Raw genomic sequence first — 72089 nt, 5'->3', positions numbered from 1 at the left:
GAAATGGGACTAAAGGGGGGAGGTATTAGTATCGACACTTTAGTCCCAGTTCCTGAACCGGGACTAAAGGCCCTTACGAACCGGGACTATAGGCCCTTTTAATACCAGTGATTGGATGTCATTGATAACGGGATCACATCATTAGGAGAATGATGTGATGGACAAGACCCAATCCTAAGCATAGCACAACATCGTGTAGTTCGTTTGCTAAAGCTTTTCTAATGTCAAGTATCATTTCCTTAGACCATGAGATTGTGCAACTCCCGGATACTGTAGGAATGCTTTGGGTGTACCAAACGTCACAACGTAACTGGGTGGCTATAAAGGTGCACTACAGGTATTTCCGAAAGTGTCTGTTGGGTTGGCATGAATTGAGACTAGGATTTGTCACTCCGTATGATGGAGAGGTATCTTTGGGCCCACTCGGTAATGCATCATCATAATGAGCTCAATGTGAGTAAGTAGTCAGTCACGGGATCATGCATTATGGAACGAGTAAAGTGACTTGCCGGTAACGAGATTGAATGAGGTATTGGGATACCGACGATCGAATCTCGGGCAAGTAACATACCGATGGACAAAGGGAATTGTATACGGGATTGATTGAATCCTTGACATCGTGGTTCATCCGATGAGATCACCGTCGAACATGTGGGAGCCAACATGGGTATCCAGATCCTGCTGTTGGTTACTGGCAAGAGAACGTCTCGGTCATGTCGACATGGTTCCCAAACCCGTAGGGTCTACACACTTAAGGTTCGGTGACGCTAGAGTTGTTATGGGAAATAGTATGTGGTTACCGAAGGTAGTTCGGAATCCCGGATGTGATCCCGGATGTCATGAGGAGTTCCGGAATGGTCCGGCGGTGAAGATAGATATATTGTACGAAGGGTATTGGAGTCCGGAAGTGTTCCGGGGGTACCAGGCTATGGCCAGCATGACCGAAAGGTGTTTCGGGAGCCCCGGCAAGTGTTGGAGGGCCTCATGGGCCAAAGGGGAAGGGGCAAACCAGCCCACTAAGGGGTGGTGCGCCCCCCACACCCTTTCCCACGTTATTTGGGGAGGTGGGGCGCCTCCACTTGGCTTGGGAGGCAATCCTCCGCCTGCTTGGCTTGGGGGGCAAGTCTCCCTAGGATTTTCCCTAGGGAGATCCAATCTGCTTGGCCGCCGTCCCCTAGGGGAAACCCTAGGGCTCCTCCCCCTCTCTCCTTGCCCCTATATATAGTGGAGGGGTGGGAGGGCAGACGCACCTCTTCCCTCGCGCAGCCCTCTCCCTCCTCCAACACCTCCTCCTCCTCCTCCGTAGTGCTTGGCGAAGCCCTGCTGGAGAACCACGAGCTCCACCACCACCACGCCGTCGTGCTGTCGGAGTTCTCCCTCAACTTCTCCTCTCCCCTTGCTGGATCAAGAAGGAGGAGACGTCCCCGGGCTGTACGTGTGTTGAACGCGGAGGCACCGTCCGTTCGGGGCTAGATCCCATCTTCCGCGATTTGAATCGCCGCGAGTACGACTCCATGAACCGCGTTCTTGTAACGCTTCCGCTTAGCGATCTTAAAGGGTATGAAGATGCTCATCCTCTCCCTCTCTTGTTGCTAGAATCTCCATAGATTGATCTTGGTGATGCATAGAAAATTTTGAATTTCTGCTATGTTCTCCAACAGTGGAATCAAAGCCAGGTTTATGCGTAGTTTCTATGCACGAGTAGAACACAAGTTGTTGTGGGTGTCGATTTTGTCAATTTACTTGCCACTACTAGTCTTATCTTGATTCAGCGGCATCGTGGGATGAAGCGGCCCGGGCCGACCTTACACGTACGCTTACGTGAGACAGGTTCCACCGACTGACATGCACTAGTTGCATAAGGTGGCTAGCGGGTGTCTGTCTCTCCCACTTTAGTCGGATTGGATTCGATGAAAAGGGTCCTTATGAAGGGTAAATAGCAATTGGCATATCACGTTGTGGTTTTGGCGTAGGTAAGAAACGTTCTTGCTAGAAACCTATAGCAGCCACGTAAAAACTTGCAACAACAATTAGAGGACGTCTAACTTGTTCTTGCAGCATATGCCGTGTGATGTGATATGGCCAAAAGGATGTGATGAATGATATATATGTGATGTGTGAGATTGATCATGTTCTTGTAATAGGAATCGCGACTTGCATGTTGATGAGTATGACAACTGGCAGGTGCCATAGGAGTTGTCGTAATTCATTCTATGACCTGCGTGTCATTGAATAACTCCATGTAATTACTTTACTTTATTGCTAAACCGTTAGCCATAGTAGTAGAAGTAATAGTTGGCGAGACAACTTCATGAAGACACGATGATGGAGATCATGATGATGGAGATCATGGTGTCATGCCGATGACGAAGGTGATCATGCCGTGCCTCAAGATGGAGATCAAAGGCGCAAGATGATATTGGCCATATCATGTCACTTTATGATTTGCATGTGATGTTTGTCATGTCTACATCTTATTTGCTTAGAACGACGGTAGCATAAATAAGATGATCCCTCATTAAAATTTCAAGAAAGTGTTCCCCCTAACTATGCACCGTTGCGAAAGTTCGTTGTTTCGAAGCACCACGTGATGATCGGGTGTGATAGATTCTAACGTTCACATACAACGGGTGTAAGCCAGATTTACACACGCAAAACACTTAGGTTGACTTGATGAGCCTAGCATGTACAGACATGGCCTCGGAACACAAGAGACCGAAAGGTCGAACATGAGTCGTATAGCAGATGCGATCAACATGAAGATGTTCACCGATGATGACTAGTCCATCTCACGTGATGATCGGACGCGGCCTAGTTGACTCGGATCATGTATCACTTAGATGACTAGAGGGATGTCTATCTAAGTGGGAGTTCATTAAATAATCAGATGAACTTAATTATCATGAACATAGTCAAAAGGTCTTTGCAAATTATGTTGTAGCCTACGCTTTAGTTCTACTGTTTTAAGATATGTTCCTAGAGAAAATTTAGTTGAAAGTTGACAGTAGCAATTATGCGGACTGGGTCCGTATACTGAGGATTGCCGTCATTGCTGCACAGAAGGCTTATGTCCTTAATGCACCACTCGGTGTGCTGAACCTCGAGCGTCGTTTGTGGATGTTGCGAACATCTGACATACACGTTTTGATGACTGCATGATAGTTCATTGCGTAATATTAAACGGTTTAGAATTGAGGCACCGAAGGCATTTTTGAAATGTCGCAGAACATATGAGATGTTCCAAGAGCTGAAATTAGGATTTCAGGCTCGTGCCCACGTCAAGAGGTATGAGACCTCCGACAAGTTTCTTAACTTGCAAACTAAGGGAGAAAAGCTCAATCATTGAGCATGTGCTCAGATTGTCTGAGTACTACAATCACTTGAATCGAGTGGGAGTTAATCTTCTAGATGAGATAGTGATGGTTCTCCATAGTCACTGCCACCAAGCTATTAGAGCTTCGTGATGAACTATAACATATCAGGGATAGACATGATGATCCTTGAGCAATTCGTGATGTTTGACACCGCGAAAGTAGAAATCGAGTAGGAGCATCAATTGTTGATGGTTAGTAAAACCACTAGTTTCATGAAGGGCAAGGGAAAGAAGGGATACTTCATGATATGGCAAATCAGTTGATGCTCTAGTGAAGAAACCCAGGGTTGAACCCAAACCCGAGACTAAGTGCTTCTGTAATGAGGGAACGGTCACTGAAGCAGAACTACCCTAGATACTTGGTGGATGAGAAGGCTGGCAAGGTTGACAGAAGTATATTGGATATACATTGTATTAAATGTGTACTTTACTATTACTCCTAGTAGCACCAGGGTATTAAGATACCGGTTCGGTTGCTAAGTTTTAGTAAGTCGAAATAAAAGAGCTACGGAATAAACGGAGACTAGCTAAAGGTGAGATGACGATGTGTGTTGGAAGTGTTTCCAAGGTTGATGTGATCAAGCATCGCCTGCTCCCTCTACCATCAAGATTGGTGTTAAACCTAAATAATTGTTATTTGGTGTTTGCGTTGAGCATAGACATGATTGGATTATGTTTATCGCAATACGGTTATTCATTTAAGGAGAATAATGGTTACTCTGTTTATTTGAATAATACCTTCAACGGTCTTGCACCTAAAATGAATGGTTTATTGAATCTCGATCGTAGTGATACACATGTTCATACCAAAAGATATAAGATAATAATGATAGTACCACATACTTGTGGCACTGCCATTTGAGTCATACTGGTATAAAACGCATGAAGAAGCTCCATGTTGATGGATCTTTGGACTCACTCGTTTTTGAAAAGATTGAGACATGCGAACCATGTCTATAGGTATATATGCATGAAGAAACTCCATACAGATGGATCGTTTGGACTCACTTGATTTTGAATCACTTGAGACATGCAAATCATACCACATGGGCAAGATGACTGAAAGGCCTTGTTTTTCAGTAAGATGAAACAAGAGAGCAACTTGTTGGAAGTAATACATTTGATGTGTGCAATCCAATGAGTGCTGAGGCACGAAGTGAATATCGTTATGCTCTTACTTCACAGATGATTTGTGTAGATTCTATGTATATTTACCTGATGAAACACGAGTCTGAATTATTGAAAGGTTCAAGCAATTTCGGAGTGAAGTTGAAGATCATCGTGGCAAGAGGATAAAATGTCTATGATATGATCATATAGATGAATATCTGAGTTACGAGTTTGGTACAAAATTAAGACCTTGTGGAAATTGTTTCATAACTAAAACCGCCTGGAACACCATAGTGTGATGGTGTGTCCGAACATCATAAATGCACCCTATTGGATATGGTGCATACCATGATGTCTCTTATCGAATTACCACTATCGTTTATGGGTTAGGCATTAAAAACAACCACATTCACTTTAAATAGGACACCACGTAATTCTGTTGAGATGACACCGTATGAACTATGGTTTAGAGAAACCTAAGCTGTCATTTCGTAAAAATTTGGGGCTGTGACGCTTATGTGAAAAGTTTTGCCTGATAAGCTCGAACCCAAAGCGGATAAAATGCATCTTCATAGGACACCCAAAAACAGTTGGGTATACCTCCTAATTCACATCCGGAAGCAAAAGTGATTGTTTCCAGAAATGGGTCCTTTCTCGAGGAAAAGTTTGTCTTGAAAGAATTGAGTGGGAGGATGGTGGAGACTTGATGAGGTTATTGAACCATCACTTCAACTAGTGTGTAGCGGGGCACAGGAAGTTGTTCCTATGGAGCCTACACCAATTGAAGTGGAGGCTGATGATAGTGATCATGAAACTTCAGATCAAGTCACTACCAAACCTCGTAGGTCGACAAGGATGCGTACTACTTCAGAGTGGTACGTAATCCTGTCTTAGAGGTCATGTTGCTAGACAACAATGAACCTACGAGCTATGGAGAAGCGATGGTGGGCCCGGATTCCGACGAATGGCTCGAGGCCATAAAATCCGAGAGAGGATCCATGTATGAAAACAAAGTATAGACTTTGGAAGAACTACTCAATGGTCGTAAGGCTGTTGAGTACATATGGATTTTAAAAGGAAGACGGACAGTGATGGTAAGTGTCACCATTAAGAAAGCTCGACTTGTCGCTAAGATGTTTTCCGACAAGTTCAAGGAGTTGACTACGATGAGACTTTCTCACTCATAGCGATGTTAAGAGTCTGTTGGAATTACATTAGCAGTTACTGCATTATTTATGAAATCTTGCAGATAGGATGTCAAAACATTGTTTCCTTGACGATTTTCTTGAGGAAAGGTTGTATATGATACAACCGGAAGGTTTTGTCAATCCTATAAGATGCTAACAAGTATGCAAAGCTCCAGCAATCCTTCTAAGGACTGGAGTAAGCATCTCGGAGTTGGAACATACACTTTGATGAGATGATCAAAGATTTTAGGTTTATACAAAGTTTATGAGAAACTTGTATTTCCAAAGAAGTGAGTGGGAGCACTATAGAATTTCTGATGGGTATATGTTGTTGACATTTGTTGATCGGAAATGATGTAGAATTTCTGGAAAGCATATAGGGTTGTTTGAAAGGTGTTTTTCAATGAAAACCTGGATTAAGCTACTTGAACATTGAGCATCAAGATCTATAAGGATAGATCAAAACGCTTGATAGTACTTTCAAACGAATACACATCGTGACAAGATTTTGAAGGAGTTCAAAATAGATCGGCAAAGAAGGAGTTCTTGGCTATGTTATGAGGTGTGAGTATTGAGTAAGACTCAAGACCTTACCACGGCAGAAGAGAGAGAAAGGACGAAGGTCGTCCCCTATGCTTTGGACGTAGGCTCTATAGTATGCTATGCTGTGTACCGCACCTGAAGTATGCCTTTCCATGAGTCAATCAAGGGATACAAGAGTGATCCAGGAATGGATCACATGACAGCGGTCAAACTTATCCTTAGTAACTAGTTGACTAAGGAATTTTCTCGATTATGGAGGTGGTAAAAGAGTTCGTCGTAAAGGGTTACGCTGATACAAACTTTGACACTAATCTGGATGACTCTGCATAGTAAACCGGATTCGTATAGTAGAGCAGCGTGTGGTAACTGAATCTAGAAGATGACATAGAGATTTGTAAAGCACACACGGATCTGAAAGGTTCAGACCCATTGACTAATAACCTCTCTCACAAGCGAGATATGATCAAACCCCATGGGTGTTGGATTCATTATAATCACATAGTGATGTGAAATAGATTATTGACTCTAGTGCAAGTGGGAGACTGTTGGAAATATGCCCTAGAGACAATAATAAAATGGTTATTATTATATTTCCTTGTTCATGATAATTGTCTATTGTTCATGCTATAATTGTATTAATTGGAAACCGTAATACATGTGTGAATACATAGACCACAACATGTCCCTAGTGAGCCCTAGTTGACTAGCTCGTTGATCAATAGATGGTTATGGTTTCCTGACCATGGACATTGGATGTCATTGATAACGGGATCACATCATTAGGAGAATGATGTGATGGACAAGACCCAATCCTAAGCATAGCCCAAGATCGTGTAGTTCGTTTGCTAAAACTTTTCTAATGTCAAGTATCATTTCCTTAGACCATGAGATTGTGCAACTCCCGGACACCGTAGGAATGCTTTGGGTGTACCAAACGTCATAACGTAACTGGGTGGCTATAAAGGTGCACTACAGGTATCTCCGAAAGTGTCTGTTGGGTTGGAACGAATCGAGACTGGGATTTGTCACTCCGTATGATGGAGAGATATCTCTGGGCCCACTCGGTAATGCATCATCATAATGAGCTCAATGTGACTAAGTAGGTATCCCGATCCCGCTGTTGGTTATTGGCCGGAGAACGTATCGGTCATCTCTGCATGGTTCCCGAACCCGTAGGGTCTACACACTTAAGGTTCGGTGACGCTAGAGTTGTTATGGGAAATAGTATGTGGTTACCGAATGTAGTTCGGAGTCCCGGATGTGATCCTGGACGTCACGAGGAGTTCAGGAATGGTCCGGCGGTGAAGATCGTTATATTGGACGAAGGTTATTGGAGTCCGGAAGTGTTCCGGGGGTACCAGGCTATGGCCAGCATGACCGAAAGGTGTTTTGGGAGCCCCGGCAAGTGTTGGAGGGCCTCATGGGCCAAAGGGGAAGGGGAAAACCAGCCCACTAAGGGGTGGTGCGCCCCCACACCCTTTCCCACGTTATTTGGGGAGGTGGGGCGCCTCCACCTGGCTTGGGAGGCAATCCTCCGCCTGCTTGGCTTGAGGGGCAAGTCTCCCTAGGATTTTCCCTAGGGAGATCCAATCTGCTTGGCCGCCGCCCCCTAGGGGAAACCCTAGGGCTCCTCCCCCTCTCTCCTTGCCCCTATATATAGTGGAGGGGTGGGAGGGCAGCCGCACCTCTTCCCTCGCGCAGCCCTCTCCCTCCTCCAACACCTCCTCCTCCTCCGTAGTGCTTGGCGAAGCCCTGCTGGAGAACCACGAGCTCCACCACCACCACGCCGTCGTGCTGTCGGAGTTCTCCCTCAACTTCTCCTCTCCCCTTGCTGGATCAAGAAGGAGGAGACGTCCCCGGGCTGTACGTGTGTTGAACGCGGTAGTAGGTCGCGTTCTACATATTGTACAGGGACTCGATGTTGGCGCAGTGGCTAACAGTGCTACCAAGCAACGAGGAGATCCCAAAACCGGTCCCTCGCGCGCACCTATTTTTAACTAATTTTCAGAAAATATGCGCTAGTGGGCCAGCCCGATTATCTAGCACTCGATGAGAGAGGTCCTTCTGCCTCGCTGAATGTGAGGTATAGCACTCGTGCAATTTCAGAGTAAAATAAGAAATTCTGATACGACGCTAAAAAACCTCCAGGAAGCTTGAAGTGTGCCTTAGAAAAAAAATAAGCAACCTAATGTGGGCCCTCTAGGGAGCAAGGATCGATGACTAGCGTCCTTCTCTAGCCGGACTGTGCTAAGCCCCCCCCCCCCCCCCTCTCCTCTATGTCTTTGTAAAATGAGGGCACTAGACAATGGGGCTCAGTGGACTTTTGTCCACAAACACGTTCGGACGTGTGGGTGGACAGTTACCAACGGCTCCCCATTTTTCTGCCTGGGCAACGACGTCCTCATTTCCATGCATTCCCATACACATATAGGTAAAAAAATCAACAATAAGTAATTCAAATTAAAAATGCATAGTTAATTCAGACGTAAATACCATTCAGGGGATAAGTTCAAATATAAAACTAATGGTTTCCTACATGAATCCAGATATGCTTCACAAGATCATCGAGTAGTTACACATGCGGTTATTAATGTTGAAGTTTTTGATGCATCTATAGAAAGATGACGATATGCTCTGGATTTTCTTTTAGGAGGCGAACATGTATAAAATATCAGAGGTATGGCGAGCATCGTCAGCCTCATCCTTTACATTTATGTTATGCATGATCATACAACAAGCCATCACTGTCCACAGCATCTCAAGATCCCATATATTTGCAGCTCCACGAACAATACCCCAACGAAGTTGGAGCACTCGAAATGCCAATCGCAAAGTCTCTTTAACAACGGAGATCGGTGAAGCATGTTGATATCATTGTGAGACCTTGGCATGCCAAATCCGTAAGTCATGTGGCGTGGCTTCTAGTCCGCATGCCACTAGTACATTTTTTCTCAAAGAGTACCCATTTTTATTGGCGGGATCAATAAACAAACTTTAGATATGTGACGCTCACTCTAGAAGGTGGAGGTCGGAATGATCGACAGACGACAACACTATAAGAGAAAGGGTAATTGGATTCCGATTCTTTGCCCTCAAATCACGTATCACACGAGCTATGCATGGATGTCAATTAGCGAGCAATATGCATGTGTAATAACCAGTCAATTAACCAATGGTTTGAGCGTTGGTCACTCGCCAACATCTCCCGCATGCTCATGGAAGCACAGTAAGACTAGCAGGAGCTGTTGCGTGCAGCTAGTGCGTGTGTAGAAGAGAATGGATCCGGACACTCGTGCATCATGTGCTACATACCTGCAGCTAGTGCGTGTGTGGATGAGAATAGATCCGGACAGTGAACGTACGGGTCGACGGACACTCACAGAAACACGGACAGCCTCAGTGCAAAATTCCAAAGCAAGACCGAACTGGCGTTGGTACCAATTTTTGGCATGGCCAAGGCGGCAGCCAGGAGCCGTCACCTCGCTTGGCTCCCATGAAAATGATGTGAGAATTCTTTTTCTTGGAAGCAGTTTTCTATTTATATATATGTTTGATGAATTGTATTTTGCAAAAGAGTCTATCTTTAGTCTACTGTGAACTTTTTTGTTATTGTTTGGTAATGCTACGAGTAAGTTCTTGTTGTTTGTTTCTACTGTGAACTTTTTTGTAAGTTATTTCTGGCAGGTTTTTCGTTTCATTAATATCACTTCATTTCATCAGTTCAACAACAACAAAGATAGAAAGATAAATATATTGCTGAATTGCACAGGCCAAGGTTCTATAGTAATTACACTTTTTGGCATAAACTACAAATTAGTCTAGCGCCATATGGAGGACAGATCGCAGAACGCGATGATAATCAAGGAAGTTAAAGAGCTTCTTGGCGAAAGGGAGTGTTCTATTACTCATGTAAGCAGGCATCAAAATGCTGTCGGCCATAGATTAGCTTCATTTGGACGTGTAGAAGCTAGGACAACAGTTTGGCTTCGTTCGGCCCCTGCTAATGTACATCAACTTTGTTTGGAGGATCTCTCTCCACCTTGAGTAATGAAATCCCTTTTCACCCCGCAAAAAAAAAATGTCCAGCGGCAATCTCGATCGTCACTCATCTGAAGGACACTGATAACTGATATGCACAGCTAGCTAGTGGACGAGGCAAGGTTGGCCGTCAGTACCGATCACTATTAGAACATGAGGCAGGAGTTGCAAGGGGCCTCCAACCATATTGTATCGTTCGATCGTGTACTTTCTTATGTTGCTTTATAGAACAGAGCAAAAGCCTTTCAAGAGGAGATGAAGGATTTCTCTTTGATCATAAGGATTTGGTGTGCTTCATACGAGTACAATTGGGTAATTGCGAATTCAAATTGCTAGCTACTCTCTCACGGTACACTAGCAGTTCTCCCATACCACTCCGCATGCATGGTGCTAGACCCACTTAGGTTACTCGGTTCGGCACGCCAACTCCTTCCTCCGCCACCATGCGCTAACTGAGGCGATGATGATGTTTTTTTTCTAGCATTGGTTTGCTAAGTATGGCCCTTTGTCCTTGCTGCCTCCTTGTGATTTGTGAGCGATGGGCATTGTGGTGTGGCCGATCATGTGTTGCTATCCGGTCATTGAGCCAAGGGCCTATGTAGCCTTGCTTGTGATGTACCATCAGTTCAAATTACTACTCTGCTATGTGGGATGCCATATTGCTTATGTTGTATATCTGTTCTGACGCTAAATGCAATTTTTGTGAATTTATTAATTTTCTATTTGTTGATCCAATTTTCTATGTGCTGCTATCACTAGCTTATTGGTGTATTAATTTTCCAGTGTTGATCCTATGTTAATTTGCTATGTCACTAGAGTCTTTCTTTGCTTAGGAGATATTTGAGTATTGGATCATCATAATCCTAGTGGTCCTTACAATTTCCTTGATTCATCATCATTACTATCTAGGAAGTTTGTGACATAGTAACTTCAACTGATATGTATCATGTGTTTGTGTTGTGCAAGAGTCATAGACAAGGGGCCTACAATATATCTAGCTAAGCTAGCACATGATACACAATCAACTCTCGGCCACTATTCAACTTAGTGTGATTGCACGCCATGCTCGTACCATCGCATTGCCTTGAATCATCCTTTGACTGTCTGACGGCAATCTCGATCGTGACTCGTCTAAAGGACATGACTATGATCATTTATATGCATAGTTAGCTAACGGAAAAGCTAAGCTTGGCCGTCAGTACCGATCATTGTTACTCCCTCCGTCCGATAATATAAGTGTGTTTTTGACACTACGAGTGTAAAAAATGCTTACTTTGTTATGTTGCTTTAATATAAAGTGAAGCGAAAGCCTGTTAATTACGAAAAGTTGTCAATTTCCTCTAGTGCCCCGATGAATAGTCTTGACGTACCAATATCATTTTCTGTCTCGATCTTCACTGTTGACTGATTATGAAAGGACACTCTTCTGAGTCTTCTCTTCCACATGCGCCAACACGAACGTCACCCACAGACTTGAAGCAAATGTAAGCCACACACGTACTAGATGTTAATTCATGTGCTTGCAGAAAAACACGTCATTTGTACTCCCTCCGTTCCTAAATCTAACTCTTTTTAGAGACTCCAATAAGGAACTACATACGGAGCAAAATGAGTGAATCTACACTCTAAAATATGTCTATATACATCCGTATGTGGTCCATAGTGAAATCTCTAAAAAGACATATTTAGGAACGGAGGGAGTAGTAACTAGTATACATTTCCTTTAATTAATTGTTGCATGCAGAATCCATATCATGCATCACCGTGATCGCCGTCGTCCAGCAGCCTCGGGCTCACCTCCCATTGAGCGTGCTCGTGGTGCAAATAGTCTCTGTACGCAGCATGGACCTGATGACAACGGGGAGGGAAGGAGAGCCGCGTGGAGGACCCTGGCACATAAAATTGGCCGTAGACCCGCTTTACGGAGCTTCCGATCGGGGTGATGTTGATGATGTCAAAATATGGCAAATCCATTACTCCCGCCTTCTAAGAGCAAGTATAATAGGATGACGTAGGCAGACTGTGAGGCTTTAAATATTGTGTTTTTGGTGAGTTGGCGGAGGGAGAAGAGGAGAGAGAAGAGAGAAGAGAAGCGGGCTACTAATAAACATCTGACTATAGCACGCGCTCCTTGACACTTTGTGAGAGAGAGGTGGGCCATGTATCAACAAAGTAGTACATATTTATATGCAACTATTATACTTGCCGGCTATAAGGTTGGCTATAGATGACATGGCAAGATCATATAACCAGCAGCTGGTTGTACTACTAACCATGCTCTAAATGTAACTCGATTGTGGTGGCTTGACGAAATGGAGTGGAACGGGGAACACTACTCCAAGTGCAGGTGCATGCATGATCCATATTTTTTATTTAATGATAGTCGGTCAAACTCGTGATGTCGGATTCTGTGTGCTTGGAGGCTGTGCTAAAAGCAGAGAGCACTAATAATGAATCTGAACTTCTAAAGATCAAGGTCCGTTGTTTTAGCTATAAAGCACAAAGGTCATACATTAGATTGTTCTTGCTTGATTAACCATATCAGCCTAGCAACATAGAGACGACATTTAGCCACCTTATTTAATCTGGGAGGCTACAATTGATATAAATTCATTGATTGCTCCTTGCCAGGTTGTTCTCGAGGTGTATTTGTTGTAAATGTCGTTAGTCTATATGACAGGAAAGTCATGGTATTCTCTCTCGAAGACGACCAACAGTATGACCAATCTTTAATGCTATGTTGTTATCAACAACACCAAACATTTATAGTACAGAAATATATATTATGACTAATTGATTGAACTGATGTGGTGTTTATTTTTGTGAGAAAAACTGATGTGGTGTTGTAGATGTTTATTTATTTTTCTATAGACCAACTAAAAGTAAAAAAAAGTTTGACTTCTTATAATCAAGTTCAAATAATATGGAATGGAGTAAGTATTCGCCTTTCATTTATGTCTAGAAACAAAACTTATTGCGCTGCACGAATCTCAATTCCACATGTTAATTGCTTGCTTGGGATTGACACTAGTGGGGAAAATATTCGTAGATGAATGATAATGATTATGAAATTGTCTTAAAAGGTTTTACTTTAAAAATTAAAAGTTAACACATTTTAATAGAGTGGAAATAGTAACAACTACAGAAAACCTAAACTTTGAGAACAATCAATAGTTAATATAGGGAAATCAACAGGTAATCATGATAAATAGGGAATATTAATGAAGTACACATATTTGTTAGTTTTCTTGAATTCTTGGAGGTTTCTAGTTCTCATTAAGTGTTTCTACATTCTGGAAATTTCCAGTTTTAAAATCCATGATATGTGTAACTTTTCCATCATTATAGAGCTCCCTTTGTTTCGAAACAAAAAAACAGTATGGTTTTTTAATCTAAGATTAAGGTGTTGCATGCAGCCGTACGTGGAGACAACGTCGTGCTCAATGCATCCAATGTAGCTGTCCTCGTGTACTGTGAAGAAAAGTCTTCAACTCGCTTCAGTGACTAGTCCTAACGTACGATAGTCATACCTGCACTGAGAGAGCCAGACTTGTCTCGACAGTCATAACTCGCTTCAGTGACTTGTCTCGATTGTTACTGCTGCTTGCATCGATTAACGTACACCAACGCAAGCATAAACATGAGCCACAGACTTGATGCAAATTAACGTACTCCAATTTCGACTGGACCAATTTCCATTGATGCTTTCAGGGTGTGATAGTCATACCTGCACTGAGAGAGCCATGTGGTTGCGTTGGGACAACGGGAAGAGAACATATATACGTACCACTGGTCCCTCAATGACGATGGAGCGCCCATATGCTACATGTCGCGGACGCGCGTGTCAACTTCGTACTGCCCCTCTCCACCCAGGTGTCTTGTGTATGTCTTTTCTTACTCCCTCCGTTCCCTAATGTAGTGCATATAGATTTTTTCGAAAGTCAAACTTAAAAAACTTTGATCAAGTTTATAGAGAAAACTATTTATATTTATATAATACAAAATATAGACAATATGGAAGTGCATATTGTGACGCATCCAATGATATGTATTTCGTATTCTAGAAGTATATTTTTTTTTTCTCTACAAACCTGGTCAAAGTTTGTAAAGTTTAACTTTTTAAAAATCTATATGCACTACATTGTGGAACTGAGGGAGTATTGTTTCTGCGCATCTCTGTGTTGTTGCTCCAACAGAATATCCTCTCCTCGAACTTGGATAAATCTGGACAAGGGATGGTGCTTTATTTACAGAACATGAAGAAAGTCTATTTGGAGAAGTCACACACAACGATCACTTGAACCATTCAAAGCACTAGCTAATTATCCAATGGTGACACACAAGGTGCATCATGCGTATGATTGGTAGATTTATAATTTGGACCTCTTTTATTTCTGAAACTTTATGATAATTTTTATTTGTGCGAGTTCATATATATATACAAGTGACGTATACAGTAATGTGCTGGGAGAGGCACATTTTCCTGGGTGAACAAGATCTCAAGAGGACATCGATCTGACATATGATTCTGTCCTCAACAAGAAAACAAGCATGATTCTCAGTAAGGTTCATGCTCTCGCCTATGAGCAAACTTGTTATCCTTGCGTTGAATCTTGAAGGCCATTACTTCGTCTTTCTCTACCATAATATATTTATTTAGGTACGTAGGGTAACGTCCAATGTCCAGGCCATTGCTTGGGTCTTCTTTGCTGCTTCCGCAAGAGTTTGCTTGTCCATCAGAAGGTTTGTGCTCTTCATTTTGAGGAAATGAGCTAGCCATGCTGCTAGCTCAAGTGCCTTAGCCTCCGCCAGTCATGCTGGTGGTGTTAGCAATAATAATCATTGGTGACAACGGCATGGTGTTCTGTGGTATGCCGATGTGTACTCCAGATTTGCCAACTCATCTCGAAATAGGCTCACGCCCCGCTTTATAGATAAAGCAACACACAGTCATACATAGATTTACACTATGCCAACATTTAGCACAAGATTGTCGCAAAAAAGTACATTTACCATACAAGGTCCAAACAATAAGAATGGTACGATTGCAGGAAACAGTTATGTAACTATAGTAGCTACAAGCATGAGAACATCGCCTATGTGCTCGGAGGAGGCATATGGGAGTAAGCGGGGGTGACAAGTTGATCACGTCGGTGTACAAAAGGGTGATAGTTACCCTATCTTGTGCCGTACTCAGCGTATGTCACTGCTGCAAAAGGATGGCAAAGTGTGAACAGTATCAGTACGTATACGAAGCATGGACTTCTCAATAACCATCTTACTGTGGATCGTCCACAAGATTAGGCCATCACACTCAATGGTGCACACTGTAGCCTATGGCTCTGGCGACCTAACCTAAAAGTAGCTCATGTGGAATGGTGAAGGGCCGATACATCAGAAACACTTATAAGCGGCTTGCACAAAAATGTTACTTGCAGCAAGCATAGCGCACTATTGTGTGGAGCACATGCCACTGATAACTACATCTAAGTGGCGTGCACTCATGCACACACACCACTAATAACCAGTTACTAGTGGTGTGCACTTCATCTGACTAACCACTAGTAATTATTTGGATTCAAACAATAGGCCATATGTTTTTTATACAGTTATCGTTACATTCAAGTATTCACACAGTTCATCCATACATTCATATAATGCATAAATATAGTTCATCCACTAGTACATTTCCGAATGTAAAGAAAAAGCAGCCGCGCTGCTCACCGCCTGGAATGCCTTTAGTTGTTGACATTGCTTCTCTTCCGGGCTCAAAGGTTGTGGTCACGACGTCATTGTTTGAGTGGTCACCATAGGAGGGTCTTGACAATTGTCATAGTCGAAGAAGCACCACTGCCAATATGAGATGGAAGTGGACCTACATAAACATCAGTCGGCAGTAAAGAGACTTACATGTATTTGATCAACCTAAGCATTTTATTGTTGGGATTGACAGTGATATAAAGATCAATTATACTATTAGTTTCAGTGTTACAAGCATCTTGGCATAAAGAGGTCATATCTAAAACCGAAGAATGCCATCGGGAATTGGTAATTAGATATTAGGGATCGTAAAAGATATTATATTGTATATATGCATGAACGTGTACTATATGTAGTAGCATCGAATATATATATGAAAACTTGTTGTTCGACCAAGCACGGAGAAAGAGGTTACTTCTCTATATTCATGATGATGTTGTGTAACGGTTCCTTAATTGCTATATGTAGTAGCGTCGATTTGAATGGAAAACATAAAATTAAAATGAAAACCCTAAATGAAAATAACTAAATGGTAAACACAGAAAGAAAAGGGAAACACAAAATGAAATATGCCCTCTCCAAAATCCTAAACCCCAATGCTTGGCAGCGCCTGATGCGTGGCGGCCTTTAGTCCTCCTGCCTGGATGCTCCACAGCGGCCACGTGGAGTCCCTTTAGTCCCGGTTCATAACATAACCAGGACTAAAAAGGGGGGCCATTAGTCCTGATTCCTTAGTCCAGGTTGGGCAACCGGGACTAAAGGCCCTTATGAACCGGCACTAATGTCCCATTTTCTACTAGTGGGTGATGTTGCTTTACCAAGAAAGCTGGAAGAAACCCTAGTTTCTGAAAAACACTGATCCTTTTTAACACCAAATAAAATATACTAGTACATGTCTCTAGGTGACAGGGCAATTGTGAGACTGGGACTCACAACCAACCTTAGCTTGTCTTCTTCTAGCTATGACCTGTGATTATCACAATCACTGACACTAGCCCGTCCTCCCTGACACGGTGTGTACGAGAAAAGAAGAGAAGAGTCAAGGCAGCCAAAACCCGCACGGACCTAACACGCGGAGGGGATAAAAGAAGAGAAGAGTTAAGGCTTTAGACCTTAACATGCGACAGACGACGGTGATGATAGTACGAGCCTGTGCACATTCGAACGGTCGACAAATGGAATTTCGCTTGGCTGTTCGGGATGCATATGCACTTGCCAGTTTCAGATTGTTGCTTTTTCTTATGTTTTGTAATTAGACTCCCCTCCCCGGGTGCTCCGGCGGCGGAAGTGTGTGTGCGTGGGGGGTGGGGGGGGGCTCGGATTTGGCTGTCCGGTGTGGAAATACAGTGTGGTGTTGCGTGTAAGCCGGTGGCGTGGTCAGGGCAACAGTCTCAACACGTATGGAAACAGGGAAAAACTTGTTTTTGCCATTCTAACTTTTGCCTACTTTGATTATGCCACTCTAGAATTTGACATATCACTTTTGCCACTCTTAGTTTTTGACAATACATCACAAATGACATTCCATGGCAAAAGCCATAACTTTTCATTTCACTTTTGCCACTCTTAGATTTGTACAATGTATCACAATTGCCACCCTAAAATTATTGCTTTTGCCACAGCATGGCAATTGTGATGTATATATGCTACGATTGAAATTAGTTCTCAAAGCTTACCTCGGGATACCGTCTTAGTATTAAGAATGAGAACTTCTCTTATGGGGCTGAAAGAAGTAGTGTGAAAATTAAGGGTGTCAGAATCTCACAACTATCCATTATCCATGGCTGTGCGATTGAATCAGGAACCACTAATCCAACTTCGATTAGATTTGCCAGGAAAATATCAACACTTCTTAACGTATCAAATACATATTTGAACATGTCTCCAGGGCAACTCGACTGGCACTCACGACAAACCTTGGCTCGTCTTCTAGCTATGAGTCTGTGAGTGACTATCAGTCATGGTCATTGGCCTGTCTTTCAATAGCTTGGCTACATATGACCGTGTACTGCAGAAAGATTCTCTGTGAAGAAGAATCAAAGCAACCACGCTCACTCGATCGCGGATTAAGTTGTGGTTGTCAGGAGGACGTACGAGAATGTCATATTTTCACTCTGTATATGGAGACTTGGAAAGTGTGTGAGTGAGAGAGAGGGGGGTGGGGGGTGGGGGCAGTACAGCGCATGTTTGTGGACGAGAGAAGAAAAGATAAGATTCTAAGCATCGTGTGTATGGACGAAAGAAGAGAAGATTCAAAGAAACCATAGCCGCACGATCGAGAGTTGATTTGTGGTCGTTGGGAGAGCGTACAAGGTTGTCACATCTGCTTTATATATATCACACGAGATACCTCTCTCCTGTGGCCATAGATATGGAAACTTGGAAAGTGAGAGAGGGAGACATGTACGATGCCATGAAAAGGAGCAAGAGAGAGATATAGTCCAAGAAAACCTCTCAGCGATGATGGTACAATAAACGTTTGGTGCATAGTTCATTTTATTACTATTAAGAATCGCTAAAGTTAGCCGACAAATTTCATTTTTAGGCTTAGAGCCGAACTGTTTGCTCGTCTATGTTAGTTTCTCCCTCCCGACTTTTACGTCGCTATAAATGCTTGACGGTGGAATTAATACTTGGTTGTTATAGCCAATAACCAACTAGACCAATAACCTTTTTTCTATGTTTGTAACCGATAGCTTATTTGTATGTACGCAAAACAACCAAGAATCACTGACCCAATATAAAGGAAAATAATCATGAAATGGTAGGATAGAAAGAGACAACATGTAGGACAATTTGTTCATCCCCATAGGAACGATGTTGATGTCGTTGTTTGTCGTCAGATCCAACAGTCATAATCTACCAGGCCACGATGGTAATTATCTGAGTTACCATACTATTACCGGCATTCTTATGGTCATTTGTTACAACTATCAATTAGGCAATAATGTCCTAGTTACCATCACTACTGCAAAAAGGCTTATACGTGAACTCTAATGAGTCGCGGGCGAGGCGGGGCTCCCACCACATCTATTTTTAAAAACAAACAGTGGCGGGTAGCAAAGGATTGATGACTAGCGTCCTTCTCTAGCCGGACTGTGCTAAGCCCCCCCCCCCCCCCCCCCCCTCCTCTATGTCTCTGTAAAATGAGGGCACTAGACAATGGGGCTCAGTGGACTTTTGTCCACAAACACGTTCGGACGTGTGGGTGGACAGTTACCAACGGCTCCCCATTTTTCTGCCTGGGCAACGACGTCCTCATTTCCATGCATTCCCATACACATATAGGTAAAAAAATCAACAATAAGTAATTCAAATTAAAAATGCATAGTTAATTCAGACGTAAATACCATTCAGGGGATAAGTTCAAATATAAAACTAATGGTTTCCTACATGAATCCAGATATGCTTCACAAGATCATCGAGTAGTTACACATGCGGTTATTAATGTTGAAGTTTTTGATGCATCTATAGAAAGATGACGATATGCTCTGGATTTTCTTTTAGGAGGCGAACATGTATAAAATATCAGAGGTATGGCGAGCATCGTCAGCCTCATCCTTTACATTTATGTTATGCATGATCATACAACAAGCCATCACTGTCCACAGCATCTCAAGATCCCATATATTTGCAGCTCCACGAACAATACCCCAACGAAGTTGGAGCACTCGAAATGCCAATCGCAAAGTCTCTTTAACAACGGAGATCGGTGAAGCATGTTGATATCATTGTGAGACCTTGGCATGCCAAATCCGTAAGTCATGTGGCGTGGCTTCTAGTCCGCATGCCACTAGTACATTTTTTCTCAAAGAGTACACACATTTTTATTGGCGGGATCAATAAACAAACTTTAGATATGTGACGCTCACTCTAGAAGGTGGAGGTCGGAATGATCGACAGACGACAACACTATATGAGAAAGGGTAATTGGATTCTGATTCTTTGCCCTCAAATCACGTATCACACGAGCTATGCATGGATGTCAATTAGCGAGCAATATGCATGTGTAATAACCAATCAATTAACCAATGGTTTGAGCGTTGGTCACTCGCCAACATCTCACGCATGCTCATGGAAGCACAGTAAGACTAGCAGGAGCCGTTGCCTGCAGCTAGTGCGTGTGTAGAAGAGAATGGATCCGGACACTCGTGCATCATGTGCTACATACCTGCAGCTAGTGCGTGTGTGGATGAGAATAGATCCGGACAGTGAACGTACGGGTCGACGGACACTCACAGAAACCCGGACAGCCTCAGTGCAAAATTCCAAAGCAAGACCGAACTGGCGTTGGTACCAATTTTTGGCATGGCCAAGGCGGCAGCCAGGAGCCGTCACCTCGCTTGGCTCCCATGAAAATGATGTGAGAATTCTTTTTCTTGGAAGCAGTTTTCTATTTATATATATGTTTGATGAATTGTATTTTGCAAAAGAGTCTATCTTTAGTCTACTGTGAACTTTTTTGTTATTGTTTGGTAATGCTACGAGTAAGTTCTTGTTGTTTGTTTCTACTGTGAACTTTTTTGTAAGTTATTGCTGGCAGGTTTTTCGTTTCATTAATATCACTTCATTTCATCAGTTCAACAACAACAAAGATAGAAAGATAAATATATTGCTGAATTGCACAGGCCAAGGTTCTATAGTAATTACACTTTTTGGCATAAACTACAAATTAGTCTAGCGCCATATGGAGGACAGATCGCAGAACGCGATGATAATCAAGGAAGTTAAAGAGCTTCTTGGCGAAAGGGAGTGTTCTATTACTCATGTAAGCAGGCATCAAAATGCTGTTGGCCATAGATTAGCTTCATTTGGACGTGTAGAAGCTAGGACAACAGTTTGGCTTCGTTCAGGCCCTGCTAATGTACATCAACTTTGTTTGGAGGATCTCTCTCCACCTTGAGTAATGAAATCCCTTTTCACCCTGCAAAAAAAAATGTCCAGCGGCAATCTCGATCGTCACTCATCTGAAGGACACTGATAACTGATATGCACAGCTAGCTAGTGGACGAGGCAAGGTTGGCCGTCAGTACCGATCACTATTAGAACATGAGGCAGGAGTTGCAAGGGGCCTCCAACCATATTGTATCGTTCGATCGTGTACTTTCTTATGTTGCTTTATAGAACAGAGAAAAAGCCTTTCAAGAGGAGATGAAGGATTACTCTTTGATCATAAGGATTTGTTGTGCAAAGGCTGCCCGCCACAACTAAAACCGTAATTTGGGCGATAGAACTCATTGCCCGCCACAATATAATCTCCCAGACGGGACTTGTCTGCGCAACTCAGCAGTGATGGGCTCTACCTAGCACCCGCCACAGGTAGATGACCAAGCAGTGACTAGTAGTGACTAGCAACCGGCACTAATTTTCCTTGCCGGATGTCCGGTCTTGGCAGAACATAGCTGTGGCGGGTCCTGCTTACTACCCGCCAGTGGTAGGTTAAAGAACCTAGGGCGGGCCACTGGCCGCACCCGCCACTGCTACTATCTTTTTCAAAATTCCAACGGGGGACTGGACGAAAATTACGTCCGCGCGGTCCGCCGTGAAAGCTAATCGCATATACAAACCATTTTTTTTGCGGGATCAAAGAAAGCAAAATTTAGCTACGTGATGTTCACTCTAGAAGGTGGAGGTCAGAATGATCGACAGTACTATAGGAGAAAGGGTAATTGGATTCAGAATCTTTGCCCTTAAATCACGTATCACACGAGCTAAAATGTTTTAAATAGCGGGCTATGAAAAATAGCGACGGTCCTCCAAAAACAGCTATAGCGGAGCTATAGCGGACTATAGCGGGATATAGCTGGCTATTTGTGAAGGCGTCCATCTAGCGGCACTCTGCTGAAAAGGCTAGCCGGCTATTTAAAACATTCAGCTACGCATGGATGTCAATTACCGAGCAACATGCATGTGCAATAACTGTTAGGATTAATCTTGATTATGTATCTTCATTGTATTTTTGTTTAGCATGTAGTCTAGTGTAGGTTGATGTTTGTCCGGTGAAGCTTCAGCTCAGCTTGCGAAGGAGCGCGAGATGCCAGGCTGCCGTGCGATGCGGCGAGCACGGCGAGATGCCAATGGTGCCATGGTATACGGCTACGTCGTAAGAAATGGCAAAAGATCATGGAGGCCGAAGCATGACGGACTGCATCATGTTGAGTCGGGTGAACCGGTGAGTCATTCAGATGGGTTTGAAGCAGCCATGCATGCGTGAGGTACTTGGCATGTTGCCGAGTGATTCGGTCATGTTGATTACATGCACGTCATTAGCTGGTGGAGGTTGCATATAGATAGGATTAGTTAGTGCATGATGGATGGTCAAGTTAGTGGCCGAGCCATCTGGACCTGGAGTGATTCTAGGAGATGATGGACGAGTGCTAACGGTAGTGGGTGCGTGTGCATGGGTTGTGGACCAGGCCGTTGGCTCCTGGCCGTGTATAAATACCTTTGATTTAGTAAGAATGAAAGAAGAGGCCGTGGGGGCCGAGAAAAATGTAGCGAATACGTTCACCAAGGAGAAGAGCCCGTGGGCAAAGCTTTGTGCTCCTTCTTGGTGCGTGTGTGTGTGGGTGTTCTTTTGCGTTTGAGATAAACAACCAGAGAAAGAGAGAGGGAGCTGTGAGAGGCAGCACCAAGGTAGAAGAAGAAGCGGCGCTGCGAGAGGCGGCGCCAACAATTGGTATCAGAGCCTCGTCGATCCGGTGGCGGCGTCGGTGGCGCGGTGGACTCCATGTCAGATGGAGGCTGGCGGCGCAAGCAGGAGGCTTGTGGCGGCGTCGGCGGCGCGGTGGACTCCATGTGAGATGGAGGCCGGCGGCGCAAGCAGGAGGCTTGTGGCGGCGTGAGGCCGCTGGTGGCTTTGACGACGCGAGGCCGGCGGCGCAAGCAGGAGGCTTGTGGCGGCGTGAGGCCGCTGGTGGCTTTGACGACGTGAGGCCGTTATGAGGAGAAGATGGTGTGGCGATCGGCGCCGCGAAGGCGTCATCCACGTCAAGGGATGGCCGCTGCATGCGGCAGGAGGCCGTGGTACTCGGCGTTGCGACGGTGTCGTCCACGGCAAGACGGCGTGGTGATTGGCGTTGCGAGGACGTCATCCGCGACAAGATAGTTCATGGTGACCGCTGCTGCGACGGCGTCGGTGGCGGCACGTAGCCGGTTACGGCGCTGTGATGGCGTCGTCAAGTGGCAATGGGTGGTCCGCATCGGAGATTGGAGAATCAAGATTAAGGAGGAGAATGTTAGGATTAATCTTGATTATGTATCTTCATTGTATTTTTGTTTAGCATGTAGTCTAGTGTAGGTTGATGTTTGTCCGGTGAAGCTTCAGCTCAGCTTGCGAAGGAGGCGAGATGCCAGGCTGCCGTGCGATGCGGCGAGCACGGCGAGATGCTAATGGTGCCATGGGATAGGGCTACGTCGTGAGAAACGGCAAAAGATCATGGAGGCCGAAGCATGACGGACTGCATCATGTTGAGTCGGGTGAACCGGTGAGTCATTCAGATGGGTTTGAAGCAGCCATGCATGCGTGAGGTACTTGGCATGTTGCCGAGTGATTCGGTCATGTTGATTACATGCACGTCATTAGCTAGTGGAGGTTGCATATAGATAGGATTAGTTAGTGCATGATGGATGGTCAAGTTAGTGGCCGAGCCATCTGGACCTGGAGTGATTCTAGGAGATGATGGACGAGTGCTACCGGTAGTGGGTGCGTGTGCATGGGTTGTGGACCAGGCCGTTGGCTCCTGGCCGTGTATAAATACCTTTGATTTAGTAAGAATGAAAGAAGAGGCCGTGAGGGCCGAGAAAAATGTAGCGAATACGTTCACCAAGGAGAAGAGCCCGTGGGCAAAGCTTTGTGCTCCTTCTTGGTGCGTGTGTGTGTGGGTGTTCTTTTGTGTTTGAGAGAAACAACCAGAGAAAGAGAGAGGGAGCTGTGGGAGGAAGCACCAAGGTAGAAGAAGAAGCGGCGCTGCTGGAGGCGGCGCCAACAATTGGTATCAGAGCCTCGTCGATCCGGTGGGGGCGTCGGTGGCGCGGTGGACTCCATGTGAGATGGAGGCCGGCGGCGCAAGCAGGAGGCTTGTGGCGGCGTCGGCGGCGCGGTGGACTCCATGTGAGATGGAGGCCGGCGGCGCAAGCAGGAGGCTTGTGGCGGCGTGAGGCCGCTGGTGGCTTTGACGACGTGGGGCCGTTATGAGGAGAAGATGGTGTGGCGATCGGTGCCGCGAAGGCGTCATCCACGTCAAGGGATGGCCGCTGCATGCGGCAGGAGGCCGTGGTACTCGGCGTTACGACGGCGTCGTCCACGGCAAGACGGCGTGGTGATTGGCGTTGCGAGGACGTCATCCACGACAAGATAGTTCATGGTGACCGCTGCCGCGACGGCGTCGGTAGCGGCACGTAGCCGGTTACGGCGCTGTGATGGCGTCGTCAAGTGGCAGCGGGTGGTCCGCATCGGAGATTGGAGAATCAAGATTAAGGAGGAGAATGTTAGGATTAATCTTGATTATGTATCTTCATTGTATTTTTGTTTAGCATGTAGTCTAGAGTAGGTTGATGTTTGTCCGGTGAAGCTTCAGCTCAGCTTGCGAAGGAGGCGAGATGCCAGGCTGCCGTGCGATGCGGCGAGCACGGCGAGATGCCAATGGTGCCATGGGATACGGCTACGTCGTGAGAAACGGCAAAAGATCATGGAGGCCGAAGCATGACGGACTGCATCATGTTGAGTCGGGTGAACCGGTGAGTCATTCAGATGGGTTTGAAGCAGCCATGCATGCGTGAGGTACTTGGCATGTTGCCGAGTGATTCGGTCATGTTGATTACATGCACGTCATTAGCTAGTGGAGGTTGCATATAGATAGGATTAGTTAGTGCATGATGGATGGTCAAGTTAGTGGCCGAGCCATCTGGACGATGATGGACGAGTGCTAACGGTAGTGGGTGCGTGTGCATGGGTTGTGGACCAGGCCGTTGGCTCCTGGCCGTGTATAAATACCTTTGATTTAGTAAGAATGAAAGAAGAGGCCGCGAGGGCCGAGAAAAATGCAGCGAATACGTTCACCAAGGAGAAGAGCCCGTGGGCAAAGCTTTGTGCTCCTTTTTGGTGCGTGTGTGTGTGGGTGTTCTTTTGTGTTGGAGAGAAACAACCTAAGAAAGAGAGAGGGAGCTGTGAGAGGCAGCACCAAGGTAGAAGAAGAAGCGGCGCTGCGAGAGGCGGCGCCAACAACTGGTATCAGAGCCTCGTCGATCCGGTGGCGGCGTCGGTGGCGCGGTGGACTCCATGTGAGATGGAGGCCGGCGGCGCAAGAAGGAGGCTTGTGGCGGCGTCGGCGGCGCGGTGGACTCCATGTGAGATGGAGGCCGGCGGCGCAAGCAGGAGGCTTGTGGCGGCGTTAGGCCGCTGGTGGCTTTGACGACGCGGGGCCATTATGAGGAGAAGATGCTGTGGCGATCGGCGCCGCGAAGGCGTCATCCACGTCAAGGGATGGCCGCTGCATGCGGCAGGAGGCCGTGGTACTCGGCGTTGCGACGGTGTCGTCCACGGCAAGACGGCGTGGTGATTGGCGTTGCGAGGACGTCATCCACGACAAGATAGTTCATGGTGACCGCTGCCGCGACGGCGTCGGTGGCGGCACGTAGCCGGTTACGGCGCTATGATGGCGTCGTCAAGTGGCAGCGGGTGGTCCGCATCGGAGATTGGAGAATCAAGATTAAGGAGGAGAATGTTAGGATTAATCTTCATTATGTATCTTCATTGTATTTTTGTTTTGCATGTAGTCTAGTGTAGGTTGATGTTTGTCCGGTGAAGCTTCAGCTCAGCTTGCGAAGGAGGCGAGATGCCAGGCTGCCGTGCGATGCGGCGAGCACGGCGAGATGCCAATGGTGCCATGGGATACGGCTACGTCGTGAGAAACGGCAAAAGATCATGGAGGCCGAAGCATGACGGACTGCATCATGTTGAGTCGGGTGAACCGGTGAGTCATTCAGATGGGTTTGAAGCAGCCATGCATGCGTGAGGTACTTGGCATGTTGCCGAGTGATTCGGTCATGTTGATTACATGCACGTCATTAGCTAGTGGAGGTTGCATATAGATAGGATTAGTTAGTGCATGATGGATGGTCAAGTTAGTGGCCGAGCCATCTGGACCTGGAGTGATTCTAGGAGATGATGGACGAGTGCTAACGGTAGTGGGTGCGTGTGCATGGGTTGTGGACCAGGCCGTTGGCTCCTGGCCGTGTATAAATACCTTTGATTTAGTAAGAATGAAAGAAGAGGCCGTGAGGGCCGAGAAAAATGTAGCGAATACGTTCACCAAGGAGAAGAGCCCGTGGGCAAAGCTTTGTGCTCCTTCTTGGTGCGTGTGTGTGTGGGTGTTCTTTTGTGTTTGAGAGAAACAACCAGAGAAAGAGAGAGGGAGCTGTGAGAGGCAGCACCAAGGTAGAAGAAGAAGCGGCGCTGCGAGAGGCGGCGCCAACAATTGGTATCAGAGCCTCGTCGATCCGGTGGCGGCGTCGGTGGCACGGTGGACTCCATGTGAGATGGAGGCCGGCGGCGCAAGCAGGAGGCTTCTGGCGGCGTGAGGCCGCTGGTGGCTTTGATGACGCGGGGCCGTTATGAGGAGAAGATGGTGTGGCGATCGGCGCCGCGAAGGCGTCATCCACGTCAAGGGATGGCCGCTGCATGCGGCAGGAGGCCGTGGTACTCGGCGTTGCGACGGTGTCGTCCACGGCAAGACGGCGTGGTGATTGGCGTTGCGAGGACGTCATCCACGACAAGATAGTTCATGGTGACCGCTGCCGCGACGGCGTCGGTGGCGGCACGTAGCCGGTTACGGCGCTATGATGGCGTCGTCAAGTGGCAGCGGGTGGTCCGCATCGGAGATTGGAGAATCAAGATTAAGGAGGAGAATGTTAGGATTAATCTTCATTATGTATCTTCATTGTATTTTTGTTTAGCATGTAGTCTAGTGTAGGTTGATGTTTGTCCGGTGAAGCTTCAGCTCAGCTTGCGAAGGAGGCGAGATGCCAGGCTGCCGTGCGATGCGGCGAGCACGGCGAGATGCCAATGGTGCCATGGGATACGGCTACGTCGTGAGAAACGGCAAAAGATCATGGAGGCCGAAGCATGACGGATTGCATCATGTTGAGTCGGGTGAACCGGTGAGTCATTCAGATGGGTTTGAAGCAGCCATGCATGCGTGAGGTACTTGGCATGTTGCCGAGTGATTCGGTCATGTTGATTACATGCACGTCATTAGCTAGTGGAGGTTGCATATAGATAGGATTAGTTAGTGCATGATGGATGGTCAAGTTAGTGGCCGAGCCATCTGGACCTGGAGTGATTCTAGGAGATGATGGACGAGTGCTAACGGTAGTGGGTGCATGTGCATGGGTTGTGGACCAGGCCGTTGGCTCCTGGCCGTGTATAAATACCTTTGATTTAGTAAGAATGAAAGAAGAGGCCGTGAGGGCCGAGAAAAATGTAGCGAATACGTTCACCAAGGAGAAGAGCCCGTGGGCAAAGCTTTGTGCTCCTTCTTGGTGCGTGTGTGTGTGGGTGTTCTTTTGTGTTTGAGAGAAACAACCAGAGAAAGAGAGAGGGAGCTGTGAGAGGCAGCACCAAGGTAGAAGAAGAAGCGGCGCTGCGAGAGGCGGCGCCAACAAGTGGTATCAGAGCCTCGTCGATCCGGTGGCGGCGTCGGTGGCGCGGTGGACTCCATGTGAGATGGAGGCCGGCGGCGCAAGCAGGAGGCTTGTGGCGGCATCGGCGGCGCGGTGGAGTCCATGTGTGATGGAGGCCGGCGGCGCAAACAGGAGGCTTGTGGCGGCGTGAGGCCGCTGGTGGCTTTGACGACGCGAGGCCGTTATGAGGAGAAGATGGTGTGGCGATCGGCGCCGCGAAGGCGTCATCCACGTCAAGGGATGGCCGCTGCATGCGGCAGGAGGCCGTGGTACTCGGCGTTGCGACGGCGTCGTCCACGGCAAGACGGCGTGGTGATTGGCGTTGCGAGGACGTCATCCACGACAAGATAGTTCATGGTGACTGCTGCTGCGACGGCGTCGGTGGCGGCACGTAGCCGGTTACGGCACTGTGATGGCGTCGTCAAGTGGCAGCGGGTGGTCCGCATCGGAGATTGGAGAATCAAGATTAAGGAGGAGAATGTTAGGATTAATCTTGATTATGTATCTTCATTGTATTTTTGTTTAGGATGTAGTCTAGTGTAGGTTCATGTTTGTCCGGTGAAGCTTCAGCTCAGTTTGCGAAGGAGGCGAGATGCCAGTCTGCCGTGCGATGCGGCGAGCACGGCGAGATGCCAATGGTTCCATGGGATACGGCTACGTCGTGAGAAACGGCAAAAGATCATGGAGGCCGAAGCATGACGGACTGCATCATGTTGAGTCGGGTGAACCGGTGAGTCATTCAGATGGGTTTGAAGCAGCCATGCATGCGTGAGGTACTTGGCATGTTGCTGAGTGATTCGGTCATGTTGATTACATGCACGTCATTAGCTGGTGGAGGTTGCATATAGATAGGATTAGTTAGTGCATGATGGATGGTCAAGTTAGTGGCCGAGCCATCTGGACCTGGAGTGATTCTAGGAGATGATGGACGAGTGCTAACGATAGTGGGCGCTTGTGCATGGGTTGTGGACCAGGCCGTTGGCTCCTGGCCGTGTATAAATATCTTTGATTTAGTAAGAATGAAAGAAGAGGCCGTGAGGGCCGAGCAAAATGTAGCGAATACGTTCACCAAGAAAAAGAGCCCGTGGGCAAAGCTTTGTGCTCCTTCTTGATGTGTGTGTGTGGGTGTTCTTTTGTGTTTGAGAGAAACAACCAGAGAAAGAGAGAGGGAGCTGTGAGAGGCAGCACCAAGGTAGAAGAAGAAGCGGCGCTGTGAGAGGCGGCACCAACCATAACTAGTCAAACCAATGGTTTGAGCGTCGGTAACTCGTCAACATCTCCCGCATGCTCATGGAAGCACAGTACTGAGGCTAGCAGGAGCCGTTGCCTGCAGCTAGAGCGTGTGTGTGGAAGAGAATGGATCCGGACACTCGTGCATCATGTGCTACCTGCAGCTAGTGCGTTTCTGTGGAGGAGAATGGCTCCGGACAGTAAACGTACGTCTCGACTGACACCCACATAAACCCGGCCAGCCCCAGTGCAAAATTCCAAAGCAAGACCGAACTGGCGTCGTACCAAATTTTGGCATGGCCAAGAGACAGCAGCCAGGAGCCGTCGCCTCGGTTGGCTCCCATGAATAACACATTTTAGTAGTTTCCTCCTGTCGGGTTCTGCTAGCCCGTTCTTCTTAATTTCTCTACGTCGGCCTTGTTTATTTCAGCTTTGGTCTGATTCGAATCACCTAGGGATTCACTTTAGTGGCAAAGCTGATTCATGGTTATATAAGATCATATTTGTTTCAGTTTTGATTGTATTCGAATCACCTGTATATTCGCTTTAGTGGTGAAACTGATTTGAAATAATTGGTTGTTTCAGATTCTAGATTTAGTTTCATTGGCAAAACTGGCTTCACTTGTAAAGCTGATTCGAGATAACTGTTTGTTTCAGATTTCAGATTTAGTTTCACTGACAAAGCTGAATCTGGTTTCTAAAGCTCAAACAAACAGGACCCTAGTATTAGTTCAAAGCTGTGACATTTATTTTGGATCGGGAAAATAACATTTAGAGCATGTACGATCAGTTCCAAAAAATCCAACCACTCAGACTCCCATGGACGCGGCCGAGCGCGTCCGCGGACACTGATCGGTCAGACCACAAATTAACGTTTTCACAACCAGATACCTCAGTTAGGAATCCTCAAATTCATCCAATTACATGCAAGTGAAATCTAAACATAGGCCGAGCTCATCTGACTCCGTCGTGCCCTTGTTCGGTGGCTGGCAGAGGCCCCCGGAGTGTTGGTCCGGTCGTGGGGGATGTAGGGTAGGACATGTGAAACGTGCCGGCTCATGGACTCGATGCGTTGTCATCTCCCATGTCCTACTTTTCATCGTCGGAGGCCGTCGCCTACACGTCCCTGGTCAAAGTGAGGTCAGCGATGGATCCGTTATGGTCGGAGGCCAACACGTCCACCACGACACCCGGGGTTGCTGGTCACACGTATCGGCGCCGGAGAGTGTGAATCCACCTCACCTACATCCGTCGCAAGGGCTGCCGCAGCCACCTGCGCGTTCTGCCTCGCATGGTTGGCGCGCCGGGCCATACTAGCCTCCAACAGGAACGGGCCATGGAAGGCCTCGTCATCGGCACACCAACAAAGGGGCAACATTTGTATGACATTCGGATGCCAGACAAAGCGCACTGCCTCAGGCGAGGGAGCGACGTTGCGCCTCCCGCCGGATTCAAGCGTCGTTTGGGAGGGCGTTATGGATTCCCGCCGGATCGAGTCCGATCGTTGTCGATTGTTCTCCTCGCTGGCGCGGCCGAGTGCAATGCGGACGGACATCTCCCTCTCTAGACTGACTTGGATGAGGTCCCAGTTCGTAGATCGGGGACAGAGGACCCAAATCTGCTGCCCGCCATGCCGGAAAAGGCCGGAGATCACCGAAACTAAGCTTGGGGCAGACGGGAGTGAAGTGAAGTGGCTAGGATTTGGTCTGACAAACGGATCGGAATGAATATATGTGGGGTCAGGGTGGGCTAGTGTGCGTCGGATCTGACCTGGCAGACACGCCTGAGGGCGCCCGAACCTTCCATTCTTCGCCCTAGATTTTTGCTGGATATAAGGGGTGCCGGTCAGCCCGGGTGTTTAGGGCCGGTATGAGGAGGCAGGCTGCGTCGCTTTTTCTTGACCAGCCAGTAACTGGGCCATCCGTCTAGGCGTTTGATGCGGGTACGAGGCGCTCAGCTATAGATACTCTAACGTCCGATGTTGAAACTTTGTAATAATAGATGGTTGTGTGCATCAATCGGATAGAGGCCGGAAAATTGTAAATCTTTATATGCCTGTGACACTCTGAAATGAGAAGGATTTCCATAAAACTTTTAATGTTCCTTCTCACCTGCAAAGTCTTAATGACGGACAGACTCCATGTGACCTAGCCCAGCAAAGGCCTTCTCTGACTATGCCAATTGGAAGAGCTCATGGAGATGATCAAGTGAAGAACGTCTCTAACCGAGTGGCCAACATTCACTTAATTTGCTCTTCAGAATGCATTTTGTCTAACCAAAAGAAGGTGGACTCTTCAGAATGCATTGAACATGCATGAGGCGACATGAATGGTATCTGTGGCCACGTGGGGCAATGAAAGGAGTCACTAACTGAAAACATAATTATTATGTACGTCAAGGATGATGGCCCGTCTGTCCTATAAATACAACAAAGATGCACCAAGCAAGAGTGTCTTCAAAAACAACTGTTAAAACATTTGTCCATTACCGACTAGTTCCACAAATTGCCTTCTATCCTACTTCATATAACACCCTGACCAGCTCATGCAACATGGCTCTTGGTACTCTGGTTATCATTGCCACCATGCTGGTGTATTTTCTCTTGAGAAATAAAAGAGTGCTATTGTCCCAGGAGCAACGGGGGCAACGAAGCAGGCTGCCCCTGGGGCCTGCGGCGCTGCCCATCATCGGTAACATGCATCAGGTGATTCTGAACAAGCCGGCGGTATTCCGATGGATCCATGGCCTGCTCAAGGAGATGAATACAGACATCATGTGCCTCCGTCTTGGAGCTACTCATTCATTGTTGTGACATGTCCACAGATGGCCTCTGAGGTACTACGAAAACATGATGAAGTTTTTGCCTCCCGTCCCACCACCTTCGCCTCGGGCATATTCAGCTTCGAGTACAAAGGCTCCATCTTCTCACCACACGGAGACCAGTGGAAGAAGATGAGGCGCGTCCTCACTGTTGAGATCCTCGCCTCGTCCATGGAGCGAAAGCTCCACCACCTCCGGAAAGAGGAGTACGACCACCTTGTGAGGTACATTAATAAAACTCATTGCAGCGACATGGCATGTCCAGGCAACATTGTCAACGGCCGTCATGTCACCCAACACTTTGTTGGTAACATGATAAGAAGGCCTGTGTTCGGTAAAAGATACTTCAGTGACCTACCAGCTTCATCCACTAGTGGGCCTGGACATGATGAGGTGGCACATGTTGCCGCTCTCTTCACGGCCCTCAACCATCTCTACAGCTTTTGTGTGTCCGACTACTTCCCTGCCCTCATAGGCCTCGACCTGGATGGCCATGAAAAGGTTTCCAAGGATGCCATGCAAACAATCAACCGGTTGCATGATCCTATTATAGAGGAGCGGATGCATGAAAGGTCATCCACTCTTGAGAAAGTGCCCTGAGACTTTTTGGACGTTTTGGTTCATCTTAAAGATGCAGAGGGACAACCAATGCTTTCCCTAGAAGACATTGGAGCACAAACAGCGGTTAGTATGTCATCTTAACCTCAATAAAAAGTTTCTTCATTGTTCTTCAATCCATTTTATCTGTGTATTGACCTTTTCTGTTGCGTTATACTGATTACTTTATTTATTCTCAAAGACTGGTGCAGGAATCTGACATTCCTCAGCTAAACTATCTCAAATCGTGCATCCGGGAGACCTTCCGCTTACACCCATACCATGCTCTTAACGTACCCCATGTCGCCATGGCGGATACAACAATTGCTGGTTACACCATCCCCAAGGATAGCCACATACTTTTAAGCCGGCTTGGACTTGGCCGCAATCCCAAGAACTGGACTGAACCACTGGAGTTTCAGCCTGAGAGGCATTTGAACACTGCGAATGTACTTCTCACTGATCCGGGCATACGTTTCATTTCATTTAGCAGTGGGAGGAGGGGCTGTCCTGCGATTTAACTTGGTACCTCTATGACAATGATGTTGTTCGCAAGGATGTTGCAGGGATTCACTTGGACAAAGCCTCCCGGCGTTAAGAGTGTCAGTCTCCAAGAACGCAATGCGGGCCTTGCACTAGCTGAACCCCTTGTTCTGCAAGCTACACCATGATTGGCTGCACATCTCTATATATGATCCAATTAAATAGATTTAATATGCGTTTTCTCATTTATGTGTCAATAAAATGTATCTGGAACTAGTGTATGTTACATGTTTCTGGCGCTACGTTCGGCTCTCTTGTAATGTTATGACACTGCATGTGTGCAGAAACAAAGAAGCAATCGATGGTTGCATCACTAATGTAATGTGTGTACTTATCATTATGTAAAACAAAACCTCTGTATTTTCCATTATGGTGTACCATGAAATAATCCTTGGAATTGCACAAAAGTTTTATGTTTATGTTGTATACATGCCTGGCTGTACAATTGTGTGCGCAGCTTTGACCCCGTCTTACAATTATGGCATTCATGCATTAATATGTTCTGTATTGCCAACTTATTGTTCTATGAACTAAGTTTTTTCTTATTCTATTAACTAGGTTTTTTTTGTGAGAAATCTTTTCTTCTGAGATATAAAAGCTGTATCATGATGCATTTTAGTAGAAAGAAACTTATACACAATGATTAACGAGCCGGGCAGGTTCGCCATCACCGAAATGGCGAAAAAACGGAAAATGCTCATCCGAATCAGGCTCAAGGCCCGGTTCATTTCCCTTTGAAACAACCAAAATTCTGAAGAACTAGACTGCGGCAGATTCTGCTTAATATTCAAGTGAAACAGGTTGTTCAAAGAAATGGCTTGGCGCTTGAAACGATGTGAGAATTCTTATTTTGGAAGTAATTTTCTAGTTTTCATATGTTTAATTAATTGTATTTTGCAGGGCAGTGTATTGTCAGGCTAGTAGTTATTGTTGATAATGCTACGAGTAAGTTCTTGCTGTTTGGTTTGTACTGTCAGCTTTTCGTTTATTGCTGCAGGTTCTTCATTTCAATAATTTCGCTTCATTTCATCAGTGCAACAACAAAGACAGAAAGAAAAATTTGTTTCTAAATTACACGGGCAAAGTTGCTATAGTAATTACAATTTTCGGCATAAACTTCAAACTGGTCTAAATAACAGAATCGTCGTTATCCACAGGTGTTTATGGAATAGACTACCTACATGTGGCATAGATCATATCATACATCGTACAAGTTGCATCCAAGCAATGAATTCTATATCTAGTATTGCAAAAGGAAAAAAAATATCAGTTTTAAGTAGAGTATAATAGGTGGGGATAGAGTTTCCATGTTTATATTGTACCAATCTGCTCATTTTTTTAGGTAGCATGATATTAATTGCTTTACTAACTAGGGAATTAAAAAGGTGATTGTTCCTAAGTATTTTCAGTTTTTTCTTAATTTTCTTAGATTAATTGTGCATTTTGTTGAATTTTATTTTTCTTAATTTCATATTATAAAAATGTGATAAGTTTTAATTTTTCTGGAAATTATAATCTAATATATTTGTACTGTTTTCTAAACACTTATGGCCTTTCGGTTTATGTCTGAATCTTTCTTTTTAAATTTTTGTCCGGCAGACAGTCAGACCTGCAAATCCGTTGGAATGCAATTTTTGTCAGTTATTGATTTATTTTATGTGTTTTCAAGAATTTGGTTATTTATATATTTCTTTATGTCGGGTGATCTGCCATGTGTTCTGTTGACGATCTTGTCAATGGTTGATTATGAATCCCTAATCTAATTGTGGAGCCATGTTAACAACAAATACAAAATAGTACATGTCTCCGGGGAAAGGGCAGGTCTGGGACTCCCAGCCACCTCATTTAAGAAATAACTCCAACTTTATTTGTTTTATTTGTTTTACAAGTTCTCTTTATTAGTTTCATTAACTTTAAAAATATGCAGAAACGATGTTTATAAATCATATGCATATATGTATCTCAAAAGGTACTTTTGAAATATGTAATTTTGTTGATTTGAGGAATATGCTATTATAAAATTTTGCTGGTTGATATAATTGATGGTGGATTTATTAATTCTTGTTTATAGCCTGCAGAGGCGGAGAATGGATAGTCATGCACTTTTGCTAGAATTAATTTCCACTGTGCTCTTTCGGGTTCTGATAAGAAAAGTCCTCGTGTTCGATATTGTCACGGTCTCCTATGCTAAATTACATACCATATATCATGCTATCCTGGAGTAGTTTTGCATAAAGGCCGTATTGACTCATAATATGGCATCTAGGAGATACGTACAATGAGTACACACCAGATCTCTGCATGGTTAAGATGTTCATCACGGCGATCGACGTCTTCTAGTCTATATCGATGACCTCCCAGTCATTGCTTTTACATGTTCCCTGGTTTAAACAAGGCAACGAGCTTTGTCCATCACGCGTGTGGTTGGTGGATGCATGACGAAGAAGACTCTGGTACCCTGAAGGGTTGGGTGTATTTTTCAGTTTTATAAGAATGTTCTGGTAAGGGTTTGTGCTACATAATATATGGCCGGTGCCCTTTTTGGAAAAGAAAAAAATGCACACGGCCGACACCCGGTTCAAGTAGGCTTATTTATTTTTTTCCATACTTGATTACTTGTCTTATTGGTGATGTTGCTTTACCAAGAAAGCTGGACGAAACCCTAGTTTCTGAAAAATGCCTATCGCTTTTAACACCAAAATAGAATGTAATACATGTCCCCAGGTGACAGGGCAATTCCAAGACTGGGACTCACAACCAACCTTAGCTTGTCTTCTAGCTGTGACATGTGATTATCACAATCACGGACACTAGCCGGTCCTCCCTGAGACGATATGCACAATCGCACGGGTGAAACGCGCGGGGTAGAATCGTTTCGGGAGCACTTGCCTACGTACTAAAACGTCAAAGGTCGTCACATCTGCAGCAGCTGGCATATGTGACACCAGTACGTGACGTACATCTGAAAAACGGCGGCAGCACTACCGTTGGCCGTTTTGTCCTCAAGCTTCGCAGGCGTCGTGGCAGCGGCTTATCCAGCATCACTGGGAAGCTTCAAGAGTTTGTGTAGGCTTTGGGTGCGCTTGTCTGTTTTTGTCCTAGGGGGCAGTGGCGGTGTGCCATGTTCCGGTGCTTCCGCGTCGGCTTGGTTAGCATCAATGCTGTCAACGATTGGACGTCGAATTTAGCTACACAACTTCATCTCTAAGATGTTTGACGGTTCACGTTAGAGTACAATGCAATGCTCACCCAAATCTAGAAGTGGGGAGCCTACCGAAGCGGCTGCGACGGCACACCATCGGTCCATCTTGGAGATTGGAGGAGTGAAGCATCCTAGGGACCTAGTTGTAATATTTTTCTTTTTTAGGGTTGTCTTGTACTGTTGATCTGTGGCTAATGAATCTGGGGGTCTTTTCGGAAAAAATTAAAAAATAAATCTACTATACAACCTTATTTTTTTATAAACATATTGTTTTCTAATAGTTTCTAGCTTATACTAATCTTCCAAATTTTATGATCTTCTTTTATGTTTGTCTCTGTCTTTTTGCACCGGAAGGGTCGTAGAGTATGCAATTCTTGTCAAGGTACCAAGAGGTAGTCGCGGAATTGATAGTCAGGTTGGAAAATCATCTGCTTGGCTGATCACACCACTTTGATGAAGATCAAGGACGAGCCGAAGGCGCGTCGCTGTCATCGCCCCTCACCGAAGCCGGACAAACCTTATTGTAGTAGATAGTTTGGAAGTCGTCGTGTCAAGGCCTCATAGGGCTAGCGCACCAGAGTAGTGACCATGGCCGATGAAAACATTTGTAGTTCAAAAGGATCAAACGTGTAAGCACCCAAACAAAGACGAAGGAAGACCGGTTCCAAATAGATCCACCAAAGACTAGCACTGACCGAATCCCATGAGATCCGATGGAGACACACCTCCACACACCCTCTGACGATACTAGACACACCATTGGGACGGGGATAGAATGTGGAGAAATTATTCCTACCGAGGGACATCATCGTCTCCACACAACCCCAACCAAGATGTTAAATCTAATAAAAAAGGCCATCAGTGGCGTTGATGGAAGGGAAGCCTTGGGAACTTTTGTTGTGGAGGAGGAAAGAGAATAATTTCATGATATTGATCATGTCACCTTGATTAAGTAGATGGGCGGCAACGAAGAACGCTATAACACTATCTTCTTCAAATTACAAGATTAAACTTTACATTCCTTATGGATCATTCATGCTCATGCACGATTAATAGTTAAGCTTGGGAAAAATGTATGAGCGGATCTTACACGCTTCGTTTCCACAGTTGGATCTTGATATTCCGAAGAATGTTCTTGGATTATCCCTTTAAATTTTCTATGAAAGAGTAATTAATTGCAATGCGCAAATCTGATATTTATTTTGTATTTCTTTATAGATATGCCTGAAAAGTTCAAGATTATGATATCTCCTAAATATGCTCATGGAATAGCAATTTTTCATATGTGGTACATCACCAGACGAGCATCTAGAAGGAACGATGAGCACTGGTACTACGTCTGCCGCTACAAGCCCTAATACGCATGATTGAACATCTATTAAGGAAGATAGGTGGCACTGGAAATGGCTTGCCATTCCGAGTCACCGAGCTTTGTGAAGTCTACCATTCCATAGTAGGCACTATATCCAAAGTCCCTATAGTTATAAACATCGTCTTCGTCACCTCCATTTAGGTAAGCGGTAGTACTCGATCAATCGGATTAGACAAGTACAAAAACGACCATTAGAGGAGATCAACAGAGATGATTCCCATAGCTAAAACCTCTAGTCATGTAACATCCCACTTTTCCAAATTAGGATGTTAATAGAAGCATAGCACCTGCATATCATTGTTTCATGCAATGTTGGAATGTTCAAACTGGTTTTCAACTCAGACAAAAGCGGAGATATGACTTCTTGAAAGTAATGTTGGAATACCTTTGATAGAGCTTCATTGCATATACGGGTCTTCTAAAAGAAATTATGGGGACTATCTGAACCATAAAGTATTGTAGGAAACTATTATAAAGGCCCGTAATAGATATTCTAAATAAAATATTTTTAAAACATGCACGTGAGCTGAATTTTGTTCCCAAGCTCAATATTATTATTTTGATTTATTGTGATCTGTATGTATTTTTCTAAAATCGGGTTGTCAATTATATATATAGGCCATAATGAATTTAGGAAAAATATTAGAGATGCTCTTGTATTTGGACCGATCGACACCGTCCTGATAACCCAAATCCCAGTCCACACAGCCTTTAGAAAACTCCTTATAGGTGTGGTCACATTAGAAAACTCCTTATGGGGCTGAAAGAAGTAGTGTGAAAATTAAGTGTGTCAGAATCTCAAACTATCCATTATCCATGGCTGCGCGATTGAATGAGGAACTACTAATCCAACTTCTGTTAGATTGGCCAGCAAAATATCAACCCTTCTTAGTGTATCAAATACACATTTGTACATGTCTCCAGGTACAGGCCAACTTGACTGGGACACACGACCAACCTTGGCTCGTCTTCTAGCTGTGAGCCTGTGAGTGATTATCAGTCATGGTCATTGGCCGGTCTTCAATGGTTTGGCTACATATGACCGTGTACTGCAGAAAGATTCTCTGTGAGGAAGAATCAAAGCAACCACGCTCGCTCTATCACGCATTAATTATTGGTAGTCAGAGGACGTGCGAGTGTCATAATTTCACTCTATATATGGCTGCTCAATTTGTGGTCATGTACTGCAAACAAATAGCCTATGTTTGTGGACGAGAGAAAAAAAGAGAAGATTCAAAGCAGCATCGGTATGGACGAGAGAAGAGAAGATTCAAAGAAACCACACCCGCACGATCGAGAGTTGATTTGTGGACGTTAAGAGCGCGTACAAGGTTGTCACATCTGATGTACATATATATCACACGAGATACCTCTCTCCTGTGCCCACATATATGGAAACTTGGAAAGTGAGAGAGGGAGACATGTACGATGCCATGAAAAGGAGCAAGAGAGAGACATATGACCAAGCAAACCTCTCAGCGACGATGCTGCAACGAAACGTTTGGTGCATAGTTCATTTTATAAGAATCGCTAAAGTTAGCTGACAAATTTCATTTTTAGGCTTAGAGCCGAACTGTTTGTTCATCTATGTTGGTTTCTCCCTCCCAACTTTTATGTCGCTATAAATGCTTGAGGGTGGATTTAATGTTTCGTCTCCCGCTAAAAAAAGGAATTAATGTTTGGTCGTTATAGCCAACTAGACGATACCCCGCGCGTTGCTGCGGGAACGATTATATAAAATGAATAGAAAATTTGGGCTTATAGAACTATTTTTTCAAGGGAAAAAGATTTACATAACATGTAATATAGATACATGAAGCAATTTAGTAACCCTCCTCAAGTGTTCCACTATGAAAAGAAGTAACATTCTCATAAGCCATCTCGGGCGCTGAGAGAAAGTGTTTACAAACTAATGGGTGGAAGCATACGATGAATCAGCTATTGTATGTACTCAATAATGAAAACTTTGATCAACTTTGCGATGAAAGGTCACAACCCTGATATACAGGATGTATTGGTGTAACCATTAACATATCACATGTTTCTTTTATTCCCAACAAAAGAAATCACCTGTGTGAGAGGACCCATGCATATGATTCCTACAATGGAAATACGAGTAGTAGTAACAATTAAATTTATGTAAACAGTGGACCAAATTGTTACTTTGTGAAGTCAATTAATCTATTTATTTTTTCCATGCAGAAGGAGAATAATTGCCCAATATTTTTTTCAGAAAATTAACCCAATGTTTAAGAAAGTTCGTATGGGTGCTGCAAGATTATCTGTTAGGCTGTGTAGCACACATAAGAAATAACATGATTTGGCTATCTAAGATATGCAGAATGCAATGCAATGCATGTGTAGTGCAGATAAAAATCAAAATTTTGTAAAAGATGGGGCTCGTACGTACCAAACCTGCCAGATGGTTTTATATGAAATCAGAATTAGGATTAGACTGCACATCAAGAAGCGCTAATTCATTCTCAGTCATTTATACTATGCGGAGAACAACATGGAATTGGGCTGCACAGTGTTCCAGCATGTACATCTTCGTAGGAAAATAACAAACTGAAGATCAACACAGGAGCACTTGACCTTAAACTGCAGAAGCGTTGTTGTTGTAGTCCGTAGGTCGCTGTTCTTGCCAAGTTCAAGCTAGCAAGCACCTCGGATCTACCAGCAAGCGGCACAAAACGTGCAAACACAACATAAGAACAGGAAATTAATCTGATCACAAAGAAAGAAATCCAGAACATATAGGAGGCTCGAGCTCACCATTGGTACTGATCTTCTTCGGAGCTGTGCAGACCATGGAAATCCATCAAAAAATACAGAAGATTAATCCTCCAAATCACCATCACAAATCCAAAAATACAACAGCTAATAAGTGCATGCACTGACGGCCTGACGGGCCAATCGCAAGGAGAAGAGATGCTCATGCTCTTTTTTAGTTGGGCTTGCGGGTGTTCATAGCGACATAAAGAGGGCATTTGTGAGGCCAGCGATGTTCTCCTTCCCGAACTCATCCGCTGGAAACGTGGCCGCAACAGGGATGGTCTTGGTACGTCTGAGACCGTCGAGGCGAGGAGGGCCTGGAGCAGAGCAACGCGTGCGCACACTTACTCGCTTGGCTTCGCAGGTATGGCCGCATCAGGCACGGCCGTTACACCGGAATCGGGCCGCGACGGTGATGGATGCGTCTTGTGCGTCTGAGGACGCCAGCGCGAGGAAGCCCGGAGCAGAGCGGCGCGTCCGAGGTTGCCCGCGTCAGTAGAGCCGGGAGCAGACCAACGGCCTGCGCAACATGCTGATTCGGCTACGCGAGGATGGCTGCATCGATGAGTCTTTCCACTTCCAGGGATAGCTAGAGCTCCGATGTGCCTACAATCAGAAGGCCCATCAGCGACGAATTGCAGGGATCGCGGAACGGGAAGCAGTGCGTTGGAGCCGAAGGAAGAGTTCAGGGGACGAGGAGGCCTGGGAAAGCCGAGGGGAGGGGAACGGGAAGAATAAGCGCTGGCCAGGGAGAGGAAGAGGAGAAGGCCAACTCGCTCGCCTCAGTTTCCATACTGTATTGATTGCGTGGCTCATAATAAATCGAAAGTGGAACATGCGTGCTAATTAAAAGAAAGGTAGAACACACTGAACTGTGACGAGAGGTGAACAGGAGGCTGCGTTCAATTAGCAGTAGTAACTGAAGCTGACGTGCATGTTTTCTATTGTGGTGGGGAGTGTGGGCCCCGCATGAAAGCCTCTAACTAAATGCTGAACAGGAGGTTGCGTTCAATTAGCAGTAGTAACTGAAGCTGACGTGCATGTTTTCTATTGTGGTGGGGAGTGTGGGCCCCGCATGTAAGCCTCTAACTAAATGCTAATGTGGCAGCATTGCTGATGTGGATAGGCTGCATGTCAAGAGAAATATCATAGTGGGGATGAACTATTTAGGTATTATAGATAACCAACTAGACCAACAACCTTTTCTCTAAGTTTTGTAACCGATAACTTATTTGTACGTACGCAAAAAACCCAAGAATCATCGACCCAATTTAAACGAAAAAAATCATGAAATGGGATGAGCAGGTGGTAACCCACAGGACAATTTGTTCATCACCCCAGGAACGAGGTTGATGTCGGTGTTTGTCGTCAGATCTAACGGTGGTCTAGTAGGTCAAGACGGTAATTATGTGAACCATACTGTTACCGCATTCTTATGTTCATATGCTACAACTATCAACTTGGCAATAATGTACTAGTTACCATGTGCCTATGCTGAACTCACCAAGACGACAATTATTTAGTTACCCAATTGTAAATTCTACAGTTAGCAACATGATTATTATGTAGTTACACTGTTGCATATATCATCGTTACCCACATGGCAATTATGTAGTTACCCAGTTGTTCAGGCTATAATTAGGAACATCACACAAATATGTTACCAAGTTGCCCACGTTACAGTTACCAACCCAACACAACTCACTACACTATAACTGTTGATTGGTGGAAATTAACTGTAGGGAGAAATACCTGAATAAAGGCAACCGAAATCATGTTACTGCCACCAGAAATACTTAAGGGCAGAGAATTGCCGGCGCGAGTTGACAAATGAGGACATATACACTGCAAACAATATATTTTTCATTGTAACTACTGGCAAAGTTCAAGCATGGCCCACTGCTTGCCGGGACCGTCTGTGGCGCGGGAATGAAATAATTGGGTCCAAACGCGCTGGCATGAAAGAGGGCGCGAGAGTCGAAAACAACCAAAAATAGTTATATTCATGGACCTAACCAGTTCTACCCAAATTAGAGCCTCCTCTCCAGACCTCCACCCCGACCAATGCCACTGTCGAACCCCTCCACCCTCGACCGAATCTACCATGGCCGAACCCCTCCTCCAACATGTCCGGCCGTGGATCTTTTGGTGAGGTCTCATGATATTTATCTTCATGTGTATTGTGTGAAAGTATGTACAAGGCTGAACTAGAGAGAGGGGATGCACCATCTCCCTTAGCTAGCCATGCGGCGGAGAATAGCTTGGTGAGAAAGAGTCTCAAAAAGCTATGAAGACCATACCATGGATGATTCTTCGTCAATTAACGAAGACACCTACCAACATTGCTGGTTTTCTAGACCTTTTGCCAACACATGCATGACTTTGGCCTGAATATCGCATTGTGTTTACTAAGGTGGGGTCGAATGGTTCTTGGGGCCTTTCATAAGCGAGAAACAGTAGAACTTTTTTTCATAACAGTAGAACTATTAATTTGCTAAAAAAACAGTAATTATTGGTAGGTGTCTAATTTCTTTGAATGCATAGTAGGAATAGATACTATTTCATCTTGGTGAGTGGTGTCCAGGACTAATTTTTTTGTAGGTATTGATTTTGTTTCATACTAGAGCAATATAAATGAGGAAGCCTTTGCTCAAGAATTTCAGCAGTGATTCAAGAGACCGTGTATTTGATTGATGTACGTAATTTATTGTGGGGCAATATTTACCTTTTTTAGTTTTTTAACACAATATAGATGCAGACGCTCATACATACACACATACACTGATCCCTATGAATGCACGCACGCACACCCTATCCTGATGAGCACCCTGAGAGATTGAGTCGGCACATCATCTTGAGATTGATCAAGTCGTCACAGACGCCTTCGTAGTCGACGAGACATATCTCCCACTGACCGCACATTGTTGGAAGGCATGAAATAAACTCAGGAAAATCCGAGCACCTCTAGGACATGAACTCTGGTGGGTTATGGATAGCACTGTCCTCCTAATCATCCAACAACATATTGGTTCACCCATGTTTAGTTGTATATGGCAATATTTTAGCTAACCATTTTACCATAATGACAGCATGACGTTTTGTTTCTTCTGGGTGGGCATGAGTTAACATCAAGTACGACTAGTAAAAAAACACCTATTAGTCCCGGTTCGTAAGGGCCTTTAGTCCCGGTTCATGAACCGGGACTAATGGGTCGTTACTAATACCTCCCCCCTTTAGTCTCGGTTCTAACACGAACCAGGACAGATGGTCCTCCACGTGGCTGGTGCGCCGAGCCCAGGCAGGGGGGCCTTTGGTCCCGGTTGGTGGCTTCAACCGGGACCAAAAGGCATCCACGCGTCAGCATTCCAGTGGTGGGGTTTTTGTTTTTTTAAAGGGGGGGGGGGTTGGGGGTTAATTTAGGTGTTTCATATATTGTGTTAGCTAGCTAATTAATAGAGAGAAGTGTTCTCTCTTATGTCCGTGCTTGGTCGACGCTACGTACTATATACATATAGCCCTCGACACGCTAGCTAGTAAGAAAATGAAGGGAACCATTGAGTACAGAAGTTCGTCATGCATACCGAGAGAAATGACCGATCGACCTCTCCTTCTCCGAGAGATTGGTCGAACAACAAGTTTTCGTATCATGTACGTCCGACGCTACTGGCTACATACATGTAAAATATATAAGATCTCTCAATTACAGTCCCCTAGCATTTGAAATCAACTTCCACATGGTATTCTCCGGCTTTATTGATGACGTGGTCAAGAAAGAATCCCGCCAATTCCTCTTGAATTGCTTTCATGCGATTTGGTTCTAGGAGTTCATTCCGCATCTGCCACGTCTAATTTGAAGAAGGGGGTTAATTAATACATATATATATGAATGAAACTCAAAGAAATGATGGTGTAATAAAATGAAATTGTGAATATTATTGCTTACGCACTTCATATTGTCTTTGAGAGTAGCCCCGCTTGTTTTTCAAAGTCGCGGTGTGGATGAACTCGCACACGTAGTATCCACAGAAATCATTCCCTTGTTCCTGCCACAAGCACTTTACGAGAAATAGAGGTCAATCAAACTGATAATGAAGCATTATAAATGGCATTGATGAAAGTATAGCTATAGAATCAACGGGAGATGCGCACAACTAGCTAGCTAGTAGTACTTACTTTCGGGTATGTATATCGCAGCTCCTTCGGCAGTCCCGGAGCTTCTGCGGTGAACTGTTTCCAAACCCTGCAAGACAAAGAAAATAATTATTATTACTTGAGATATCAGGAAATGAACAAAAAGTTGCCGCTATGGTGCGATAATGATCGATTGAACTTACTTGCTGAGCATTTCAGTCATGTCCGCATAGGTTTCGTGATCTTTCCGTCTCGAGTCTAAGACGGTTACTAGTCCACGCTCAAGCTTAATCTCCAGAAGAATATAGTGGTACCTGCGCATGCATGCATAACTCAGCAATTACATTACTATAACCTCGCTCGAGTAATAAGGGAAACCGAATATGCAAACGATCAGTAACACTCACTTGCCGTTGTAAGGAAAGAGTATGGTATCTTTGTTTTGATTTTTGATCAACGATTGTAGCAAGTTGTCCTCGGCCTCTTTGACGTCCTTTTCAACCAGAAATTCATCTATGATATTTGTGTTAATGAACCCAATATCATAAATTTCATTTTTTTTGCACTCCACGATCTTCAATCTGCATAATATATTGAGGATAATTAATTATAAATACATGCAATGAAAGAGCCGAGCTATATATAGAGACTTAATGACAGAAATAGTACTTACATGCAGTAGCAAAAGACCGTTAATTTATCGAGGGTCTTTTGATTGAAGAACTCGAAGAACTCCTCAAATGGAACAGGCAACAGATCATTTCCAACGAGGTCGTGCTCCTCTTTAATTCTCAGATACAAAGTATTCATCCCCCCAGACTCTCTGCAGGTTTTCATGTACCAAGTATGGAATCTTCGCATCATCATTGTTAGAGATTTTTCATCTTTGACGAGAGGCTTCCCGTACTCGTATTTGTGTTCTTCCACCTTCATGAAATCAGGAAGTGCATCGTCAGGCAGGTAATCTTGTAGATTGCCATAACCGGCCACCATCCCCGGAACATTAGTGACGATGTTGCCGCTAGACACATTGAGCGGGGGGCACGATTGGTTTGCTTGTTCGCCGAGCTGGTCAATTTTTTTCGCAGCTGCTCGTTCTTTTGCTCTTTGATGTCTGACAGTACTTCCCGACCGCTCCGCTTGGAGATATGTCTATTCAGTAATGCGCTCATAGTTGGTTCTCGGCGGAGACTTTGCCGGTTTCCTCAGGGCATCGAGAGTGTGCTTTGCTTTCACCGGATCTACCTTCTCCTCTGGAGGTGGATGTCTCTTTGCTTTCACCCCTTCAAAGAACTCCTTCACATGGGTCTGCACGATCGTATTGTTTTCCTCCTCGGTCCTCTCGTACGGTAACTTCTCTAGAGGCTTTAGAAGTGGACCGTATCTGTATTGCCTCTCTCCTCTTCTTGTGCTGCTAGACGCCGGAGCAGACGGAGCGGCTGCGGCGTCTGTCTTCTTTCGTGCTTGCTTACGAGGCGGAGGAGAAGGACTACGACGCGCCGGAGCAGCCGGGGCGGCGGCGGGTCTCTTCCGCCCTTGCTGGCGAGGCGGAGAAGGAGGATACCATCGTGCCATAATGTGGCAATTTTGAGACTTCGTGATACCATCCACGGGATAGCTGGCAGGAGCCGTCAAGACATGCTCCGGCTGAAGCAGCTCGGTGGAAGCCACGCTGCTTCTCCGCTGAGATGGCGGGGTAGCTTCAGGGGAAGCTTCGACAGGTCATTTGCTGCGATCTGCTGCTTCTCGTTCCTCTTCTCGTTCCTCTAGCCCCATTACCCTTTCGTGCAGCGCCTGCAGTTGGTCCTACTCCAGTTTCTTCCTCCTCTCGTGGGTTTTGTAACCCCCTGCGTCCGGAAAACCAACCTTCCACGGAATGGAGCCTAGCGTGCCTCGTGTCCGTCCAGGGTGCTCAGGATTCCCAAGGGCCATTGTGAGCTCGTCCTTCTCCCTGTTTGGAAGGAACGTCCCTCGCTGCTCTGCATCGATATAGTGTCGAAGGTTCTTGACTGGTATTTGCAGTTGCTCGTCCGTCCACTGGCACTTCCCTGTTACAGGGTCCAAGGTTCCGCCAGCCCCGAAGAACCAAGTCCGGCAACGGTCTGGCCAGTACATTGTCTCTGGTTCGATCCCTTTTTCAAGCAGATCATGCTCAGCCTTGGACCACTTAGGCCGGGCTTTGCGGTAGCCACCTGACCCCGTGCGATGGTGAAGCTTCTTCTTCGCATCATTTTGCTTGTTTGTCGCCGACATCTTCTTACTCTTTTCCGATGTCTTGTGGGCCACAAATGCAGGCCAGTGATCTTTGATCTTCTCATATTTGCCAATGAATTCTGGTGTCTTTTCTTTCTCGACAAACTGGTTCAGCTCTTTCCTCCACCTCCTCATTAGGGTTGCCATGTTCTTAAGAGCACAAGACTTGATTAATTGCTCTTTAACTGGCTTCTCCGGATCCTCCTCTGGCGGTAGGGTGAAATTTGCCTTCAGCTGAGTCCAAAGATCTTCTTTCTGCATATTATTGACATAAGACACCTCAGGGTCTTCCTCCTTAGGCTTATACCATTGATTGATGCTGATCGGGATCTTGTCCCTAACAAGAACCCCGCACTGAGCAGAAAATGCCTTCCTTGTCCGGATGGGTTCAATCGGTTCGCCGTCGGGCGTGATTTCTATGATCTCAAACTTTTCATCCGAGCTCAACTTTTTCTTCGGGCCTCGTCTCGTTACCGAAGTTGTGCTCGATCCGGAGGGCTAGAAATTATAAGGAAGAAAGACGAGAGTAATTAATATGTGTACATATACCAAAACAATGGATGCATCAATTAACTAGTCAGCACGGGCTTAACTAATATATATATATACCTGGCCGGACTCGGTTCGGTCACCGGAGCAGTCCGCACGGTCTCCTTCTTGTACCTCCATTGTGTCACCGGAGCCATCATGAACATAGTCCTCTTCTTGTACCGGCATTAATGGGTCGAAGCCATCATGAACATAGCCCTCTTCTTCACCCAGTCCTTCCTGACCATCGGTGTCGTTGAGAAATGACGCAACTTCATCACTTCCTTGTGCGATTATGTGCCCCAACATCGCTTCTGTTTCTTCGTCTCGGGAGTGCTCCATAGTTTCTGCAAATATTTACAACATGTCAATTATTATTCAAACATGGTACAGATGGATATATATATATATATATATATATATATATATATATATATATATATATTAGTGGCAAACATAGAACTAGCTAGCTAATCACAATAAGGAATCATGTTAGTGGCCTCGACGCTGCTTCTCTAGGGTTTGGGGTCGCCTCGACACAATGCTTCAAGGGTTTGGGGTGGCCTCGACGACAACGCTGTTTTAACTTGGTAAATTTGGGTGGCCTCAAGAGAGTTAATTTGTCGGGTAGGGGCGCGGCGGGAGGGGGTAGGAGACCAACATCGTTTTCTCTCTAGGGTTTGGGTGTCCTCGAGAGTTTTGGTCGAGCGAGAGGGCCGAGGGGGGTGCTGCCGTTGTATAAGTTATCACGGTCGAGAGGGGGTATATATATCGACCGCCCCTCATGTCGAAGTTATCTCGAGGGGGTTATATCGACAACGACGCGACATACATATACATGGGAAAATAATGTTATCGGGGAGGGGGTATCGGTACCCCCCCCTCGTGTTGAAGTTTCTTCTTTCTCCTCTATTCCTTTCTTCTTCTACTACTCTTCTTTTTCTTCTTCTCCCTCGAGAAAGGAAAATAAGGAAAAGGAAGAAAAGAGGAAGAAGGAAGAAGAAAAAAAAGAGGAGAAGAAGAAAGGAATAGAGGAGAAGAAGAAAAATAGAAAATTTCTATTTTTCTTCTTCTCCTCTATTCCTTTCTTCTTCTCCTCTTCTTTTTCTTCTTTTTTCCTCTTCTTATTTATTTCTCCTCTTCTTCCTCTCCTCTTCTTCTCCTTTCTTCCTCTTCTTATTTTCCTTTTTCCTGTCATTCTTTTAGTATTGCTTGTTTTAAAAAAATGTTCAAATAGAAAATTTCGAAAAAAAACAAAGGTTTTGCCTAATGCATTGTTCATATGAATATACAAACATTTGCATATTCTACAACAACTAATATCACCAAAAAAAATCTATGAACAGAAAAAAACCTAACTTTTCTAAAAATCTATCTTTTGCATATATGAAAACATTAATACACATATGAACAAAAAATACATATATGAACAAAAACATGCTCTGAACAATTTTTTTATACATTTTGAACATCTACATACACATAGCCACATACATACACATATACATTATATATATATATGAACAAAAAAACTAAACTAATAAAAATGAAAAAAACAGAGCCGCATATATATATATATAGCGACATACATACACATATACATTGAACAAAAAAATTAAACTAATAAAATGAAAAAACAGAGCCGGTGCGGCGCGGCGGCTCACAGCGGGGGCGGCTAGATGACGATGGCGACGGTGGGGGCGGCGAGGGCGCCGGCGCGCGGGGGCAGGACGGGGCAGGGACTCGGGGCGGCGCGCGGGGGCGGGACGGGGCGCGGGCTCGGGGAGGCCGGCGACGAGGACGGCGCGGGCTCGGGGAGGCCGACGACGAGGACGGCGCGGGCTTGGGGAGGCGACGGCCTTGGCGGCGGCGGCGGTGATGGCGAGGTGGAGCAGCCTAGCGGCGTCGAGGAGGGTCGGCGTCGTCGGGGGCAACTGGCGATGAGATTCTGAATTTCTGCAAAGTGTTTGCTTATATAGCAAAGCCATTGGTCCCCGTTCGTGAATCCAACCGGGACTAATGCACCCTTTAGTCCCGGTTGGTGCCACCAACCGGGACCAAAGGCCTCTTTTTCGGCAGCCCAAAGGGCGGGAAGCGGCGGCCTTTGGTACCGGTTGGTGCCACCAACCGGGACCAATGCCACCCCCCTTTAGTCCCGGTTGGTGCCACCAACCGGGACCAAAGGCCCCTGTGCTGCCCGCGTCGGGGTCAAAGTTTAGTCCCACCTCGCTAGTTGAGAGGGGCGCGCAGTGGTTTATAAGCCCCACTGCCGCACCCCTCTCGAGCTCCTCTCCACCGCAGACTTTCGGGCCTACTTGCTATTGCTTTGCCTGATGGGCCTTCTGGGCCTACTGCGGGCCTGAATCCTGGCCCATAGTAGGGTTTCATGTCGTATTCAGGCCGTGGGGGCCCAGTACGAGGCATTTTTTTGTTTTTTTTGTTTTCTTTACTTATTGTTGCTATTTTTATTTTTTTTCCAGTTCTTTTGTTTTGTTTTCTGCATTATTTATTTTCTTTTGTTTTTTGCTTTATTTTTTAATTCTTTTTGCTTTTAGTTTTAGGAAAATTATAAACTTTCTGTTAGTGCCATTAGTTTTCAAATTTGAAAACACTTTTTTTGTTTTTTTGTTTTCTTTATTGCTTTATTTATTTTATTTTGTTTCTACTTAGAACAAAATACTTATTGTTGTTTTTTTGTTTTGTTTTCTGCATTATTTATTTTCTTTTGTTTTTTGCTTTATTTTTCAATTCTTTTTGCTTTTAGTTTTAGGAAAATTATAAACTTTCTATTAGTGCCATTAGTTTTCAAATTTGAAAACACTTTTTTTTGTTTTTTTGTTTTCTTTCTTGCTTTATTTATTTTATTTTGTTTCTACTTACAACAATATACTTATTGTTGCTATTTTTAATTATTACGAGGGCCGAACCATAAGAGATTAAAGCATTTCAAATGAACTCTGTAAAAGTTGAAGTTGGCATGGTATCATAAATTGACCCACATAGCATGTGCATGTACAAACGGACAATGGTATCATACTCGTCAGTTACAAAGTTGGCATGGTATCATCATAATATTTGCGGGAGAAAGTCTTCACTTTTTCTTCGCTTGTGTCATTTGCTTATTGCGCCGTAACCATGGATAATCTTCATCGTTTATCAGGATGTTTGGGTCAGCCTTGACTTTGAAGGGAGGAATTTCATGAAACTTTTCATAATCTTCAGACATGTCTGTCTTGTCCTCCACTCCCACGATGTCCCTTTTTCCTGAAAGAACTATGTGGCGCTTTGGCTCATCGTATGATGTATTCGCTTCCTTATATTTTCTCTTTCTCGGTCTGGTAGACATGTCCTTCACATAGATAACCTGTGCCACATCATTGGTTAGGACGACCGGTTCGTCAGTGTACCCAAGATTTTTCAGATACACTGTTGTCATTCCGTACTGTGTGTCTACCTATACCCCGCCTCCTGACAGATTGACCTATTTGCACTTAAACAAAGGGACCTTAAAATCATGTCCATAGTCAAGTTCCCATATGTCCACTATGTAACCATAATATGTGTCCTTTCCCCTCTCGGTTGTTGCATCAAAGCGGACACCGCTGTTTTGGTTGGTGCTCTTTTGATCTTGGTCAATCGTGTAAAATGTATTCCCATTTATCTCGTATCCTTTCCAAATCAATACAGTCAAAAATGGTCCCCTGGACAACAAGTACAGCTCATCACAAACAGTGTTGTCACCTTTGATACGTGCTTCCAACCAACTACTGAAAGTCCTGATGTGTTCACATGTAATCCAGTCGTCGCACTGTTCCGGGTGTTTGGAGCGTAGACTGTTCTTGTGTTCATTGACATACGGGGTCACCAAGGTAGAGTTCTGTAGAACTGTGTAGTGTGCTTGAGACCAAGAATATCCGTCCCTGCATATTATTGAGTCCCTTCCAAGCGTGCCTTTTCCAGTCAGTCTCCCCTCATACCGCGATTTAGGGAGACCTATCTTCTTAAGGCCAGGAATGAAGTCAACACAAAACCCGATGACATCCTCTGTTTGATGGCCCATGGAGATGCTTCCTTCTGGCCTAGCGCGGTTATGGGCATATTTCTTTATGACTCCCATGAACCTCTCAAAGGGGTACATATTGTGTAGAAATACGGGGCCCAGAATGACAATCTCGTCAACTAGATGAACTAGGACGTGCATCATGATATTGAAGAAGGATGGTGGGAACACCAACTCGAAACTGACAAGACATTGCACCACATCACTCCTTAGCCTTGGTATGATTTCTGGATCGATCACCTTCTGAGAGACTGCATTAAGGAATGCACATAGCTTCACAATGGCTAATCGGACGTTTTCCGGTAGAAGCCCCCTCAATGCAACCGGAAGCAGTTGCGTCATAATCACGTGAAAGTCATGAGACTTTAGGTTCTGAAACTTTTTCTCTGCCATATTTATTATTCCTTTTATATTCGACGAGAAGCCAGTCGGGGCCTTCATACTAAGCAGGCATTCAAAGAAGATTTCCTTCTCTTCTTTGGTAAGAGCATAGCTGGCAGGACCTTCATACTGCTTTGGAGGCATGCCGTCTTTTTCGTGCAAACGTTGCAGGTCCTCCCGTGCCTCAGCTGTATCTTTTGTCTTCCCATACACGCCCAAGAAGCCTAGCAGGTTCTCACAAAGGTTCTTTGTCATGTGCATCACGTCGATCGAAGAGCGGACCTCTAGGTCTTTCCAGTAGGGTAGGTCCCAAAATATAGATTTCTTCTTCCACATGGGTGTGTGTCCCCCAGCGTCACTCGGAATAGCTAGTCCGCCGGGACACTTTCCAAAGATTACGTGTAAATCATTGACCATAGCAAGTACATGATCACCGGTACGCATGGCGGGCTTCTTCCGGTGATCTGCCTCGCCTTTGAAATGCTTGCCTTTCTTTCGACATTGATGGTTGGTCGGAAGAAATCGACGATGGCCCAGGTACACATTCTTCTTGCAGCTTGCCAGGTATATACTATTGGTGTCAAGTAAACAGTGCGTGCATGCGTGGTATCCCTTGTTTTTCTGTCCTAAAAGGTTACTGAGAGCGGGCCAATCGTTGATGGTCACGAACAGCAATGCCTTTAGGTTAAATTCCTCCTGTTTGTGTTCATCCCACGTACGTACACCGTTTTCATTCCACAGCTGTAAAAGTTCTTCAACTAATGGCCTTAGGTACACATCAATGTCATTGCCGGGTTGCTTAGGGCCTTGGATGAGAACTGGCATCATAATGAACATCCACTTCATGCACATCCAAGGAGGAAGGTTATACATACATAGAGTCACAGGCCAGGTGCTGTGATTGCTGCTCTGCTCCCCGAAAGGATTAATGCCATCCGCGCTTAAAGCAAACCATACATTCCTTGGCTCACTTGCAAACTCATCCCAATACTTTCTCTCGATTTTTCTCCACTGCGACCCGTCAGCGGGTGCTCTCAACTTCCCGTCTTTCTTACGGTCCTCACTGTGCCATCGCATCAACTTGGCATGCTCTCCGTTTCTGAACAGACGTTTCAACCGTGGTATTATAGGAGCATACCACATCACCTTCGCAGGAACCCTCTTCCTGGGGGGCTCGCCGTCAACATCACCAGGATCATCTCGTGTGATCTTATACCGTAATGCACCGCATACCGGGCATGCGTTCAGATCCTTCACTAGTAGAAAAAGGGTCAATCGTGAAGCACATTAGTGCCGGTTTGTATTTGAGCCGGCACTAATGTATACATTAGTGCGGTTCCAACGGCTAGCCGGGCCGCTTTCATTAGTACCGGTTCATGGCGAACCTTTAGCACCGGTTCGTGCCACGAACCGGTACTAATGAGAGTGGTGGCAGGATGTTGTCAGATAGGCGCCCCTCCAGCCCCTTTAGTACCGGTTCTTGGCACGAACCGGTACTAAAGGTCGTCCTATATAAACCCTTCGTCCACCAGCACTCTGTTCTTCCCCCTTTCCCCTCTCCGGCCCTCACCTCTATTCTTCCCTTCTTCCTCTCGGGTTCATCACAAAATTTGCCCAAAATTTGTCAAGATTTGAAGGCCCTCATCCATTCAAATGATCACAAAGGTTAGCAACTTTGTCCTTTCATCTCTCATTGCTAGATTAGCTCTTGCATTGGTTTATATAGTGATTAATTTGTGAGTTTAGTAATTTGGGAGGATATATATATATATGTGCTAGTATTTGATTTATATGCAATTTGAGGTCAAAAATAACACTTAGTTTGCATATGTAGGTGTGGTTTACTTAGTGCCTTCTAAATCTCCATCGTAGCCACCGTCGATCGCCCGCACCGTCCCGTCGCCGGCACCACCTTGTGGTGAGCCTCTTGTTCATGAAATTTTATATAAAAATTGATGTGTGTGATTTGGATATATAGTTACTCGTATAATTATCTTACCCGTACGTTGTTTGTTATACATATAGTGCCATGGTTTTGATATCCGTCCCCGTCGGCCCTAGTCCTTGTTATGATTCGGATGTGGTATGTATATTCTCTTTTAAAACTAGTTGCATTTCGTGTTTATGACAAATTATGCCCATCAAGTTGACATAGAAATTTTTTCTAGGAGGTATCTAAACCTGAAATTCCAACCGACCCTATTGCCGAGAGGTTAAATTTAGTTGAAAGAGAAAACGAGTACTTGAAAGAAAAATTGAAAAGAATTGAGGGGGAGAAGATGGAATTGGAGTTGCATGTTGCCGATGTCGTCGATGATCACAAGATCAAGATGGAGAAAATGTGCTTGAAGATTAGAAAGATTAGAAAATATGCCATCGATAGTGAGGCTTGGTATCATTATGCCGTTGGATCCATTGTTACCTTAGTTGCGATCTTGATCGTATTTGTTGTTGCATTTAAATGCTTTAGCTAGAGAGTTATTTGTTTGTTGCATTTAAGTGTTGTATGAACTTTATGTATGAACTTGTATTAATTTGGTCTATTCGATGTTGTGTAATGAAGATGAGCCGGCAATGGATGTACGATGAGCGATGCTCTCCCCAGTTTGTTGAGGGCATGCGTACTTTTCTGCTTGCGGCTGAGGCAAACAAGCGGGTGGATGGTTTTATGCCTTGTCCATGTGCTCGCTGTAAGAATGGTCACAATTACTCTACGTCAAGAACCATTCACGTCCACCTGTTTAAGACCGGTTTCATGCCCCATTATAATGTTTGGACCAAGCACGGAGAAAGAGGGGTTATGATGGAAGACAATGAAGAAGAAGAGGACGACGACAGCTATCCTGGCCATGGGTTCCCTGAATACGATGATACAACAATGGGGGAAGAAGCTGAGCCGGTAATGCGGGAAGAAGCTGAGCCGGCAATGCGGGAAGAAGCTGAAGAAGAGGCATCAGATGAGCCCGTTGATGATCTAGGTCGGGTCATTGCCGATGCAAAGAGAAACTGTGCAAGTGATTTGGAGAAGAAGAAGTTGCAGCGCATGTTAGAGGAACACAAAAAATTGTTGTACCCGAATTGCGTAGGTGACAAGAAAAAGCTGGGCACCACACTGGAATTGCTGCAATGGAAGGCAGAGAATGGTGTATCTGACAAGGGATTTGGAAAGTTGCTGGTAATGATAAAGGATATGCTTCCAAAGGACAACGAATTGCCCGAGAGTACGTATGAAGGAAAGAAGGTTGTCTGCCCTCTAGGGTTAGAGGTGCAGAAGATACATGCATGCCCTAATGATTGCATCCTCTACCGCGGTGAGTACGAGGATTTGAACGCTTGCCCGGTATGTGGTGCATTGCGCTATAAGATCTGCCGCGATGACCCTGGTGATGTCGAGGGCCGGCGCCCCAGGAAGAAGATTCCTGCCAAGGTGATGTGGTATGCTCCTATAATACCACGATTGAAACGTTTGTTCCAAAACAAAGAGCATGCCAAGGCGATGCGATGGCACAGAGAAGACCGTAAGAAAGACGGAAAGTTGAGAGTACCCGCTGACGGGTCGCAGTGGAGAAAAATCGAAAGAAAGTACGGGAAGGAGTTTGCAGATGACGCAAGGAGCGTATGGTTTGGTCTAAGCGCAGATGGCATTAATCCTTTTGGGGAGCAGAGCAGCAACCATAGCACCTGGCCTGTGACTCTATGTTTGTATAACCTTCCTCCTTGGTTGTGCATGAAGCGGAAGTTCATTATGATGCCAGTGCTCATCCAAGGCCCTAAGCAACCCGGCAACGACATTGATGTGTACCTAAGGCCATTAGTTGAAGAACTCTTACAACTATGGAATGGAACAGGTGTACGTGCGTGGGATGAGCACATGGGGGAAGAATTGGACCTAAAGCGTTGTTGTTCGTGACCATCAATGATTGGCCTGCTCTCAGTAACCTTTCAGGACAGACAAACAAGGGATACCGCGCATGCACGCACTGTTTGGACGATACCGACAGTATATATTTGGCTAATTGTAAGAAGAATGTGTACCTGGGACATCGTCGATTTCTTCCGAGAAGGCATCCCGTAAGAAAGAAAGGCAAGCATTTCAAAGATGAGGCAGATCACCGGACGAAGCCTCGCCACCGTACTGGTGCTGATGTACATGATATGGTCAAGGATTTGAAGGTGGTCTTTGGAAAGGGTCCTGTTGGACAACCTGTTCCGAATGACGCTGACGGACGCGCACCCATGTGGAAGAAGAAATCTATATTTTGGGACCTGCCCTATTGGAAAGACCTTGAGGTCCGCTCCGCAATCGACGTGATGCACGTGACGAAGAATCTTTGTGTGACCCTGCTTGGCTTCTTGGGCGTGTATGGGAAGACAAAAGATACACCTGAGGCACGGGAGGACCAGCAACGTATGCACGGAAAAGACGGCATACATCAGGGTCATGCAGGCTACGCTCTTACCAAAGAAGAGAAGGAAATCTTCTTTGAATGCCTGCTCAATATTAAGGTACCGTCTGGCTTCTCGTCGAATATAAAGGGAATAATAAACATGGCAGAGAAAAAGTTCCAGAACCTAAAGTCTCATGACTGCCACGTGATTATGACGCAACTGCTTCCGGTTGCATTGAGGGGGCTTCTACCGGAAAACGTTCGATTAGCCATTGTGAAGCTATGTGCATTTCTCAATGCAATCTCACAGAAGGTAATCGATCCAGAAATCATACCAAGGTTACAGAATGATTTGGTGCAATGTCTTGTCAGTTTCGAGTTGGTGTTCCCACCATCCTTCTTCAACATCATGACGCACGTCCTAGTTCACCTATGCGAAGAGATTAACGTTTTGGGTCCTGTATTTCTACACAATATGTTCCCCTTTGAGAGGTTCATGGGTGTCTTAAAGAAATATATTCATAACCGTGCTAGGCCAGAAGGAAGCATCTCCAAAGGCCAGAAGGAAGCATCTCCAAGGGCCATCTTAAAGAAATATGTTCAGCTAGTGATGTATTCAATATTATATCTATTATTCGAGATGATGTATTCGAGACGATGTATTCGAGATTATACTAAATTGTTTTATATTTCTTTTGGCATAGTTAAATAAAAGCTATGGCGGACAATACCGACAGAGAGAGAGAACAGACCATGCTCGATATCATACGCGGGCCAGATGATGATCAGAATGAAGAAGATTTTGACGGCTCCGAATTTCTAAATAACACCGGAGAGGGTGATATGATATTCGATCGCGACGACCGAGAAGATGAAGTCATGAACTACGACAAAGAACATGTTGATCCTGAAACAACAAACACCGGCGAGGTATATATATTTATATAAGCAGGAATCTGGTGATCATCGCATGTTTTAAATGAGTTGAAGATATATTAACGAATCGATCTTTCTTCTTTCAGCCATCCGAATCGAGCAAATCTTCAGGAAAAAGGACGAAACGAGGCCCGAACAAAAAGTTGAAGGAGGGCGTAAAGTACAATATCGAGGCAATCAGACCTAATGGCGAACCATTAGCGCCTAAGAAGATTGCGGACAAGTTCGTTCGTCAGTGCGGAGTTCTTGTGAAGGACCAACTCCCGATCTCCCTTCAAGAATGGAGAAAGCCAGCAAATCCACGTCCAGATGTTACTTTTGTCGACGAGAATCAAAAAAATCTGCTTTGGGATACTCTCATGGAACATTTCACCCTACCAGATAATTTCACAGAAGCAGACGTGCGGAAAGTCAAGGACGCTGCTTTTAGGAAGATGGCGGTTGCATTCAAGAACCACAAGAGAATGACGTGGGAGAAGTACGTCAAGGGAGGAAGGAAGACTCCAGTATTCGAGGGGATACTAGAGAATCAAAGTGCTCATTGGGACGATTTCATGAAATTCAAGGATTCAGAATTAGCTAAGGAACGGTCGAGAATAAACAAGAAGAATGCCGAAAAAAGGATAAGTTCCATAATCTGGGGCCAGGTGGCTACGCGGTGGCAATGCCTAAGTGGGATAAGTCTGAGAAAGAGATGGAGGATGCAGGTGTCACTCCGGTTAGTAAGAGCTGGCCCCCCAGGTGCAGGACTTGGTTCTATGCGCATGGGGGGGAGTTGGACCCGAAGACAGGCAATGTTTCGACGAAGGCATGTCTGAACGGAGCCGACGATGCGCTACTTGTTGCAATAGAAGAGGCTCGATCGGGGGTGTTCCAGCCCAACAGAGAGAACGACGAGCTTACGCGTGCCCTGGGAAATCCTGAACACCCGGGAAGAACACGAGGCAAGGGCGCTATTCCGTGGTATGAGGGGTTTTCGGACTGGAACGCCGACTACAGAACCCGTGCGAGAAAGAAGATTGCGGAGGAGAAGAAGAGGAAGATGAAGGAGGAGCAAAGGAAGCTCGACTATGAACGCCTTCAACGCCTAGAAGCAAGTCAAGCGGAATTGGCAGCTAAATTCCAGCGGCAGTAGGAGCAGATCGACTCACTTAGCCAGCAAAGGGGGTCTCAGCAGCTGCAGCAGCTAGCGGATGATCCAACATTGGATACCACCGCCCCATCCATGCCGAGAAGCAGCATGGGTTCCGCCCCGGGCGACGCAGCAGTGCTGGATAGATACCCCGTGGATGACATCACGGAGAACACTAACTGCGAGCTACACTTCAGAATGAAGAACATATCCATGAAGGTGGCGGACGCCGTTGCTTTTTCAAATTCCCCCGAGGCAACCTTCCATTGCAACCCGATTCCAGCGGGCTATGCTCGTGTCTTGGTTGATGAGGTGGTGGACCAATATTCGGGGCTAGAGCTTGACATTCTTGGAGGTGATGAGGAGCACACACTCGGAGATGCCAAACATCGTATCATCCTATGGAGAAAGGATTGCATCATTTTTCGAAGGCCACCAACACTGCGTCACCCGACTCCTCGTCGAAGTCCGCCACCGAGTCAGCAGACTCCCGCTCCTCCAAGTCCACCAACGCGTGAGGCCACTCCTCCTCCTCCAAGTCCGGCAAAGTGTCAAGCCACTCCTCCTCCATGTCCGACACAGCGTCAGACGTCCACTCCTCCTCCAAGTCCGGCACAACCTCAGGCCACTCCTCCTCCAAGTCCGGCACAGCTTCAGGCCACTCCTCCTCGTCCAACTCAGCCCCGTCAGCCGTCTCCGCCGCCTCAACAATCGCAGAAGAGACACCCCGCAGCTATGGTGCGTAGCGGTACCAGTCGAGGTCATAGTACAGGAAGTACAGGCGGAGGCAAGCGATATAAATATGGTCCAAACCTCACTACTCCTCTTCCTGTGAGGGCTTATGATAGGACCGAGGAGCAAACCAATGCCATAGTGCGGGCAGAAGTCGACGCCCATTTTGGACCGAAACCGCCACCACCGCCAAGGGAGAAAGTGCCTGTGGAAGTAGTTGACCACTTCATTCGTATGGCTCAACCACCAGCTCCTAAGCCTGTTGACACAGACTATGAGCGCCACATCAGGAAGTTACATCGACAACGTCTACAGAAGGAGGCGAGCTCGAGCTCGAGCAAACAACAAGCAGCTGTCGAAAAATGCGGGAAAACCGTTGCCCAGCTGGGAGAACAGGCGGCGCAATCGACCCCCCTCCCCCCCCCCCCCCCGCTTGTTGTGCCGACAACACGTGACAGTACACGCGCCCAATATTATTGTGGCCAAACAGTTTACGTTCCCGAGGTGGGCGATGTGGTAATAACCCAGGAGCATATAATGCAGGCTGAGGAACTCAAGATCACTGTTGGACAACTCCTCGAGATCGAGGACATGCCTGTGATTACAGAGGAGGAAATAAAACGGAAATATGTCCGGGGCCAACCTTTGGTCAAGCCAGAAGATGTCAAGAAGCTCCCAACGAGAATGTATGAATTGCATCAATGGTACATGGACATTACCAAGAGATCCGATCGAGAGTCCCTCATGGTGTATGTCAAGAAGGATCATTACTACCATGAGAAAGTTGTGGCCGTTGAGTATTCTGAACTGTTTCAGTTATACAATCAAGACGCACTCGACAAATCTATCGTCAGTTGCTATTGTCTGTAAGTGATTTCTTTCTGTAATTTAAGTCTCAAGCTAGCTGTAGTGATCCTTTTGATCAATCATTACCTGTAATTATCCTCACTATATTCTTTTCTGTGGTATTATGCAGGATGAAGATGTATGAAATGAGAAAAGGTGGACGCTATGGCATTGGGTTCATTGACCCAAACACCGTTAATCAATACACATGGAAAATGAGCAAGTATTATGAAAAGCAGGTAGACGACAGCATGCTAGAGTTCTTGAAGCGCCTCAAATACAATGAAGATATACTACTTCCTTACAACTTCGAGTGAGTCACACTTTCTTGTACTACAAATTCTCTGTTTTTGCCTACTAGCTAGCTACATGTCTTTGCTTACATATGCCCGCTTAATTAAGACATGCAAACGTGTGTGCATGCAGATTTCACTGGATCTTGTGTATCATTAAAGTTGACGCCGGAACAGTTGAAATATTGGACTCGCTACTCAAAGCAAATAGTGACTACAACATCTTGTATGGGATAGTCAACAGGTAATTTCAATCATTATTAACTATATATCTCGGCCTATTTAGTTCGTCATTTCATGATATGAACTATTTAATAACCCCTTTATTCATTTTCTTTGTCGGCGGGCAGGGCTTGGGCAAGGTTTATCAGCGTCACGGAAGGCGAATGGAAACCACAGCTGAAATGGTTTCGATCCAAGGTAAGTAATTAAGTAGTACTAGCTAGCTAGCTAGCTGCCATCTCTTTAATTATCATGCTTGATTAATTATTATCTGATCAAATTAAATTCCATTCTCGTAATAAAGGCCCTGAAGCAGGCGCAGGGGACTAATCTGTATGCATACTGCGTTTGCGAGAACATTCGCATGATGGCGTCCGAAAGGAGCAGATCTCAAAGACAGGAATGGGTACGCTTGTCAGAACACTATTCATAATTTTTACACCATTATCGATATCTAGTCACACAACTAATACACATGCATATTGATCTCCTTCTTAACAGTTCAAAGAGGTGCGGGACAAGCTCCTAGAAACGGAGTGCGTAGAAGCACTTCAAAAGGAAATAGCGGGATTTTTGCTCGACCAGGTCATAAATCCGAAGGGAGAATACTATTACCCGCTACCGCCCCCATCGAACATGTCATGAACCACTTCCAATTGTCATCGTGCTCCGAAGGCACCAATTAGGCTAATGCCACTAGCTCCGAAGGCAACATGCATACGTAGGAGAAATTGTATATAGCTATACATGTGTGTATGTGTAAATTAATATGGTGGTTTGTGAGACATTGATGATATATATATATATATGATTGGTTCTACTAGAAATTCTATTTATATATATATATATATATATATATATATGCATAACGTGTACAATGTGTAGTACCGTAAAATACTAGCAAACGAAAAAGAATTAAAATGGAAAACACAAAATTAAATGAAAAAGAAATCATAAAACCAAAAATCCCCCAAACATTTTAGTACCGGTTGGTGTTACCAACCGGTACTAAAGGGCTCCCGGCCCCCGGAGCTGGCTCGTGCCACGTGGTTGCCCTTTAGCACCGGTTCATGCTGAACCGGTACTAAAGGGGGGGGCCTTTAGTGCCAAAATGTTAGTGCCGGTTCCGAAACCGGCACTAAAGAGCCTTACGAACCGGTGCTATTGCCCTGTTCTGCACTAGTGCTTGTACACACCGCGGAAGAGGATGCAGTCATTAGGGCATGCATGTATCTTCTGCACCTCCAATCCTAGAGGGCATACGACCTTCTTTGCTGCATATGTACTGTCGGGCAATTCGTTCCTTTGGAAGCTTCTTCTTCAATATTTTCAGTAGCTTCTCAAATCCTTTGTCAGGCACAGCATTCTCTGCCTTCCACTGCAGCAATTCCAGTACGGTACAACCCTTTTTTGTGATCGAACTTTAGCTTCTCCTTTTGACTTTCGCATTGCGTCCTTGCATCGACAATGACCCGGCGGAGATCATCATCATCGGGCACATCGTCTGGTTCCTCTTGATCTTCAGCAGCTTCGCCCGTTGCAGCATCATGGTGCACATCGTCTTCTTCCTCTTGATGTTCAGTAGCATCACCGTATTCAGGGGGCACATAGTTGTCATCGTACTTTTCTTCTTCGCCGTCTTCCATCATAACCCCTATTTCTCCGTACCTCGTCCAAACATTATAGTGTGGCATGAAACCCTTGTAAAGCAGGTGGGTGTGGAGGATTTGCCGGTCAGAGTAAGACTTCGTATTCCCACATATAGGGCATGGACAACACATAAAACCATTCTGCTTGTTTGCCTCAGCCACTTCGAGAAAATCATGCACGCCCTTAATGTACTCGGAGGTGTGTCTTGAACCGTACATCCATTGCCGGTTCATCTGCGTGCATTATATATAATTAGGTGTGTCAAAAATCATTACAGAACATCATGAATAGATAATTAAGTGACCAAATTAATAGAAGTTCATCATCACATTAAAACCAAAGTACATACATAGTTCTCATCTAACAACATAAAGCTCTGCAGAGCATCTAAATTAATTAAACCATACACTGAAACTATGTAAAACATTTCAATACGAAAACAAATGCGATCATAATCGCAACCAATGTAACAATTGGTCCAACGGCATAATGATACCAAGCCTCGGTATGAATGGCATATTTTCTAATCATTCTAATCTTCAAGCGCATTGCATCCATCTTGATCTTGTGATCATCGACGACATCCGCAACATGCAACTCCAATATCATCTTCTCCTCCTCAATTTTTCTAATTTTTTCCTTCAACAAATTGTTTTCTTCTTCAACTAAATTTAACCTCTCGACAATAGGGTCGGTTGGAATTTCCGGTTCAACAACCTCCTAGATAAATAAAATCTATGTCACGTTGGTCGGCATAATTGTCATAAACAATAAATGAACCAATAGTTATGAAAAGATAATATATACCACATCCGAATCATAGACAGGACGAGGGCCGACGGGGGCGGATACCAAAACCATCGCACTATATAAGATGCAATAATAAAAGTAAGAAAATTATACAAGTATCTATATAAACATACAAGTAAGAATTTTTTTTCCTTTCAGAAAGAAGATAAGAACAAGAGGCTCACCACGGTGGTGCCAGCGACGAGATCGGCGCGGGCGATCGACAGCGGTGAAGACGGGGACGGGACGTGACGGACCGCTAAACCTAGACAAATATTGAGGAAAATGGAGCTTGGAGGTCGAGCTTGGAGAGGAGAAAGCTTAAGTAGTCTGGCTCGGGCATTCCATCGAACACCTCGTGTGCATAGGAGGTGAGCTAGAGCACCACAAAGCTCTCCCCTCGCCGGCCACGAAAAACAGAGCACTGGGAGTGCTCTGCTCGCGGGCGAGGGGTATATATAGGCAACTAATTGGTCCCGGTTCGTGCCCCAAACCGGGACTAAAGGGCAGCCTTTGGTCCCGGTTCAAGCCACCAACCGGGACCAATGGTGGTGGGCCAGAAGCGAGGCCCATTGGTCCCGGTTCGTCCCACCAACCGGGACCAATAGGTCCAGTCAAACCGGGACCAATGGCCCACGTGGCCCGGCCAGCCCCCGGGGCTCATGAACCGGGTCCAATGCCCCCATTGGTCCCGGTTCTGGATTGAACCGGGACTAATGGGCTGGCCTGGCCTGGACCATTGCTCCCTTTTCTACTAATGTACGCCAATTGCTTACGGTTGCATCAAGTCTCTGGCTTACATATACGCTTGCGTCTATGGCTACAGAGAAGATCGAGACAAACAGCGACCATTGTACGACCTCCTGTGCATATACTAGGATCGACAAGATGAGGTCCTCCTATCTTGCGTGCATGCGAATCGTAAAGGGAAAATTCTGGTTGTACCCCATACCATTGTACACTCTATCCTCACCGTTCATTTTGCATCAAAATTCATGCAAGCAAGTTTCTTCTTTTTATTTCTCCCAAATAAAATAACATTTGAACTCGAAACTTTGCAGATTAATATCACACATGTAGTACTACGTGCAAAAAAGTTTTTCGACTTTTTCGCGTAACATAATTGGTAAAATACGACTCATTCAGAATTTGAATTTTGAATAATTTATGTTTCATAAAAAAATCAAAAACATTTTATACAATGAGATTCACTTGTGTATAGTTGACCTGCAAAGTTTCATGGTCAAATGATCTCTTGTTTCGAAGAAACAAAAAAGATAACTTTTTATATAAGAAGAGCATGAATCTTGATGCAAACTGGACAGACAAGGGTGCACCACTATTGGGATACAAAAAATCAACACTTAATTGTAAATTGATGAGAACTTTTGTTTTTTTAATCAAGTCGATCGACGAGATCTGCGGGGTTCGGTGTTTCCTATTCGACGACCTTTCCGTCAAGTAGTCGCTGAAAAACATAGGCTAGCCACAAGTGAGCGTTATATGGACAGGCCCATTTAGGGCTAGCTAGTTGCTGAGGGAACCCCTATTTTTTGAACTTTTTGGGAGGTTCCTGAAGGGTTTGGAAACCTTCTAGATGGTCCCTATTTCTTGTTAATTGGGTTCTTTTGTCCTTTTTTCTTTTTTTCTTTCATCATTTTGTTTCAAAAATTCTCAATTTTCAAAAAAATGTTCATAAAACTGAAAGTATCCGTGTTTTCAAAGAATATTGGCAAATTTAAAATATATTCGTGATTAAAAAATGCAAATTTCCAAATATTGCTTGCAAAATTTATTTATTTCCGCATTTTCAAAAAAAGTTTGTTATTTTCAAAGAACTGTTCAGAATTTTTAGAAAACAATTCAAATATTCAAATTGTGTTCATGATTTAGAAAATGTTTGGAATATTCAAAAAGTGCTAGAATTTTTTAAATTATTTGGGATTTAAAAAAATCATAATTTACAAAATAAAATTTTGATTTTAAATTATTTTGAAATTGGAAAAAAAAATTCATGTTTTCAAAGCTTGTTGTCAATTGTTTTCCTAAAAAATTCACTACAGTAAATCAGGTCAGTTCGCTATAGTGCCTCGCTCCAGTTTGTTGTCAATATGTGGCAGTGTTCGTCTGGTTTTGCTACAGTGCCTTGTTTCAAGCTAGCTTCACTGCGTGCACGAGTTGGCCGACCATCTATGTGTTTCCCCGCGAATCACCCGCAAAGAGCAGCAGATAGGACATTCTCGAGGGGATCGACCATCCTGCTTCGGCGCATGGGTCTTTAGCACCTTGGCCCAATCCTCTCCTTCATTTTTCTTCCATTTTTTTGGACAATGGAAGGTAATGCTCGGCTTTGTTTGCCGTACCATTTGTCTTTTTGGACGATGGACTTCCTTTCTTTTTAGGGGAGGACTTCCTATTTGATACTCATTGCGTGAACATGTCGAGCAAAGCCAACTAATGGGCCACCCCAAGTAGACTAACTGATAGTTGTTCATTCATTCACTTTCTCATTTCTTTGGTTGGCTATATTTAATGAATTTTTCCTTTTTGTCATTTCATTTATTTCTCCATTTTCCATTTTTTTACTTTTTTTATTTTTATTTTTTTCCCATTTTTATAATTCAAGAATATTCTGTAAATTTCATAAAGAATTTTTAGCGAACATATGTAAATCCTTGAGAATTTTCTAAATGCATTAATATTTATATAAAATAAATCTGAGATTTTTTAAAATCTGGGGTCAATTTTGATATACATGTAGATCTGTAAATTTGTGAGTATTTATAAATTCAAACACTTTTTTTAAAAAAAATTCATAAGTTTTTGAATACACAATCATGTTTAAAATACGAAAATGTTTGCTAAGTTTCTGGTTTTCGAAAAAATATTAGTGAACATTTTTGGAATTCATATTCATTTTTTAAAGTCAAGACCATTTTTCAATGTAAGAATTTTTAATTCATGATTTTTTTTTGCAGATTTTGGGAATAAATCTAACATAGAAAATATGAGAAAACCATTTGAAAATAGGAAGAAAACAAAAAAAACTAAGACAAAACCATTGGAAAACCGTATAAAGTGAGGAGAATAATACAAGTGCTTGAACTAGACCCGCCCACAGAATTCATGCACGTGTGTTTGGTCGTCAAATTGAATCATAGTGTGTCATAGCCGGGGTGTTTGAAGTGACCTTGGGCCTTGTAGCCAGGGGCGGCGCCAGGGGTCTTCTTGGGTATTCGGTTGAATACCCAGGATTTTGACAAGGCATTGAAATTTTATATAAAACAAGCGATTTTTTTTTGCAAAACTGTGATGATTTGGGCAAAATGAATACCCTCCTCCAAAATGAATACCCACCCTCTAGAACCTTGCGCCGCCATTGCTTGTAGCCGCAGCAACAGTCCATATACAAAAGAGAAAACTCAGAAATTTAACATAAAAGGGGAATAAAGAAGAGTCCAAGGACAATGGGCCTTATTGCCGTCCATTATTTCACTCCTCCTTGTCAATGGCCTCCTGGTGCTCCCACATCTCGTTCCTCGGCTATCACTTCATGTACTTTAGTTCCTTTTTTCTTCTACTTCTCGTGAGTTACTTTGCATTCATTTGACTTATGCATCGCTTTTTTCATAGGTGAAAATGGCTCGTCATGGTTCTCCCTAATTGTCCGACAATGCATAAATGTCATTGAGCAAGTCGAGGGGAGTGTGTGATTGAGACCAAGTAGCCATCCAAAGCCTTCTTTAGAACTTCACAAGCTTTATTGATCAACATTAACAAACATAGGGGTCCATAATCCATAGGTGGTAACCATGATCAAGAGAAAGGGAATACTTAGCAATATTATGAGCTTCGTCGTTGGACTCCCGCACTTCAAAAATGACTAAGTTGTAACTGCTGAATGCTCTTTCCCATAGTAAACTTTAGATCAACCGTACAACACCATGAAGAGAAGCATAGGATATGTTTCCAATCAGCACGGTTGCAGTCCTTGTGACCTGATAAGAAAAAAAACATGGAGATATCAAAACACACATGTATATTGGCACTCATGTCAATCCACTAAGCATAATAATGACATATTGAAAGAATCAGTAGGAAATTTACCATAATGGTCATGGAGAGATCAACAATCTTGTCGCCAACAACCCTCAAAACAACACATGCAAAAAAGGTGTATGTAGTCTCAAATCTATGGACGTAGGAAATGATGTTTGCAGCAGTCGATAACCCATCTAATGCGGTTGAGTGGGCACTCGCTGAGATGATGAACATGCCAGAGATCATGCAAAAAGCAACCGAGGAACTCGATGCTGTCGTCAGTAAAGATAAACTGGTGCAGGAGTCCGACATTCATCAGCTAAACTATCTCAAATCATGCACCCGGGAGGCCTTCCGCTTACACCCATACCATGCTCTTAACGTACCCCATGTCGCCATGGCGGACACAACTATTGCTGGCTACACCATCCCCAAGGATAGCCACATACTTTTAAGCCGGCTTGGACTTGGCCGCAATCCCAAGATCTGGACTGAACCACTGGAGTTTCAGCCTGAGAGGCATTTGAACACCGCGAATGTACTTCTCATTGATCCTGGCCTACGTTTCATTTCATTTAGTAGTGGGAGGAGGGGTTGTCCTGGGATTTCACTTGGTACCTCTATTACAATGATGTTGTTCGCAAGGATGTTGCAGGGATTCACTTGGACAAAGCTTCCCGGTGTTAAGAGTATTAGTCTCCAAGAAAGCAATGCGAGCCTTGCACTAGCTGAACCCCTTGTTCTGCAAGCTACACCACGGTTGGCTGCACATCTCTATATATGATCCAATTAAATAGAGTTAATAAAAATTTTCTCATTTATGTATCAATATATAAAATGTACCTGGAACTAGTGTGTGTTACATGTTTCTCACGCTGCATTTGGTTCTCTTGTAACATTATGACACTGCATGTGTGTACAAAGAAAGAAGCAATCAATGATTCTATCACTAATGTAATGTGTCTACCTATCATTATGTAAAATAAAACCTCTGTATTTTTCATTATGGTGTACCATGCAAATAATCCTTCGACACAAAAGTTTTATGTTTATGTTGTATACATGCCTGGCTGTACAATTGTGTGCCCAGATTTGACCCCGTCTTACCAGTATATCATTCATTCATTAATATGTTCTGTATTGTCAACTTCTTGTTCTATGAACTAAGTTTTTTTATTCTATTAATTAGGGTTTCTTTTGTTGTGATAAATCTTTTCTTTGGATGTATAAACGATGTATCACCTTGCATTTTAGTAGAAAGAAACTTGTATACAATGATTAACAAGCCAGGAAGGCACCCCGTCACTGAAAAGGTGAAAAAGAAAAGAAAATGCTCATCCTAATCAGGCTCAAGGCCCGGTTCATTTTCCCTTTGAAACAACCAACGGAAGAACTAGACCGTGGAAGATTATTCTTAATAATCAAGTGAAACAGGTTGTCCACATAGATGGCTTGGTGCTTGAAAACGATGCGAGAATTCTTATTTTTGATGTATTTTTCTAGTATTCATATGTTTAATGAATTGTATTTTGCAGGATGGTCAATTGTCAGGCTAGTGGTTACTTTTGATAATGCTACGAGTAAGTTGTTGTTCTTTGGTTTGTACTGTCAGCTTTTTCGTTTATTGCTGCTTCATTTCCATGATTTCACTTTATTTCATCAGTGCAACAACAAAGACGGAAAGAAAAATTATTGCTGAATTACATGGGCAAAGTTGTCATAGTAATTACACTTTTCAGCATAAACTGCATATTAGTCTAAAGAACAGAATCGTCGCATAAACTGCATATTAGTTGGTGGTGAATAATGAATTCCTAATCCATTTGTGCAGCCATGTTAACACCAAATACAAAATAGTACATGTCTCCGTGGAAAAGGGCAGGTCTGAGACTGGTACTCGCAGCCACCTTATTTAATAAATAACCCCAACAGAGTTTAGAGCTAGCCATGCTCTTTTGTTTTAGTACTTCTCTTTATTACTTTCATTAACTTTAAAAATATGCAGATACGATGTTTATAAATCATATGCGCATATATATGTATCTCAAAAGGTACTTCTGAAATATCTAATTTTGTGATTTGAGAAATATGCTATTATAGAATTTTGCTGGCTGATATAATTGATGGTGGATCTCCTGTTTATAGCCTGCAGACATGGAGAATGGATAGTCATGCACTTTTTCTAGAGTTAATTTCCACAGTACTCTTTCGGGTTCTGATTTGAAAAGTTCTCGTGTTCGATGGTCTCCTGTGTTAAATTACATGAAGGAAATATGCCCTAGAGGCAATAATAAAGTTATTATTTATTTCCTTATATCATGATAAATGTTTATTATTCATGCTAGAATTGTATTAACCGGAAACATAATACATGTGTGAATACATAGACAAACAGAGTGTCACTAGTATGCCTCTACTTGACTAGCTCGTTAATCAAACATGGTTATGTTTCCTAACCATGAACAATGAGTTGTTATTTGATTAACGGGATCACATCGTTAAGAGAATGATCTGATTGGCATGACCCATTCCATTAGCTTAGCACCCGATCGTTTAGTATGTTGCTATTGCTTTCTTCATGACTTATACATGTTCCTATAACTATAAGATTATGCAACTCCCGTTTACCGGAGGAACACTTTGGGTACTACCAAACGTCACAACGTAACTGGGTGATTATAAAGGAGTACTACAGGTGTCTCCAAAGGTACATGTTGGGTTGGCGTATTTCGAGATTAGGTTTTGTCACTCCGATTGTCGGAGAGGTATCTCTGGGCCCTCTCGGTAATGCACATCACATAAGCCTTGCAAGCATTGCAACTAATGAGTTAGTTGCGAGATGATGTATTACAGAACGAGTAAAGAGACTTGCCGGTAACGAGATTGAACTAGGTATTGGATACCGACGATCGAATCTCGGGCAAGTAACATACCGATGACAAAGGGAACAACGTATGTTGTTATGCGGTCTGACCGATAAAGATCTTCGTAGAATATGTAGGAGCCAATATGGGCATCCAGGTCCCGCTATTGGTTATTGACCGGAGACGTGTCTCGGTCATGTCTACATTGTTCTCGAACCCGTAGGGTCCACACGCTTAAGGTTACGATGACAGTTATATTATGAGTTTATGCATTTTGATGTACCGAAGGTTGTTCGGAGTCCCGGATGTGATCACGGACATGACGAGGAGTCTCGAAATGGTCGAGACGTAAAGATTGATATATTGGAAGCCTATGTTTGGACATCGGAAGTGTTCCGGGTGAAATCGGGATTTTACCGGAGTACCGGGAGGTTACCGGAACCCCCCGGGAGCCATATGGGCCTTAATGGGCTTTAGTGGAAAGGAGAAAGGGGCAGCCCAAGGTGGTCGCGCGCCTCCCCCCTCCCCTAGTCCTATTAGGACTAGGAGAGGTGGCCGGCCCCCCTCTCCCTCTTTCCCCCTCGGGGAATCCTAGTCCAACTAGGATTGGGGGGGGGAGTCCTACTCCCGGAAGGAGTAGGACTCCTCCTGCGCCCTCCTCCTGGCCGGCGCCCCCTCCCCCTTGGCTCCTTTATATACTGAGGCAGAGGCACTCCAAAAAACAGACAAGTTGATCCACGTGATCTATTCCTTAGCCGTGTGCGGTGCCCCCAGCCACCATATTCCCTGATAATACTGTAGCGGAGTTTAGGCGAAGCCCTGCTGCTGTAGTACATCAAGATCGTCACCACGCCGTCGTGCTGACGGAACTCTTCCCCGACACTTTGCTGGATCGGAGTCCGGGGATCGTCATCGAGCTGAACGTGTGCTCGAACTCGGAGGTGCCGTAGTTTCGGTGCTTGATTGGTTGGATAGTGAAGACGTACGACTACTTCCTCTACGTTGTGTCAACGCTTCCGCAGTCGGTCTGCGTGGGTACGTAGACAGCACTCTCCCCTCTCCTTGCTATGCATCACATGATCTTGCGTGTGCGTAGGAAATTTTTTGAAATTACTACGAAACCCAACAGTGGCATCCGAGCCTAGGTTATTTATGTTGATGTTATATGCACGAGTAGAACACAAGTGAGTTGTGGGCGATATAAGTCATACTGCCTACCAGCATGTCATACTTTGGTTCGGCGGCATTGTTGGACGAGACGACCCGGACCAACATTACGCGTACGCTTACGCGAGACCGGTTCCCCCGGCGTGCTTTGCACACAGGCGGCTTGCGGGCGACTGTCTCTCCAACTTTAGTTGAACCAAGTATGGCTACGCCCGGTCCTTGTGAAGGTTAAAACGGAGTCTATTTGACAAACTATCGTTGTGGTTTTGATGCGTAGGTGAGATTGGTTCTTGCTTAAGCCCGTAGCAGCCACGTAAAACTTGCAACAACAAAGTAGGACCAACATTACGCGTACGCTTACGCGAGACCGGTTCCCCCGACGTGCTTTGCACACAGGTGGCTTGCGGGCGACTGTCTCTCCAACTTTAGTTGAACCAAGTATGGCTACGCCTGGTCCTTGCGAAGGTTAAAACGGAGTCTATTTGACAAACTATCGTTGTGGTTTTGATGCGTAGGTGAGATTGGTTCTTGCTTAAGCCCGTAGCAGCCACGTAAAACTTGCAACAACAAAGTAGAGGACGTCTAACTTGTTTTTGCAGGGCATGTTGTGATGTGATATGGTCATGGCATGATGCTGAATTTTATTGTATGAGATGATCATGTTTTGTAACCGAGTTATCGGCAACCGGCAGGAGCCATATGGTTGTCGCTTTATTGTATGCAATGCAATCGCGATGTAATGCTTTACTTTATTAATAAACGGTAGTGATAGTCGTGGAAGCATAAGATTGGCGAGACGACAACGATGCTACGATGGAGATCAAGATGTCATGCCGGTGACAATGGTGATCATGACGGTGCTTCGGAGATGGAGATCACAGGCACAAGATGATGATGGCCATATCATATCACTTATATTGATTGCATGTGATGTTTTATGCATCTTATCTTGCTTTGATTGACGGTAGCATTATAAGATGATCTCTCACTAAATTATCAAGAAGTGTTCTCCCTGAGTATGCACCGTTGCCAAAGTTCGTCGTGCCCAGACACCACGTGATGATCAGGTGTGATAAGCTCTACGTCCATCTACAACGGGTGCAAGCCAGTTTTGCACACGCAGAATACTCGGGTTATACTTGACGAGCCTAGCATATGCAGATATGGCCTCGGAACACAGAGACCGAAAGGTCGAGCGTAAATCATATAGTAGATATGATCAACATAATGATGTTCACCATTGAAGACTAATCCATCTCACGTGATGATCGGTTATGGTTTAGTTGATTTGGATCACGTGATCACTTAGAAGATTAGAGGGATGTCCATCTAAGTGGGAGTTCTTAAGTAATATGATTAATTGAACTTTCGTTTATCATGAACTTAGTCCTGGTAGTATTAGCATATTTATGTTGTAGATCAATAGCTCGCGTTGTTGCTTTCA

General features: G+C 44.7%; 1 protein-coding gene, 1 long non-coding RNA gene and 1 pseudogene across 2 annotated transcripts; 1 reads left to right on the top strand and 2 right to left on the bottom strand.

Moving 5' to 3' along the window:
• The first annotated feature begins 31474 nt into the window (after window positions 1-31474).
• Window positions 31475-67398, top strand: LOC125527732 (tyrosine N-monooxygenase-like; annotated as a pseudogene).
• LOC125527733 (uncharacterized) lies at window positions 39924-41061 on the bottom strand. Its single transcript, XR_015614911.1, has 2 exons — window positions 40233-41061; window positions 39924-40130 (listed from the first exon to the last, which is right to left on the bottom strand). It is a non-coding gene; the product is annotated as an uncharacterized LOC125527733 (long non-coding RNA).
• On the bottom strand, window positions 44165-45356 carry LOC147982903 (uncharacterized). The gene is made up of 5 exons (XM_087545645.1): window positions 45271-45356; window positions 44771-44944; window positions 44567-44677; window positions 44406-44472; window positions 44165-44287 (listed from the first exon to the last, which is right to left on the bottom strand). Exons 1-5 carry the CDS (start codon window positions 45354-45356, stop codon window positions 44165-44167), a joined length of 561 nt encoding a protein of 186 aa, XP_087401771.1.
• Window positions 67399-72089: the final 4691 nt, after the last annotated feature.

The sequence above is a fragment of the Triticum urartu genome, chromosome 2A, assembly GCF_056163025.1.
Source record: "Triticum urartu cultivar PI428250 chromosome 2A, HENAU_Tu73, whole genome shotgun sequence".
Classification (NCBI taxonomy): Eukaryota; Viridiplantae; Streptophyta; class Magnoliopsida; order Poales; family Poaceae; genus Triticum; species Triticum urartu.
The sequence above is the reverse complement of the archived record's forward strand: the minus strand, read 5'-3'. Positions and strand labels throughout refer to the sequence as shown.

Coding starts and splice junctions, on each gene's coding strand:
- LOC147982903 (XM_087545645.1), bottom strand. CDS start 45,356: ATGGTGGCCGGTTATGGCAATCTACAAGATTACCTGCCTGACGATGCA. Junction 44,678..44,770: donor CTCTTTCCTTACAACGGCAA/GTGAGTGTTACT, acceptor ATGCATGCGCAG/GTACCACTATATTCTTCTGG. Junction 44,473..44,566: donor ATGACTGAAATGCTCAGCAA/GTAAGTTCAATC, acceptor TTTGTCTTGCAG/GGTTTGGAAACAGTTCACCG.